This window comes from Pinus tabuliformis, chromosome 1_2 (assembly GCF_031772625.1).
Source record: "Pinus tabuliformis cultivar Carrire ecotype Pingquan chromosome 1_2, CPIR1, whole genome shotgun sequence".
Taxonomy (NCBI): Eukaryota; Viridiplantae; Streptophyta; class Pinopsida; order Pinales; family Pinaceae; genus Pinus; species Pinus tabuliformis.
In genome coordinates, this window is record NC_142298.1 from 886,873,491 (window position 1) to 886,945,579 (window position 72,089).

Genomic DNA, 72,089 nt, shown 5'->3' on the forward strand with positions numbered 1-72,089 from the left:
TACAGAGATCCATGAAATATTTTTTGCCTCCTTTCCTACTGAGCTATACAAGTGGATCATGAAGCTATCAAATAGCCAAGGAAGGTGGAAACTTGACGATCCTATTGTGTGGACCCCAGAGTTAGTGTGAAGGTTGGAAGCATCAGAGGATAAGATCGCTCGTGTTGTCGATCATTGGCTCGATCACATCATAGGAGGATTTGTCACTGAATTTGCGGTCGACACCTCAGTCAGCTATAATGAGGCAAAGCAATGCATCTTCAAAGGAGCGTGAGGTAAGTACGTAAAATTTTTGAATACTTGGATTAAAATTTTTTTGTGCAAAAAACGGGTTATGGAACTACCTTGATGTTCAGGACTATGCAAAGCGAAATATTTTACAGAAACAAAGGAAATAAGGGCCCAAAGCATAGCCCCTTGATTTCACCTCCACGAGGGGATGAGGAAGGGGTCATGAAGGTCTCCCTGAAAAGTGCTATTCAATTGATAAAACAGGATTCCCATGAATACCACCTCTGCCCACACCACCATCGGCTTCACTGCCATCACCTCCAACTTCACACGTACCACCTCCACCTCCACTCCGATTCAATATGGCAAACATAGTGAAGTTACCTTTGTTCAAAGGCTTGGGAAATGAAGACCCGGACCAATTCTAGTTCATTGTGAGAGCTGTATGGGAAGCTCAAGCTGTTATAGATGACCATATAAGGAAAGTGACATTGGTTAGCACTCTACAGGATCGCGCGCTAACCTAGTATATTAAGTACTCCAATATTAACCTGAATGCGAGAGTAGCAGACATCCAAGTAGTACTAAATAGGGAATTTAGCAGGCCTAAATCTAAAGTGCAATCGATTATGGGCTTCAAAGAGACGGCGATGTGACTAGGTGACACATTGTGCGAATTGGTTCAAATATTGAAGTGTCAAATCCGCGAAGAAAATATGAATTTGATAGATGGACAGCATTGCGAGTGGTTTATGGCTTCGCTACTACCCCACTTAAGGAGCGCGCTTTCATAGCAGGAGATAATAGCTCAGGGAGAGGCCTTGGAGATTTCCATGAGACTACATTAGACTCTGATGTAAGATCCTAATCTAGGAGTTCAACAGATCAACGCGTAGCTGCAAAATCTATGCCTTGAGATGCAGAGTCTGAAGCAAGACAGGACAGTTCAACCAAAGGTAAGTGAGGAGGTATGGTGCTTGAAGTGCAAGAGTCAGGGTAATGACAAAGACCACTGCCCAGTCTTTACAAATTACCTTGCAGGAGGAGGACCAACACCTTTAAGGCCGGAAGACCAAGCAGGATCTAGCGTGGCACCTGCCTTATGGTGCGCTATCTATTAGGTAGTCAGAAAACATGCCACAGATAACTGTCACTTGCTTCATAATTATGCACAAGAACCGCAACAGTTGTTCTGCAACTTTTGTAGGTTGGTAGGACATGACGAGCGTACTTGCAGGAGCTATGAATTGATGATGGATAGAACTCCTGCCTACAGGGTTCAGGCTGAAACACGAACCCTTGACCAAAATGCAGGGATGGCACAGATAGGATTTCAGTGGCGTGGACGAGGCCGAGGCAGAGGAGAACCTGGTAGAGGTTGAGGATAGTTGATTTTCTACAATTACGGAGGATCAGGACACTATGCCTGTGATTGCACTTATCCAACACACTCGTCGTGCAATTATTACATGACGTTTGAACATGAAACGGAAGATTGTCCGACATTGATAGCTAGGATGCATAACAAATGGGTGCTACTGCCCCCCCTGACTCAGAACCTGCAGACGATGAGGTCTAGGTTGCGTGAGGAAAGATCCGAATATAAATATAGTGCTCCGGAGTGGAATCACGATGGGAGATGACAAAGGGAAACATCCAGAAGAAAATACATGGGTCCACAAAGCCCTGATGAAAGAAACTGAGTTCGATTTGGAGCATGCTCGTGAAGTGTTCATGGAAGGTAAGAAGAGCTTCACTGACGCCTCCATTTCAAGAAGCAAAGATAAGCCTGAGTCGAAGATGGACCCCTCTATGCTCACAACCTTCCTGGAAACCTATATGAAGTTACTGGGTGACAGTAAGGCTGTGAAAGGGGTACAAGAACTTACCAATAGATTTTATGGGACTGCCCACGGGAACCACACATAGTCCGCAAGATCGCGAAGCATAAGACAAGCACGGGGCGCGAAATGAGACTCACCGCGTAGATTGGAGAATATGAAATGGATCAAGTCATTATAGATTTGGGATCAGACGGGAATGTATTATCGAAGCAGACTTGGGAGCGAATGGTGTGACCTGTGCTGTAATGGTCTCTGATTCAGCTAAGCATGCCGAATCAGTAGAGAATCATATCCATGGGGAAGCTGCAGGGAGTGACCATGGATATTGAGGGAGCGAGCATGCTAGAAGACTTTGAAGTAATAGAGATTTTTGATGATAGCATTCCCTACCCTATGCTCCTGGGAATTGACTAGGCTACTGATATGAACAGGGTAAGCAATCTAAAGAAGAAAAATATGATCTTCGAGAAGAAGTTACTACGCGTAATAATACCCCTCGATCTTGCTGATGGATCGTGCTATACGGAACCAGTCCACAACTATGAGAGTGATGATGATCTAGCCTGCATCTATAAGGTAATAGTGTGAGACCAAGATTGGGCGAATCCCATTGCGGATGGATATATTATGTGGGATCATGAGAGTTCCTGCACTTCAGATTCCGACGAAGAAATAGAACACTGGCAAAATCGGTTACACGAAGTAACTACACCAAATTGAAACATGATGACTCAGTTGCTACACTGTGTGTTGTTAGAGGTAAGAAATCTACCTACTTATGATGGTATAAATGAGGTAGATACCTTTCTGGATGCATTTGAAAGGGAGGTGTTGGAAAAGCAACACTTCTAAGCCTTGGACTGGGTATTGCACACTATGCCCGCAAAATTGGTGGGGTACAAACAAAGGAAGCTTTGATGATTGGAGCAAATGTAGGAGGATGCTCAAAGCATGATTTGGGAAACCTAAGATGTGACTAACTGACAAGTATGATAATCAGGATGACCTGCGCTCACATCTGGACAAATCGATGCAGGCCTATGGAGAAAAGACACAACTTGAGCAGGTGCACCTATACTCCACTCTAAAGTACTTGGTTAATAAGCCTGTATTGGGGTGGTGAATTTGCAGATGGCGCTTATTGTTCCAAGAATATGGTTTTGAAGTTGTTGTGAAGCCTGGACGATTGAATGCGAGGCCAGACTGTCTATCGCGCATCGAAAAACAAGAGGAACCCACTAATTTGGAGGAAGGATTACCTAACATGCAGATCTTTGCTTTGCGTGTCACGGATGGAAATTTCAAGGATATAATACACTTCCTAACAACTAGAACTGCACCGAAAGGATACTCTATCCAGCTAAATAAGGAAATAGTGGTGCGCACAACAGACTTCTCTGTCATGTCTGGGTATCCATACAAGATGGGGAATGATGAAATAATGCGAAGGTATGTGCCTTAGTTTGAATGAAGCAGCATCCTTGCAGATGCTCATGGGGGAACTGCGGGAGGACATTACGAAGGAGAGAAACCGCGTAGAAGATTCTACACGCGGGGTTGTGGTGGCCAACCCTTTATCAGGATTCAAAAGCATATTGTAAGGATGTATATCAAAGAATAGGCAGGCCATTGCGGAGGAATGAAATGTCATTGAATCCACAAATAACGTTGCAACCCTTTGAAAAGTGGGTGATATATTTTGTGGGACCTATTCAGCCCCAAGGAAAGATAGGCATGAGGTACGTTATCACTACGACGGAGGACTTGACTCGTTGCGCAGAAGCACAGCTGGTGAAGGATTGCATGGGCGCGACTACTGTGAAGTTTCTATTTGAGCATGTACTGACGCAATTTCAATGAGTGATCAAGGTACACACTTCCTGAATGAGATAATTAGTGCACTAACGAAGGAATTTTAGGTGTATCACCAGAAGAGCACACCTAATGGAGGACTCAATATAGAGAATGAGGCCGACAATCCCATGGTCAGTAGCCTGAAAGGGGTAGGAGTGAATATGGTTGAGCTCCCTCGAGAGACATTATACCTCTTGCAGGATGGAGTCACTGCGAAACTTCAAGCCTGGGAGAGTCGTGCTCTATAGGTGGTGAGCAAGAAACACATAAAAATTGAGTAATTGGGTCTACAACACAATGAAGTAGTGGAGAAAAATAAGAAAATAATGCAGGTAGTGGAAGAAGCCTGCCGGATGGTCCTAGAGTTGGACATTTACGTAGAATAATTGGTGGAGGTGTGCATCCATAAGTTGGCCATAGGGGTGCACGACACCTGAGAAAAGATGGCCAGGGTTCAGCTGGAGTTGAACTTGCAGATAATAGAATTTTAGTTGAAGGCTCAGCCTTCAACTCCGCTGGAAGTTAGGGAACAACATACCACCATTGTTACAACAACAATAGTGGTAGTCGACAGTGCAGTAGCAGACTGCATGCATGTTTTTGAATAGTCACTCGCGGTCCTATCCACCCTGTAGGAGGACCCGAATGTAGAGCGTCTAAAGACAGAGGCACACAAGTTACAGGAAAATATGACGAGGTCAAAGGGACTGCGTAGACAGTTTCCCTTACAGAGATTCTCGCACGGATGCAGGAGGCAAAGGTGCTCAAGGAACAAGTGGATCCTTCTCATTATAAAGAAGTGGTCTTAAAAGCATGCCTACCGCCATGGATAGATGAGGCTTATGCAATCACAACCTCCATTGAAGGAAATCTCACGCAACTATAGGCATCTCAGCAGAAGATTCAGGGCAGAGGTTCAACATCAGTCACCAAGCAGCGAGTGGAAGAACTGCAGCAGGCGATCGCTCAGTGCGCTGCCGAGGTTGCGGTGATCCAAATGAAGCTGGGAGGTCTTCGTGGTAAGATATCCATACCTTTAGAGTGACTCGAGGGTGAGTCACAATGTTTGTGTTGGGGTCCTATTGAGTGTGGGATCCCCGAAGGGCACATAGATGTTAAAAATTCATAGGGTTTTCCACCCTTATTTTGGAAATGTAATGTTGGTTGTAGAAGATCTACCCATGGTCCACGGACCATGGGATTGTATAAATAATGCTAAAGCTCTAAGTAGTTAGAGGCAATGAGTAAGATTGAACACGTATGAGAGATAGCTCTGAAGTGGAAGTATATGTCTTGGGTCGTAGCATAGGTAGAGGCTCTACAACTGAGTGTGCAGAGGCCTAGAAGTCTACAGCTGAGTGGACAGACCCCTGCAGCTGAGTGCACTGGGCAGGTCGAGTCTGTAATTGTTCAAAATTATCAATAAAGAGAAGTATTCTACAATTTCTACGTCTTTATTTCCTCTTTATGCATCTAGCTATGTTGGGTATGAATTTTACTTATAATGCTTATATGATGCATGGATATATATGATTGTGTGGTTAAGTAACGCAAGTAATAACATCTGGTTAAGCGAAGCTAACTAAGATCTATTAATAAGACAAGTAAAATACTTATCCTAGTTTGGGAGATATCATAGCTCGTGCCCTAGCAGCACAAAAGTATATCATTCCTTGGTTAGGGTTGCGCAGAAGCCGATTTTATCCTTTCGCAAAGTTACTGAAGGTTGGAACAGAGGGCTAAGCAACTTACGCGCAGGCAGGTATAACTAGGATAAACCGACATCACAACCATCTCAAGGGTGTAGAAACTTGGTTCCAACATCGCCCCATACTACTTGGCGTGAGACTTCAGTCTGCGTTCCACAGGCTGATGTTAAAAGGGCCAGTAGTGTAGGGATATTTTTGGCTAATTAACGTTGAACTTGGGTTAGGCCCCCCCAGGCCAACACTAGGTAACTATCTATACTGCTTCACTGCAGCATCCATAAGAGTTCGTTCGAAAAGTCAAAGATGAATGTAATCATCAATGTAGGAATTCGAGGAGCACTAGAGGTGATATGTCATCACATGGGATTGTGGATCCTCTTTTTCTTTTCCTTCAAACTTTAGGCAATCACTAAGAATCTTGGATGGAACTAGAGGCCAGTATGGCGAATGAAGAATCAGGTCATTCGTGAGCTTAGACACATCTAGAAATTATAGCGTAGCGAAGAATGGAAATTGGGTATTGAAAGGCATTTAAGGTCGATAAGGGGGCCCAACTGATGGGGCCCAGCCATGTTGGTAAGGATTTTTCCCCATAGTGGAGGATTTTGTCCATATGGCATTTGATTTTTCCCCCACTATAGGTTACCTTGCCCGTAGGGAGGATTCTAACCTTAAAACCCTTAAAACTGTCTAGCCAAAGGCTATTGATACACAACATACGGGTTAAAGGCTGTTGAGCCTCCTGGCCTTGGACATATGGATTTTGCATCTGATGTCCCTGAGCATAAGGGTTTTGGACCTGGTGCCCCTGGAAGAAAGGGTTTTGGACCTGCTGCTCTTGGACATAAGGATTCTTCACTTTCTGCCCTTGGACATAAGGATTTTGCACCTCTTACTGGAGGAATTGACCATGGCCTTTCCCTTGCAAGGGTTGATCCCGTTGATATGAGTATAAGTGTTGCTACTACTTGGGTTGACCTTGTTGCTGCAAGGGCTAACCTTGCAGATGTAAAGGTTATCCCTGCGGTTGCAAAGGTTTACCTTGTGAAGGAATAGGCTGGGATGATTGCAGCATATATTGCACTTGTGGTTGGATGGTTTGCTACAACTGTTATGAGGGTTTCCCCTGCAGTTGTTCCAATTTTCCTTGCTGCAGCATCATCTGTCCTTACCGCTGCATGGATGGCCCTTGCTCCAATGAAGGTTTCCCCTGCTACTGCAGGAGTTGTCTTTGCTGCTACAAAGGTACTTGAACAGTTCTTGGAATGACACCTTGAAAGTTCTCGAACTATATCTGGCCATACCCACCAGACAAGCTAGACGAACCACCTGGACATAAGGTCCAAGCTAAGGGATGTAGGGCGGATTAACCATTGCTTGTGAACCATATGGGATATAAGGAGGTCGATATTGAACCTGACCCATATTAGGTTGCTGGTACTAAATGTTACTTGACCTAGACAGACAAGAGGGTTCGGTTGTTGGTGTTAGACATTGTTTGATCCAGTAGGACCAATAGGGTTTAGAATGGCACCCTAAGAGGGCTGGGTCATTCCAATCATGTGAGCTTGTGAACCACTCACATTGGTTGTACCGGACATCACAGAACCATTCATACTTTACCTCCCAGGGGGTGGCGGATTCCATCCACTCACTAGAGGGTTCGAAGAAATAACAATGACATGACTCGAGATCGTTGGTTGAACCAGACGGGTCACTTGGACCAACGAAACAAGAGGATTTGGAATGGTGGTTTACACTGGGACTGAAGTAACTGTAGAAAGCACCATATGTTGGGAGGTCCGGTTTTGAATGAACAAACCCGAGGTAGGCATAGCGCAAGATTCCCAAATAATGTTGTGATATAGTGATGAGGCAGTAGGCGTGCCTAGAACCAACTGAGCTAAAATCATGTAATTACATGGTTACTCAGGATGAACACTGGTTAGAATGATTCCCGTGTAAGGGAAACCTTTGGGAGGGAAATTATACTCCTGCTCTTCGAGTGTGCGTGGAGTGGAAACCTCCCAGTGACTCGAAGAGGAGACTGAGATTTTTCCCTATGATTCCATGCATCAAAACAAGCGACGATGGAATACCAAAGATGTTTGATGGGATAATTCCAATGGAATACCTGGCTGATCATACGGAGAGTATGGATGCTAAGGTGATATCACAACAGGATCAAACAAAGGATTTAGAGGATAAACAACCAGTCAAAGCTGACCTTCAGAAGTTGGCAGACTCTCAGGAGTCTAGATAGGATTATCAGGAGATTCCAAGCCAATGTTAGAAAGTGACCCATTATTTGAAGGGGGAGGATGAGATGGCAAAGGTTGAATACTCAGAACATTTCCAAGCTCAACACCTTGGTCCTCAAGCGACTGTGGCAATTCAGGAAAAGGCTCCTCAGACAATCTCTTAGATAGAGGAGAGGAAGAATAACTAGGTGAACCAGTTCATTCAACCATGATGATTTTGTCTCAAATAATGAGAAAAGAGATTGATTCCAATGCTTTAAAATGTATTTATATGTATACTCACGATGTGGTTTAAAAAAGACAAGCATGGATGTTATATGATCGTGGGCAACAATTTTTTAAGACGCAAAAACAAACTAGTGTTCTTTCATGTTTTAAGAGTCAGAAAAGAACTAAAGGTGGCTCTATCATTTGCAGTTTGAAACGAGCTTGAAAGGACAGGCACTTGGGTGATCTTTTATATTTAGGGAGTCAAAAAGATCAAAATGACTACTCAGGATGATCTAAGCAAAAAGGATTACTAGGTAACTGTGAACTACAGAATGCCTCCTGACGAATGGAGAAGTACGGGCAAGAAATCTCCCTGAATGTTGTGTTCGGTGTATCACGTTTACAAGGTAGTAGACTCAACTTCCTATGGATAAAATATTTCAACCTAGTGGGGTCTCCCTTTATATACACGATGGTATGGGGAGCACAAGTCCGTACTATCACTATCTAGTGCCGAAGCGAATGATAGATGCTAGGTTTAAAGACGTCGGAACATGTCTCTAGCCCAGACCTTCTAAATGTGATCATTAGGTTTCAAATGCACCTTAGGTTAATTAAATACATTTTAGAGTTTATATTGAAATTATGTCTTAGTTTTCGAGCCTTATCAATGTGACTCAAAAAACACCTATATGTAGCTAAATGAGACAAGACCCTTCCAAGTTGATGAATTGTCTACAGTAATGAGAGTAGAAAACACACTCAAATGCAGCAAAACAAGAAATTGAAAGAAAAATGAACTTTTCACTATTTTTCTTTTGAAAGAAAAATAATGAAAAACTCTTTCCAATTCCTATCTTTCCTATCAAACGCACTTCAAGTAGTCCTTTCACTAGTAAAGACAATTCATTTATTTTCCAATGCAAATGACGATGCAACTCTAGTTTTCAATGATGCTAACTAATGTAAAATATTGATTCAACAAACTAGAATTATGTATTTTTGATTGAAATGACAGAATAAATCTTTCACAAGTACTTCACACTTCAATGAAACATTTCCAATACAATCAATCACACACAAATCCAAAGAACAAAAGAGAATTCCTTTCAAACTAGTGAAGCAAAGACTCAACCAAAAATAAGATGAGAAATGTGATCTATGCTCAAACAACAAACGACACTTTTCAAGCTTGTTAAATGGAAACCAAAGCAACAAGGACTAATCAAATGAAATGCAAGGAGCAACTTTGACTATTGACTTGAATTGTTGAGCATGCAAAAAGGTGAATGGGTGATGACCTATATTCCCTAGGGTTATACACCATCCAAGAACTCAAGAAACCAAGTGAAGAAAATGAAAATCAAACAAGCATACAAACCAAGCTAAAAGATATTTCCAGTCAGGGAGAACACAGTCAAAACAAGATGAGAGACAGAAATGAGAAGGGAAGGACACACTGGCTATGATCTAGGTGAAGTCTTGATCTTCACCTACAGGAATCGGCATGACTGCCTAACTAACAACAAGCACCAGAAGGAGGTCGATGCGACTGTTTTTGAGAAACTCACGCTAATCTGTGAAATGGTTAGAAAAATAAACACACTGACCAAGGATTCAAGGAAAAAAAAAAAATCAAAGGCTAAAACTAGACTTGCCACTGGAAATTTCAGGCTCAGAGTAGTAAACTAGGAAAATAAGAGAACACTAAAGGGAAATGGTGACACTAGAAAATTTCACACAGAACCATAAAATTACAATCAACCAAACAGAAGGATTGGCTCCCCAGTGGAGTTGCCAATTTTTGGTGCAGTTAAATTCTCAGTGTGGACACAAACAATTCCTCTAGCCCGAGAGAGAAGGTCTAGCCACAAACACACAATCTATGGAAAATCTACTTAATCTAGAATCAATTAAAAGGCTCTTATAATGCTATTCCACTTGGTGATGATCTTTCTTCCTCACTCCAGCTATCTTCCGTTTCCTTCCTTCAAATACCTGAAACAAGAAAACAAACAACAACAACAAACATGACAACATAAAATATTGTATTCATCTTACTTAATAGGTCAACGAACATTAAGCCATAAAGATGTAAAATAACACGTCATGTAGGAAATCAATTAATAGTTGTATTCAAATAAATCATAAAGAGATTACAACCAATACCTTGACATTGTTGGTCTCCTCCGACGTATCCAGGTTCCCACACTTCTACCAGCATCTCATGGGTAGCCCCAAAAATGGAAGTTTTAAGGCCTCTTCCCTCTATTCTCAAACCAAACCAAAACACACTATTCTCCCTCAAACATACAATAAGCTATAGATGTCTTGTTGATCATTCAAACTCACTCGAAAACTAGTTTAGCTCGGGAAAAGAGAGGTTTATATAGCTTGTATGGATGGGAGATAGTTCCTATCATCATGGGAGAAGGTCTTATCTCTTGGGTTTGTTCAATCCTAATAGGGGAAAGGAGCCCAAACTAATTTCCTCGGCTCCATCCAACCCAACCATCTACAAGACTTCTGTTACGAAGCTTCTAGAGCTGGAAGATTTGACTCCACATTTAAAAAACCTACCAAAAGAGGATTGATAGGACTGGAAAAGGGCTCAGTCACTCTGTACGGCATTAGGGTTAGTTTTAATCTCTGCAAACCGGCGCAGGAAGGAAACTGGTCAGTAGCACTGGTCTTGTAAACTAGGATAAAAGGAAGATTCTTGGGAAATGATGAAAAGGGGAATTATTTTTGTCATGAAGAGGGACATACTGGGAGTTTCTTCATGATGGGAAAGAATGTCGGGTTCACTATAGAAGTCCTCCAGGATCATGGATGGGGAGTACAAGGACAACGACGGAATGTTTTGTAACATATATACATATGATACTTCGATTATATTTTATGTTTTAATGTGATGAATGATTTATATGCCAATCCAATGCTTCATTAGAAATATAATATACTAAGGAATTTTTTGATGTGGAATGTAAACAATTGTGAAGTAAATAAATGGCCTTTGTAATAAGCGCACTCTTAGAAATTGGCGATACAAATAGGGGTCTCGTACCTGATAGATGTTATTCAGTTGAGATACTGCCAGTTGTAAGTCTAAATAAACTACTAACGAATAAATATCAAGAGATATCGCTTTAGATAGTAAATTAATAAAAATAGTATATTCAACAATATTATTCGAAACGGGATTGATACATACTCCTCTCAAAAAATTAATTGGCTAGATTGATAATAAATCACCCAAGCCATGGAAGTAAGGTTCCGGGTGTGTCTATTGGCACTATCGGCAAACCCTAGATATATCAAATATTCCATTGATACCTGCCAAAGTAGATCAAAAATATCAACATCACTAAAACCGATAGATATATATGTACAATCATACAATATATACAAACAAGTAAAAGGTCATCCGAAGCCTAAGCAAAGAAGTTCTTAAGGTAGAACCCATTTCGGGGTTCTGCCAACTTGGTTCCTTCAAAAGTCTATCAATTCATAACTTCTGTTTTTTAAAACTTTCTTGACAATAAAGGGACCATACCACATAGACTTAAAATTTCCTGCCCCCAAGCCATCTTTGTCTTAATTATAGACCAAGACAAGGTCACCTTCAGAAAAATTTCTAGGACATACAACTTTATCATATTAATTTTTTACCCTCTTTTTATGGGCTTCATTTATTGTGGCAGCATATCGATGCTGCTCGTTAAGATGCTGCAAATGAATGAGGTGTTCTTCGAGACTAGAAGTCTCAGGAAGAAGTTCAACAACCAGTTTAAGGGAAGGAATTTCACATTCTACACCAAAAATAGTTTCCAAACCGTAAACCTATTCCAAGGGATTAAAACCAGTGGTAGTCTTAACTTACATACGGTATGCCCAAAGTGCCAGATATAACATGATGTGCTAATTGGATCTAGATTTGTAAATCGTCCTTTGCAGGACGATTTTAAGGGATTTGTTCACGGCTTCGACCTGCCAATTAGACTGAGGATAATACAGATATGAATACTCCTATCGGAAACCCAAATTGAGAACTAATTCAAACATCAGTTGATTTTGGAAATGACTTCCATGGTCAGTGGTGATCCCTTTAGGAATAATTAACCAGGAAATAACTTGATCGAAGAGAAACAAGATCGTTGTTTAAGTGCCATTCTTGAAAGTAGGCATGGGCTTAGCCCACATAGCAAAGTAGTCTACGACCACTATGATATACTTCTGATTTCCTGCCGAAGGCGGATTACAAGTAGTAAAATCAATGCCCCACTTTCTCAAAGGACCGACAGTGATAACAAGGAAAAGTAGAGCTATATGTGCACACATTTTTTGAGTATAAACCTAACAAGGATGGCATCTCTTGACCACTTCAATACAATATTTGAAGATTGAAGGCCAAAAGTAGTATGCTCGCAATTTTTTTTGGCTTGTAGCAAGCCGAGATAGATGACCACCACAAGCTCCACTGTGGAAATAATTAATCATTGAATCTACCTCTTCCAAGGTAAAACAATGTCTAAGGATTGAATCAATCCTGTGATGATATAAGGTGTAACCTAAAATAACATAATTCTTAGTGAGGTGACACAATTTTCTACACTCGTCCTTGGAAAAAGCAAGCAGAAACTTAGAAGTCTAGAGATATATAATGATATCTCCATACCAAGGATCTTGAGAGGAAATAAGAAATATATGTTCATTAGGAAAAATTTCCTTGTGAATGATTTCTTCCTCACAAGATATCTCTGATATCAACTTTGTAAATACTAAATATTCCTTAGCTTTAGTCAACCTGAATTCGAGATCGATTTCTTATAGAATCACAATCCATCTATTATATTTCCCCCCAATAACTTGCGTACTGAGAACAAACTGAAATGGATTGACGACTACTAGGACAAATGTTTTTCGAAGAAAAATATAATTTCGAAGCTGCTAGATAGCATGGAAAACTACCAAAGCTAATTTTTCGATTGGAGAATAGCACAGTTCAAGACCTACCAAGCCTCAGCTCAGATAGTAGATTACCTTCTCACAAAAGGCATCATCTTCCTGAACTAGAACCATACCAATGGTTGATTTTGCTGTATTGAGATACAAGAGGAAATCTCTTCTATAATCACGTGGACTCAACAAAGGAGCAGAGGTTAATTCCTTTTTCAAATCATCAAAATATTGTTGCACAAAATCATCCCATAAAAATGGGACTCCTTTCTTAAGCAATTCCATAAATCCTTTTGTGATCTTGGCATAATTGGGTATAAATCTCCTCAAGAAATTTTCTTTTCCTTGGAGACTTTGAATTTGATGTATGGAAGATTGGAAGGAAACTGAAGTATTTCCTCAACCTTGAAGGGATATACATGAATCCCCTCTATTGATACAATGAATCCCAACAACCGACGAGATGTGACTATGAAAACACACTTATTCAGATTCAACCGGATTTTATAAATATGATGTCGCTAAAAAATAAACCGAAGATGTGTAGGATGAGCAATTCTCTTTCAAGAATGAGCAACTAAATTATCCAAACATGCTTGGATAATGTGCTTGATGTTGTGAAAAGCATAAGACATGGCCTGCTGAAAGGTAGCTCCAGCATTTTTGAGGCCAAAAGGCATCTTTTTGTATGAAAACGTACTCGAGGGATAAATAAAATATGTCTTGTGCTGATCTTCTAGACGAATAGTAATTTGATTATAACCAGAGAATCCATCCATAAACCAAATAATCTCATTACTCGCACATTCATCAATGGTTTGATCAATAAAGGGCGTGGGGTAATTTTTCTTAAGACAAGCCTTATTTATGTCCCTAAAGTCAATACATACTCGAATCATTCCTTTGTTTTTGTCTATGGGGACTGGATTAGAGACCCACTCAGTTAAAGGAACGGGGTATATGAAACCCACCTTAAGCAGCTTCTCGACTTCAACTTTGATAGTTGCTTCTTTTCTAGGATTGTCTGGTTGAAGTTTTGGATGAATAGGTTTAGCAATTTCATATGCCTTGATCTCATGCTGGACTATAGATGGATCTATTCTAGGAATTTCCTTAGAAGACCAAGCGAGCACATCACAAAAATCTTTGAAGGGATAAGTATAAGTTTGAATTTATTCAGGGGAATAGTCAGCTCCAATGAAGACATTTTTAATGACGTTGGGATTCCTAGAAATCTTCACTGGTATAGTTTGTGAGATAATAGACATGTTACCTTCAGCAAAAAACTGTGCTGGGGCCAAAGTGTTTAGAACTACATGAACATCCCTAGTAGAAGGACTGGACAAAATTGACTCAACTTCCCACAAATTATGGAGGAAATAGAATGATGATGCAAATCATCCCAATGTCTATCAACACCGATCACTGCTTCTAGAACTGCACCTTTAGATGGTAGGACAATAGCTAAGCAATCCTGAGAAGACGTTGAATCGAGGGTCGAGGCTAGAGCCACATCTCAATCTAGCTCCTTTGGTGAAAAAGGAGTAGGATCGGAGTTTGCAGAGTTAACAATTTACTAATGAGAAACTTTTCTATAGACATAGGACATGCCATTCCACCTACCAACCCTTCATATAATGTGGTGGTAGATGAGGGTAAAGGCCAAGGGTCTGAAAAATAATGAGTTCTAAAGAACTCTCTTCGAGAAGGTCCCTTGGAGGATGAAATAAAAATAATTCTAGTCATAGGAGAAGGAAGATCAAAACTACCCATTAAGGAAGAGTACATTCCAACTCCTAAATTCCCTATAGGTTGTTTGGGATTGTCCTCTAATGGAATACTAGAATTAGAAGATGCGGGGGAGTCACCCAGAGAATAATCCATCTAATCAACCTTTACAGTTCTCCCTTCATGAGGAAAGCAAATGATGCGAAATAATGATGATACAATGGAATCCATCTCGTAAATCCAATTCCTGCCTAAAAGGAGGTTGTATTCCAAATTCACATAGACTATTTCTACTTCAATATTTACCACATTTTCCCCAACACAGATGGGAAAGGATGGAATAATGCCATGTGGCCTATGAGAATGACAATCAAATGTTGTCAACAAGGTTGGTGAAGGAACAACTTGAGGCGATCCAATAGCATTCCAACATGACATGGACATTAAACATGTGGAAGCTCCCTAATCGATAACAGTTCGAAAGATATTGGTCTTTTGATATGTAGACATTATCTAGAAATCCATATGATGCAGGAATCTCTTCTAGATGTTTGACATATCAAACGTAATCACAAGAAATTTTCTTGGATCAACTGCTCTGATCACAGTGAATAATGCACTCCTTTGCATGGGACATGACTGGAGTACCTATAACCCTAACATAGCACAAGGAATCTAAGCCAGATATTCTACAATCAAGTAGTTCTGGGCTACCCTAGAATTAGGGTCAATGCTCAAGCATTTTGCAGAGCCTTTCGGTATCGGAGGTATAGAGTCAATAGAGGGCCTCTGAATATGCAGTGGCTCTGAAACATCAGAAGAAAACTTAGCCTTAGATGACTCTAATTCACCATAATCACGTGATGATGTAGCAATGCCAATATGTGAACTCATCATGTAGACATTTGATGTATTATCCTCTTCCTGGTTGCCCCCTGCAAGTGTACCAGTACTAAAGTTCATGCCAGCCAATAACTGCTCCCCTTGGGGAAAAGGGTTAGTGAGGACAACCTGGGGGCTAGAACACCCTTTGCTGAACTAATAAGCACTAAGCATCTTGGACCTTAGGGCATAGATGAGTCAAATGATCTCCATGCACAACTTTCATGGAAATTTTAATTTTTTCTTAGACTCTTTCCTATCCCCTCCAACATCACTGCTAGGTTTGTTTGTGTTACCTTTCCCATCCTAGTTCTTTTTCTTACCTCGTCCTTTCTTCTTCCCATTATATTGTTGGTTTCCTTTAGGGTTAGAAGTTTGGACGACATTTACAAATGTAGGTTGAGAAGGCATAGGCATGGATGGTGATGCCTTCATAGAAGAAGCAATTTGTAAAGACAACTATTGCAATTGATTTCACAGGTTATCTGTGTTAGCATTGATAGATATGATAGCCTATCGGCATGGGGACCTAGCTTCGACTTGGCTATATCAACCTTATATCTAGCAGCATCCACAAAATCTTTTGAAGAACCCCAGATTGAGAATATATAAGTTCTAACTGTTGGGCCTTAAAATTAGCATGTTCTTTGGTGAACACACTAGAGAGTGACACGTCCTTAAAGATATCGGGTTGTAAAGATTTAATAAATCATTCAAGAATAAATTCTTCTGGAATATCGACTTTAATGAGCCTCTTCCTTCTCCTCCATTCCTGGATGTGATCTAAAATGTGGTTTGCCTGATCCTGGTGAAAATTAGCCAAAAGATCAGTTCCAGCATCATAGCGGACATGTAATTGGAAATGGTTCAAAAATATTGTAGCCAAATCACAGAAAGAAGTGAAGGTCCTCCCTAGAAGTTCAATGTAACACTTAGCTACATTTCCAGTTAGGGTATGTTGGAACAATCTGAACCTGATTGAATCATCTATCAGGGAGTTTGATGAACATCATAAGTGCAAAGTGGTTACATGGTTACCCAGATCTTCACCATTTTTCCCTGCAAATTTAGGTCTATCTAAGTGAAGTTTAGTTTGGACCATAGGCCAAACCAAGTTATATCTAATTGGACCATTAGTCAACTTAGAAAGATATGGAAAGTTTAACGTTGCTAAGAAAGGTAGTCATGGAGGACCCTAAGGATTCAACCCAGTGTGGGCGGGATTCCCAACATTTTGAAAAGAATTCCCTCGATTTAAAGCATCAGGTTGCCTAAAGTAACTCGTAGACCCAACTGAACCATAAGGAGCTCCTTGTGGTCCAGAAAAAACTAGAGTTTTACCAACTCCTACTGAAAACATTTCCGTAGCCCATAAAATTGTCCCCTAGAGAGGTGTTAAAAGGCGCAGAGAGCCCTTGGTAAGCGTTCCATGCATTAGTATAGGAAGAAAAGTGTTGGATTGAACTAATAGAAGATTACAACATATTCCCCTATTGGCTAAAATAAGATTGATTCCCAGCTCCAATCCCATGAACGTAGGGTTATTCCAACCTTGAAAAGGATTATAACTTTGACCCGTAGAGGGAAAAGTTATTGATCCCAAATATGGGTTGGAATGTGGTATATGACCACCCCCAAATGGGAAACCCTGAAAAGAAGCTAACCTACTTGCAAGGATGTCATGGACATGGAGGCAGCTGATGGAATACTTAATGGAACTAAATGAATTTCACTGGTCAGTATTCTAAAAGGGAAAAAACCAATGTTAGAGGAAAAAGCTTGAGTACTCCGACTCGAATATGGAATGGAAGTAGATCCAAATATAATAGTGCTAGGAGTAAAGAAAGGTATGGAAATCGTTCCTCCTCCTTGTATGGATACAAGAGTCTGCATACTAGTAGCACCCATTGTGGATGTTGTGCTTCCAGCAGTGGTCATTGAAGGAAACGATCGATATAAAACTGGGCTTAAAGGCCTGTTGGTCGGAGTCCCGATGTACAATAAAATGTCTAGGTGATTAGGAGGAAGAGCAGAATTAGGAGTCAATAGATACTATTGAATCTCTTCGACCTCAATAATGTCTTCCGACTAGAAGAGGACTGTAGAAAGAATAGGAGTGTTCCTCTCCAACTCTCTACTTGTACTAGGTCTATCTTGTGAACCAATAACTCCAACTAGAGGATCAATCTCCGATGCATTTGCTTCCACTGATTGAAAATCACTGGCAAAATTGCTCCAATGGCTTCGAGGAGAAGGCTCAGGACTGGTAGGTGAAATTCCATGAAGTCTCCTAGACCGATGAATCGGTCGATCAACCACTTTGAATTATTTTTATGAAATCTAATTAAAGACTCAAAAAAGTTTTAAAACTAGGCCAGCTAGGAGCAAAGAGAACTCTCTAAAAATCCCTAAAGGTGCAGTGATCAAATTACTTCCAAGTATTTCCATTCTAGGTGATGAGGATGAGACACCAAAATACAAGAAAGAAAATAAACAAGGACCTTCTGAAAATAGTCTCGGGTAATCACGGCCCATGCCTACTAGTGAAGGTATCAGAAACAATTACGCTGACCTCCAACAAAACGATTTTCCAGTGATCCCTAGGAAAGGAATCTATGGGCACCAACTCATATCAAAAGCTGTGCAGAACAGTCGTGAGGCGGGATCCAACAAGTAGGAGAGGGGGTATCTCTCTTCCTTGTATTCACTCTCCCTCGTGATTAACTCCTAGTCATGGAGCTTTCCCGATCTTTCTAACGATATTGGGTTTTGCTCGTTATTCAACTTCTATGTTTGATAATTTGAGTGGCCTTGGAGATTTAGCTCTCCACTCACCTATTCCAAGGCCCTAATGAACTTAAAATTGTTTGTGTTTTCTAACGACAAAAATAAAAAGTTCTAGTTCATTTTATTAAATCGCTTGATTTTAGAGGGCTGTTGTTTAAGTCAACGGTATAACAAGAGTGAAACTGATGACGTTTTCGATGCAAAAGAAACCAATAGAAACTTAACTATATGTATGCAGTTATTTTCTTTAAATGAAGAGGGATTTCTACTTGGGTTCTATGAAAAACATATATAAGAAAAATATTTTTATTTTCTTTTCTAAAACACTCCACACACATTGGAAATCTAAAAAGACTAAGAATGCTTATATGACACAATGTTATAGACATTTTTGGGCACTACAACCCCAAGCATGAAATTTCCATAAACCAAGGGCTCCTAAGTCCCTAAAAGGGTTGTTCTAACCCCTAAAGGAACAAGGTCAACAGATTAGAACCTCTCTCAGAAGTTCTCCATGAAAAACTGCTCAGAATTGGTCAAAACAGGATCATTTCAGCTGCTCCACTGGCCAAGTGCGTTGCATCTCACATAAATACACTGTGTGGGTGAGTTGCATTTCAAAAAGCCCTTCTATGGGGTGAGATGGGCGAGAAATGACAAATGGCAGTGTCATTCCGCGAGGTGGAGAGGCAATGGAAGCTTCCAGAATATTCTCCTGTGACACTTGCCTCTCTAAATTCGACCAAGGATGAGTAAGAGATCATCAATCTCCAAGTGGAAGCAAGAACTATCAGAGGGAAGACACTAATCAAATCATAAGCTGACTCTTCTCCATTACAGATATCTATATATGGATCCCTCATCCCAGAGATCCGGAGGCTGGAATTTTGCATATTGTAAGGAATTGCTATTGGTTTCTTGAGACAAACATCAGATTGTTGGGTGATCTAAGCTTTGTATGAGGTGAAGAGGGGCTTCTTTGCTGAGAGGTTGATGCTGGGTCAAAACAACTGGTTGTAACTCCTCTTGGCTCTTTCTTGTTTATCAATAAAAGCTATTCAAGTTTTCCTCCATGCTCTTGTATCATTGATGTTTGCTGCATTTGTATGGTCAATTTACATCTGATCCTAGATTGTTTATGATTATAGATCCATGTCTTTGTATAGTGCTATGCTACTGTGATCTTACAGGTACTTTGTGAAGCTGGGCGTGCAAGGGAGCAGGTAGCGAAAGACTATCAAAGAAGAGAGGAATCAAATCAGGAGATTAGCGCAAGACAGAGGTTGGTCTTCTTGTTCTTCTCTATTTATAATTCATAAAGGAAAAACGAAAGTAGCTTTTCTCTGTTTGTTTCTAAGGCAGCTGTCACACCTTAGTGGGATAGAGCAGTTCTATATAGACACTTTTCCCTGTAACAAAATGGCGACTCCGCTGGGGACGAATTAGTTTGTTTGTTTATCTTTCTTGTTGTCTATTTCATAAACTTACAGGTAGCATTCGAACTGCATTTGCCATAACAAATGCAAAGTAGATAAATGCTACTTCAATGCATCTACTGGATGTGTTTATGATTTAAACAACTGATTCACAAACTATCTAATTGCCCTTGTGATAGCTCTTAGATCCTCCTTAGATCTACCCCTGATTGTTGCATTACTGATTGCTTTTTGCTCGGCCAAAACCCAAGAACTGAACTGCAAACTGTGACCCGGAACCCAAACAGAATCTCGTTTCTGGCCCAGCGCAGGTACTGTTCAGAGAATCTGAACTTCAGCGCACTTCCCGAGTGGACAAGGTGCGCTGCATTTCAAATTCTCTGTGTTACAGGTGCGCTGATCAGACTAGGCTCTGTGTAGTTTTGGTTTCTGTGATTCATTCTTTCCAGTTCTATTCCTGAATTTTGCTGCCTGTGATCAGTATATGTCTGTTTGAAACCCCTTTTCCTTGTTGTTATTCCGCCTCCTTTGTACAAAAGAACTGTAGATGTTTTTGTGTGTTTGTTGAGTCATTTTCAGTTCTCCTTTGCAAAAGTAGCATAATCGTACTATCGTCCTTTGATTTGAAACTATTGCAAGTGTCAATTTCAATCGTAGGAAAGAATTTGATTGCTGTTGATGGTCGGTTATCCTGTTACTATTGCTTTTGGTCTGAATTTGTAATTTTCTAGTGTCAAGAACAAGTATTCATTTCCAAATCGTAAGGTGTTGTGATCGTCTCCATTTTTTATTTCGAAAGGAAACTTGTTGATATTTGTCGCTTGAAAAGAAATTCAGTTTTGTGCATCAACTTTCTTTTTAGCATTCATATACTAAGAAAGTCGAAAACAAATACATGCATGTGCATTTGCATATAGACAGTCTGATTGGCTTGATTTAGGAAAGTGAATTTAGAGTGTGCTCTTTGCTCTTTGTGAAAAGATTCTGTCTTTCTTTCCTTAGTAGCTAGGATTTTCATTACACAAAGAAGATAAAAAGTTTGTTTATCATCTTAGATTGCATTTTAGGAATTACATCTACATCTTGCGGTGAACCTGAAAGGCAAACTTCATAAGTAAGATCAACTATAAACTAAATTCAATGAATCTAACAATGCTTTGGAACTTAACGCACAACATTTAGAAGTCTATGCTAGAGACGTATTTCGGTGTTGTAAAGCCTGGTAACTGTTGTTCTCACTGATGGTTGGGTGATTCCTCCACTTTGAGGCGATAAGTGCCAGTACGGACTTGTGCTCCCACGTACCGTCAAGTATATTTTTGGAGATCCCAATAGGCTTAATCCTTTATCCATAGGAAACCGTGTCTGCCACCATATCGATCGCAATGCACTGAACACAGCATTCGGGAAGATTGACTGACGTACCGTAAAAAGTATTATGCAGTTTTGCGATTGGTTTGGTAATCCCTCTACCTAGATTTCCAGAGCAGTCCCTTTCGTTCCTTTTCAGACTCCTTAACAGAAAAGGTCCATCTGAGCACTTGTCACTTCAGGCTCATTAAAAATCGAAGGAGACTAGAGTCATCTTTTGTTTTTTCACGACTCTTAAAAATTGAAAAAACAAGTTGTGTCAAAGCATCTAAAATTGATTTTAAATGGAATACTCATTACCCTTTCCTACGTTGATCTTGGGTTGAGAAAATGGAATCCACCAACCAAGGAATCCCCCTTGGAGGAAATCCTAGTCCCTTCTTCTCTTGGGGAGATGTTGGTGCACCCCATCTGGCCATGTTGTCGCTTCCAAGACTGACAATCGGCTTGCCTGTATGGCTCTTCTCAACCTCTATCGTTCAGAACACTGCAATTCCTAAACAATCGAATCAGCAACTAGACGAGTCTAGAGTTACCCACCAACCTTCTACTTCCTCTAATTCTTCCTCTCCTCCTTCCTCTTCGCTTGATGGGGTTGGTAAAGCCAAAAGTCAAGTACCTGAGAAGAAGAAGGAAAAGAAGAAGAAAGAGAAGAAGAAGAAGGAGCCAAAAGCGAATGGGGGCAAACGAGCGTCGTCTAGCGAAAATCCACACACTGCACCGACCATGCCTAAATCGCCATGTGTCATTTGCAAAGGAGACCACTATCATAGAGATTGTTCTTGCATCCCTCAGATCTTAAGGGATTGGTCTCCTCGTTTGCACAACCTGGTGTCGTCAACCTCTGATGATCATGTTGAAAACACACCGTCAACTAGTGAAAGTGAAGCCCTGGGACAAAAAGGAAAATATAGATTTCCTTGTAAATTGTGCGAAGGCGATCATGCCGTCCACCATTGTCCCTTCTTAGACGAAGCTAAAAGAGTTTTGGACGATCATCTAGTTTCACCGTTACGACTTCCTCCTGGATATAAAAAACTCTTGCCAAGTCCATCACTAGTTGAAAATCCGGCTGGCCCGCTCAAGTGGTCGGCTGAAGCATCTATCATTGAAGACAAACCATCTGAACCCATACCAGATGAAAGTCAAAAGGTCGAGGTGGTAGTTGACCCGGTCTTGCCTTCAGAGGTTCCATCTTCAGATGATACAGTCATCAAAAAGAACAAGGATGACACCGTCCAAATTCTTTTCATAAGCACAGACTCCAACAAACATGGGGGAAATTTACCCATTCCTTTACTGCAGGAAGGAAGTTCGTCAGAGTCGTACCCGGCTGTCTATTCGGTCCCACCTCCAAGCAACCTAGTTGTCTCCTTCGACTGGAATCAACTAGGCAGACCCCGTTTACCAGCTAGCATACCATTCCGAATCATTGTTCAAATATATAGAATGGTTATGGCCAGTACCATCATAGATGAAGGGGCTTCTGTGAGTATCCTTTCCTCAACTGCTTGGAAAGCTCTTGGTTCGCCATCACTTTTGCCTGAGATGAGAAATCTAACAGGCTTTGATAAAGGAACCAGTCGACCGTTAGGGATCCTTCCCAATGTTCCCATAACATTGAGAGGGAAAACTGTTCACATGAACGTAATGGTAGTTCAAGGACCCCTAGATTACAATCTACTCCTTGGACGAGACTATATTTATTGCATGGGAGCAATTGTCTCCTCACTCTCTAGAGTAATGTGTTTTCCGCATGAAGGAAGAGTAGTCAAGCTCGTAGACCAGCTTTCATTCCCCGGTTCACGCATAGAAAATAGTCATATACCATCCCTAAATGGTCTTTTCACGCAAGAAATGTCTCAATCCCCAGTCCACCCACCTGATGAGCGCGAGTGATTCGGGGGACATGACTGAAACCCAGGGGGTATGCACCCTGGTCTGCTTCGGCAGGAAAACTTCGGGTATAGGGTAGGTTTCCGCGAGAGAATATGACTAGTCTGTACTCCCGTCCGTGATTGGAAGAGGGGGTTATTCTAGCACAAGATTCTCTTGTCAAAGTTATGTGAGTGGAGTAGCCTCCTTCACTCACCTTTGTCTATTTCGGTAAACATCGCCGAAGAAGTTTTTTGTTTGCACTGTGAATAAAACAATCTTTAGGTAACCTGTAAGAGGTAGGCCTCTCCCAGTAAAACAAATGTTTTAACGGAAGAAAGAAGGGGTAACCTTGAAACTCTGTTTTATACCTGGAGACATGAAAACCTTTTGGAGTGCAAGCAAAGAGTGATCATTTATCTATTTTTTGGATTGGTCATTTCCTAACTTGCATAAAGAAAGGATGTGGGGCAAAAATCTAAAAGTTGTCATTTTTATATGAGACATTCTTATCACACGACTAGATTAATCGAGCAGTTTTAGCACATAGTTCAAGCTCGTTAAAAAATAAACATAAGACATGAGCAAATGTTTCCCCCCGCGTTTAAGCTCATTAAAAAATGAACTTTTCACTGGTAAATAACCATCGTGAATGTAGTACTTCAGCCATTAAAGCCTTGGTCGCGTTTGCACCATCACCTCCACTTTTGCATTGGCTGATCATTCACCTCCATTTGATTGTTTAGCCATTTTGAGGAACAGCTGCGAAGAGTGATTTCACTAGCCACCCTTGTAACACTGCCATGATTGGAAAATTCCAGACCTTACCTGGAATCAGTTGCCATCCATTTTATCACTCATTCCTCAAAAGACGAGTCTCCTTTAAGCTCTTTTCAACTGACTCGTAAAATATGAAAAGATTACAGAGCCATTAGCCTCTCCAGCTCGTTAAAGGGACCAGAAGTGCTATCTCTCCTCTAAATTTTAACCTTTTGGACCTGATAGATTATTACACAAAAAGATCGAGCGCTTGTTTTGTTTGGATCGTTAAAAGTATCAAAAATTCATCCCTTCTGTATTGTTTTATACTTTTTCGGACTTAAGGGATTAGATGACGAAAAAGGAATTTTGGAGTTACCTTTACGTTCCTTTTTAGACTCTATAAAATTGAAAAGGACCGAGTTATCTTTATCATTAAACTCGTTAAAAGTTTAATAGCGACAAACTTGTCTATAGACGAGAATGAGTTTCACTATCACTAGGCTCGTTAAAACATAGCGATGGGTTTGCCCGAAGGGCAAATTATAGAACAAGCATATGTTATCCTCCTCAAGCTTGACAAAAATAAAGAGGTACTGGTCAGCAATGACTGGGGAAAATTGGGAAGAAAACTTGAAGAAACTTTGTTGGTAGCAAGTCGCTCTTGAACATGACACTTCCACTCTGCGTCCGAGTCGGGTTGGGTTGTTTCATTCACCGGTCACATCACCATGGTCCCACGATACCATCCACATTTGGGGTTAATGCTACCAATCCATCACATCAGTGTCGCTGATATGTTCAAGAGAAGTCATTCAGAGAATTCACCTGTCTCACCCACTACCATACATTTATACTCCATTCTTTCATGACCGCCACCCTGAACCTTATATCACCAGATTGTTTTCACCTCCATTAAAATCATTTTCTCTGTTCCGTGTCATTGATGTGGGATTCATTAAGGCCCTCCTGTGATGGATCACTTCTTGTCGACATCAGCTCATTATCCAAGAAGATTATCTAGGAACACCCCATTCAGTACTTTGAAGCTTGCATGCCCCAATGGCAAGTTTCTCACTTCCGGTGACAGGTTCACATCAATGACCTTCGACCGAAAGATTTTGCGTGGTGTTCGACGCGAAGTCATTTATTCACACCATGTGAATTGTACTGCAATACCTTGAGGGTCATTATCATTATCGGTGATTCCTCTCGCGCCTGTTAACAGCTTACAACATTGGCTGGTAATCAGGCGATGTCTTTCCATGTTCGACCCCAGAACAACTTTCACATGGATCGACTTGTACTTCGAGTGAAGATCGAACGAGATTGAAGACCCCAGATCTAGTTTCATCCATCTGGGCTGCGATATATATTCAGGGAAATAAAGACATCAAATGTGCATCATTGTTGCATAGATAATCATCCAATCAAAAGGATGATGGCTCTATCAGAATCATCAGTCTACACTCAGACGATTGTCTATCCTGTGTACATGAAAATGAATTTATAAAGCTGAGCATGGGAATGCCCGCCTCAGATAGATCATGAAAATATTATGAATATAATGTATTGTATTGTATCTTATTACAGGTCTCCTCCCAGCATTGAAAGAACTTCGGATCCTCATAATAAAGCATTTCACCCGACATCAAAAGATTAACGACCTCATGCTTTAGGGGGCAACTGTTATAGACATTTTTGGGCACTACAACCCCAAGCATGAAATTTCCATAAACCAAGGGCTCCTAAGTCCCTAAAAGGGTTGTTCTAACCCCTAAAGGAACAAGGTCAACAGATTACAGCCTCTCCCAGAAGTTCTCCATGAAAAACTGCTCAGAATTGGTCAAAACAGGATCATTTCAGCTGCTCCACTGGCCAAGTGCATTGCATCTCACCTAAATACACTGTGTGGGTGCGTTGCATTTCAAAAAGCCCTTCTGTGGGGTGCGATGGGCGAGAAATGACAAATGGCAGTGTCATTCTGCGAGGTGGAGAGGCAATGGAAGCTTCCAGAATCTTCTCTTGTGACACTTGCCTCTCTGAATTCGACCAAGGATGAGTAAGAGATCATCAATCTCCATGTGGAAGCAAGAACTATCAGAGGGAAGACACTAATCAAATCATAAGCTGACTCATCTCCATTACAGATATCTATATATGGATCGCTCATCCCAGAGATCCTGAGGCTGGAATTTTGCATATTGTAAGGAATTGTTGTTGGTTTCTTGAGACAAACATCAGATTGTTGGGTGATCTAAGCTTTGTATGAGGTGAAGAGGGGCTTCTTTGCTGAGAGGTTGATGCTGGGTCAGAACAACTAGTTGTAACTCCTCTTGGCTCTTTCTTGTTTATCAATAAAAGCTATTCAAGTTTTCCTCCATGCTATTGTATCATTGATGTTTGTTGCATTTGTATGGTCAATTTACATCTGATCCTAGATTCTTTATGATTATAGATCCATGTCTTTGTATATTTCTATGCTACTATGATCTTACAGGTGCTTTGTGAAGCTGGGCATGCAAGGGAGCAGGTAGCGAAAGACTATCAAAGAAGAGAGGAATCAAATCAGGAGATTAGCGCAAGACAGAGGTTGGTCTTCTTGTTCTTCTCTATTTATAATTCATAAAGGAAAAACAAAAGTAGCTTTTCTCTGTTTGTTTCTAAGCCAGCTGTCACACCTTAGTGGGATAGAGCAGTTCTATATAGACACTTTTCCCTGTAACACACAAACTAACCTAACGCAAATTTAAATGACGATGGAAGATCCTAAAAGCACTCATACTATAAGGAAATGTGCTTCTTTGTAGAGTCAATAAGGCAACTTGATAATGAAGAGGGCAAAAATTTAAAAAACAAATTTCCCTAAAAAGAAAGCAAAACAAATTGAAAAAGATCACAATTTCTCAACAAACAAAACAAAAGAAACCAAAAGCCAAAAGGTTAGAAAAAAGAAAATCAAAAGCAATGCTTTAGTGTTTTTATTTTAAGGAAACTAAAGAAACTTTTGAGATCACAAAAAGAAGTACTAAATTCCAAATTTCAAGAAACAAGCACAAGGAGTCCCTATACCTTGCAAGCTATAAATCTCATTATAAATGAAACTTTAAGCAAGGACTACAATCTCACAAAAACTAAGCCGAACAATAGTAAAGTACTTCAGCAAACCAACAAAATGTCAAGAAATAAAAACATTCAAAATTATCAAAGAAACACTCAAAAATCAAGAAAAGAAACAATGCCAAATCAAAGGGAAAGCAACACAACACAATTTGAAATCCAGGTTATAAACGAAATCAAAACAAATTTCTTATTCTGAAAAACTAGAACATCCAAGAACTTCAGACTGAAGCCTTGAACCCTAGAAACAAACCAAAAATTTGCTCAACAAGCAATCCTAGGCCAACTAGGCTTTTCAATGAGAAGGAGATTTTAAAAATAAAGCTTGCAAGAGAACAGAGTTCTTCAGGTAGTGGATGACTAGGAAACAGTAGAATTCACTAGGCAAGAGACCCAACTGGGCAGAAGGATTTGAAAAAACAATTCAAAAATTTGTATACGCAACTATGTAGAGACATAGAGGCATGCACATGTGTTTCTAACACAAGAAACTCATGTATACACGAGTCTATTTGAGGAAACTAGCGTGTATACATGATTGTACTCCAAGAAAAATGTGTATAAAAGACTGAATCAAGAAAACCAAAAATCAAGGTCTGATACAGAAGACCAGACTTGATGCCTCGGAAGCTTATAAGTAAAATAACACTATAAAATCAATCAATCAAGAAAACAAACCTTGATCGAAAACAAAAAATCCAAACTAGGAATAACAAGAATGTTATCCCCAGCAGAGTTGCCAATTCTATTGCAGGTGGGAACACCCTAGGTTCTTGGGTTGAAAACCCCAATAGAGTAGAAGGCAAACAACATCAAGATATGCTCAGACAAACAATCTAAATGCTTATACTACTGAAATTGGAAGAAGTGACCTTACCCGAAGATCCTACATTTGGGTAGATCTCGCAGGGTTCAAACCCTTTTCTTCCTCCAATGCCTTTAAAGCTTATAAATTATCCAAGAAAAGCATATAGAATAGCAGTAACATAAAGCATATTCATGATATATACATTAGATCATATATAAAAATGAACAGTTAAGCATTAATATAATATTTATGAACAAATCACAACATGTATGAATGCATAAACACGATAAATATCAAGAACAGAACATCATTTCTTTATTGGTGTAAGCTACAAGAAAGATGGAAAACTACAACCTGAGTCTTCCTCCAGCTCCAAGCAGAACCATACTTCAGATCCATCCTGTCCTGGACTCAAGAATCTTCCTCCATCAACATACACAAGCATATCACAAGAGGGATCAAGGATATCTCAAAAAAGGAAACAAGAGTTTCCTAAAGCTTGGGGAGTGTAGGAGGCATAAGGATTTCATCAGACTCAACCAAGGATCAATCAACTATAATATCAATATCTCCTCTCTTCTCCTCCTTAGACCTTCCCATGGAGGTTTATTTATACTTCTCCAAATTAGTTTTTTATGTTTCGAAACAGTTGGGACACAGGCTATAGTAGATGTGTAACGGGTAAAACCCGTAAAATCCGCCCGAAATTAAGGAGATTTATTATTTTTAAGTGTTTTAACACATGTACACGGGTTGGGTATATGCTGACCCATGTGTACACGGTTTTAACACGGGGAAAAGTAGTTTATAGGAAATAAAACACTATTTTTAGATGTTGGACCAAGTCTGGAAAGGAAGGGTTGCCCTAGGCCATAATAAGAGCATCAAATCTACCAAGAGTGGTAAATGGTGCTATAACAATAATTTTCTTAGATTCCATGTCACCTTTCTTGTACTCTACTTTTTCAGTAGCGGGTGCATTTGAAGTAGGCTCCACCACTCTTACCTTTACACAGTTCATAACATCATTCTCTTCCAAACTAAAATCTAGAGACATCTTCCATGGATGATAATTGGAATTTTTCCTTAAGCTTTTCTTCGAATTTGAGGTATGATGTAGCCATCACTGAAGCTAGCTCAAAAGTCTTGTTCAATACATTTCATTAGTGATTTATTTTCTCACTCTTACTTGGGCTTTAACTTCATTTGGGATCTGATTCAATGTTAATTTTAAATAACAATGGTATGTTCTATGCTTAGCACAATTTACTTCAATGTTCCTTTATTATCCCAAGAAAAATCTCAAATTTCCAAAAGAATTCACAATAATCACATTGACAATAAATTCAGATAGAACATAAAACAAAATGCAAAAGACAAACCAAGACAATAGAGCACAAGATTTGGTGGGTGCTAGGGAAAAACCCTAATGTGGGGAAAACCCTTTGATCGATTATTCTTATTATTATTTAATAGTTCAGTAAAGAGAGATAGTACAAAAGTAAAATACACTAGCCCAATACAAAGTCAAATCGGCCCCGTGAAATTTTGCATTCAACTGCGTTGAAACTGAAGCTCTAACTAGAAATTTAACGATGGTCAACACAACAACAAATATTCATCAAAGTAGTTCGGTCCTCCTTACTCAAACAATAATCAAACTTGACGTCAGCACAGGTCAACCAACCCAGAATTCCTCAAATTTTCTACCTAGCAATGCACCCTGAGAAAATTGAACCTTTGACCCTAAAATTGAAGTTAAACTCAATAAAATGCACCTAGATCAATGCTAGAAAAACCTGTTCCTGAAATCTAAAATTTTGCAATTTCAGTTCTGTGATTTATCCTAGAAATTTTGTCCTCCTAGTGGCATGTGTGTGTGAGAGAGAGAAGTTGCCCAATTTGTATGAAAAAATCTAATGAATAAAGATAGAGGAATGTGTGAGTGATGGATTTCTAAATGAGGTGTGAGGTCTCTTCTATTTATACACTTCGTTGTGGGTTAAGAGACACAGCCATTGGGCTTCTTGAGCCTACAAAATGATGAACCCGGCCTGAAAAATTTGCACATGTGAGGGAATAAATTCAAAGTCACACCTCTACTTGTCTGAATGAGATTATCTTATATCAATATTGGACCTGTAAAAAGGAGGAACCCAATGCATTCATCATCTCCAACAAATTAGTTTTCCCAAGGTGGAATTTGGGCCTAGTTTCCAGTTTTAACAACTAAGATTGCAAAAGTATTGGGTGCCAACAAATTGGAGGATAAAACATGATCAAAGAAACATCCGCATCACCATCATTGATGGCAAATGTATAGAATTTATATACAATTCTTGTTGATGAGACAAGATGAGAATATATTTCATGGAAGGCCTATAGAAAATAGCTTCTTTAGCCACCTTAAGCCTAGAAGGAGTTGAAAAATTGTTTGTCTCTCCACAATTTTGAACCATGGCTAAATCCTAAATTATATGTCCTTAGAAAAGTGAAAAAAATCACATGGATTCTACACCAACCTACAACAACAAACCCCTACCTAAAGTAACATTTCTAGGGACATCATAGTTGTCAACTCAACTAAAATTGCAAATACAACAAGAGGAATAATATGCTCCCCATAATGCTAAAATTGTATAACTTGCTGGGATGGGAAGAATGTATTGGTAAAAGAAAAGCAAGGAAACATAGCTCATTGAAGGAGATGCAATGACCAAAAAACTTCATGCATATGTGAAGTAGTGAAATGTATGGAAATACACAAGGAAGATGGAAGCCAAATGAGGATATTCAAGGACTAACATATATGAGGGTTGTCCATTTCAAAAACCTTTACAAGAGCCCCCAACACCTCACATGACCAAGATAACTCGAATGAAATCGTTCTTTACGATGTTCATAAATGATGAAGCAAATGAATATCTAATGGTAGAGGTGTTAAAAAAGGAGCTAAAATCGCATTGTATTCATACCAAATGAGAAAAGAAAACCAAGTACTGATGTCTGGAGTATAGAATTTTTTATAAGATTAATCTTAGTGGTATAAGAGTTAGGAGTTTCAGGGAAGATGTTGGGGGAATTCAACTCTATTTCATAGCACTAATTATCAATGTCTGACCTAAGGGGGTAGGTTGACTCGGATGAAATAAGTATTAATGACTATCCCTGCTTGTTGGAACACTTTGGCACACATCCCTATAGGAATTATTGAAAGGATTATGAAAAAGTAACTTAAATTTCTATTCTCCAACAAAGAAAAAGTAGGGTTCCCTCTCATAAAGTGGAAGGGATTTGGCAAGCCATTTGAACATGTAGGTTGAGGGTTAATTACATTCCTTTGGGAAAGCCATAGCTACCCTGAGTTTATAGAGTAATAAAAGCTGATGGTCCACATAGATCCTCTATCATTTGAGGAATGAATTAGTCTCCCATCTAACGCTATTTAAATTTCCGTATAAAATTATCTTGCTCAATCTCTCTCTTTTCAATATTAGAAAATTGTGAGAAACATAGAATAGGTTAGGACTCCCAAATAAGGCATGAAGGAACCCATATGATACCTAATCAAACTATTGAACTTCTTCACAATAATTGTATTTTACCCTCCGTTGATGCTGCAAATCCTGACAATCACCATTTGAACACAGTGTTGGAAAAAACATAAAGGTCATTCTTAGCCTTGGAAGTTGATTAAAAATATTTCTAGAATGGCCATGCCAAAAGAGTACAATTTAAGTTCAACAAAATTAGAGATGAGGAAACATAATATTATCCAAAATCTAAGTAGAAAATAAGATATGAGAAATGTTTGCACTAAGAGGTGCTCTCCAACCTAGTATGGTCAAGATAATTAAATCAGCCTAGATCCATCTTAACTCTAGATTTACCAAGCGCTGAGAGGGATCAAATCCCTTGAGATGAAAAACACTTTTAGAGTGAAAATACATTTGATACATCTCAAAATTTGGTAGATCTATTGTTAAGATGCATCTAGGCTAGTTACTAAAGAAGTGCAAGGAGAATGAGCTAGTGGTAGAGAAGCATATGGAAAATTGAAGCACAACTCAAAACAAAATTGTTCCACTCGTTAAACCTAAGGAAAAAAGTTATTAACTAGGAACTCATTGCTTCAATGAACTTGGCATGGCCTAGGGAATTTTACTAAACTATGATTCTCACATTCTCATTATATCTTGAGAGGTATGTACTGGCCATTAAGGGTATAGCAGAAACGTTTATAGTAATTTTCATTCTTCAATTGATTCCTAAGAACATTTATGTTTTACAGAGAAAATGAAACATGAAAATTTTATTAACTCAATTGATTTCTTTCTTAAACCATATTTTATCGACTAAATATGTTTGCAGTAATTTATGTGCTCCTCTTATGTTCAAGTATGAAAGTGTCCACAGATAATGGAAGCATAGTGAAGTCAAGGTCAAAGACTCACAAATTTTACTCTTCGGAGAAAAAGCAGTCGCTATATTTGGTTTTAGGTAATACATTTTTGTATGGCAATCAATGAGAATGTTTCATAGGTCAATTATTTCTTGAGATTAGGCATGAATAAAGTGTGTGTGCTGACATTGTATATTTGTTCCCATTTGTAGAACCATTTGCATTTTGGTTTGAAAACTGTAGAAATCCCGAGGAAATACCATAGCGTCAGGTCGACGCATAGTATGTGGTTGAATCCACATGTGTCTTTACTAATAAAGAGAAAGAAACTTCCCACTTGAAGGTTTGAATATTGGTAGATTTTAGGTTTCTGTGGTGTTCTCTTGTAGATGAAGAACTCAAATTATTCAGAGTGATGTTCTCTTTTGCAGAAAAAGGATACAACAATTATTTGAAAACTATCGATGTTTCAAATCTAAAAGAGGATCCTTTTCTACATTCAAAGCGTAGAAAAGTTTGAGGATTCCCATTCCATAGTTCAATTATCGTTGGTTTTCCTTCCTTCAAAGTTTATCTTACACGCTACTATTAAAAAATACAATGTACGCAAAAGTTTATTAATGGTATTTGATGGAACGAAAGGTTTGTGACATGGTATTTTGGCATGTGACCACTTAGTCAATCAGCCTAAGTGAGCAACCATGATGGCTCAATTTCTTATCAATTGCTCCCTTGTGGAAGTGTGTCAACCAATTTTTTTAGGAATCAAACATTTGTGGGGGAATATAACATTACACCGCTTTCACTGACCCAGTTGTCTTCTCATGTCCTCCTTGAGATAGATCTAAAAAATAACATTCTTTAAAAATTTGTACACACAAGTGCTACACAAACACACACAGAAATACAATTGTTTACGGACCTTCCCTTCCCATACCTATGATGTTCGTGTGTCCCTCGGTACCAAAGTGTTCCACAAACACACACACAAATACAAGTGTTGATGTAACTTCCCTTCCCCTACCTATGATTTCGAATGTGTCCCTCAGTACACAAGTGTTACAGAAAAACACACACAAATACAATATTTGATTGACCTTCCCCTACCCGTGATGTTAAATGTGTCTCTTAGTACAAAAATGTTTAACAATTAGTAGTTGACACTTATCAACAAGTTGTTATGAGGTCAAGCCCTGTATATTGTTTGTATTGTGAATAAAATAAAGTATTAAATGCTATTTCCAAATTATTTCTACAAATGGAATTTTGGAGACATTTTTTCCTTAGGAGTTGTCATGATGGTTCCTTCCATTTTCTTTCTTTTAAATATTTTTTTTGCAATGTTATAAGCATCGATTTTTCTTATGGGATAGCAGGGTTTCAATACAATGGATTTCTTTTCTCATCAATTGTATTCATTGTTGGTGTTCTGGCAACTTTAAGGTCATTGGAAACTAGATCTGTTACTAGATTAGTGATCACACCCTAAAATAATCCAACATCTGATAATGGTGCGAAGGTGATAGACCCAGGAGGTGGCATGTTGACCCAAGAATGGAAGCCCTTTGCAGATGCCATCACAAATGTTGTCAATGCAAGGAATTTTGTACATGTGAGCTTTGGATCCTAACAATAACACCATATTTATTTGTACCTATGTGTATCCAATTGAGGTTGGAGGTAAGATATTTCTAGTTTAGTAACCTGGCATCCTTATTTGTGTTCTAGTAGTAGATGGTTACAAAATCATTCCTTCAATTTCTCTAGCTTAGTGATTTCATTGGTTTTTTTCATTTGATTGTTTATTTCATCAAAATTTAAGGAATGTTATGTGGGGAGACATATTCCAAGGTGTTACTTGTGGAAAGAGACATAAGGCCTAGTGGAAAATATCTACTTAGTGATAAATATATGACTGGCTTGGAAATACACAAGGAATATGGAAGCCAAATGATGATATTCAAGGACTAGCATATCGAAGTATTAATGATTATCCTTATCTGTTGGCACACTCTAGCACACATTCTTATAAGAATTCTTGAAAGGATTATGAAAAAGTGACTTAAATTTTGTTTCTCCTTCACCAAACAAAAATTAGGGTTCCCTCTCATAAAGTGGAAAGAAATTTCAAACCAATTGAAGATGTAGGATGGGGGTTAATATACATTCCTTCGGGAAGGCCCTAGCTACCAAGAGTTTGTAGAGACTAATAAAAGGTGATGGTCTGGATGGATCCTCTATCATTTGAGGAATTAATTAGTCTCCCATATAACCCTACTTCAATTATCATGTGAAATTATCTTCTTCAATATCTCTCTTCTGGGTATTAGAAAATTATGAGAAACTTAGGATAAGTGAGGTCTCCGAAGTAAGGTGTGAAGGAACCTATAAGATGCCTAATCCAACTATTTAATTTCTTCACAATAATAGTACATTCCCCCTTTTTGATGTTGCAAATTCTTACAACCACCATTTGAAAATGGTGCTGGAAAAAACATAAAGGTCATTCTTAGCCTTGGAAGGTGATTCAAAGGATAGATGGAATGGCTATGGCATAAGAGTACAATTTAAGTTCAATAAAATCAGAGATGAGGAAACATAATCCTGTCAAAATTCTAGGTACAAAATCAGAGATGAGAAATGTTTGCATGAAGAGGTGCTCTGCAACCTAGTATGGTGGATATAATTAAATCAGCATAGATCCATCTTAACTCTGAATTTACCAAGCACTAAGAGGGATAAAATATCATGAGATGAAAACCTCTTTTAGAATGAAAATAAATTTGATCCATCTTGGCACTTAGTAGATTCACCTTTAAGATGCATCTAGGCTGGTTACTGAAGAAGTGCAAGTAGAACTGGCTAGTGGTGGAAAAGAATATGGAAAGTCAAAGAACAAGTCAAATAAAAATTGTTCCACTAGTTAAAACTAAGGAAAACATTATTATCTAGGGATACAGTTCAATAAAGAACGCAATGGGGCCTAGACAATTCTACTAAACAAGGATGCTCCCATTATCATTATATCTTAATAGGTTTATATTGGCCATTAAGGGTATAGTAGAAGAATATTTAGTCTTTTTCATTTATCGATTTATTCCCAAGAACATTTTTCGATTTACAAATAAATTGAAGCATGAAAATTTTATTAACTTGTTTTATTTCCTTCTTCTACCATATTTTTACAATTCAAGATGTTTGTAGTAATTTATGTGTCATTGTTATTTTTTAGACTTATATGTTTAAGTATGAAAGTGTCCATGGATAATGGAAGCATCATGAATTCAAGGTCAAAGACTAAAAAATCTTACAATATGGAGAAAAATCAATCACTACATTTTCTTTTAGGTAATACACTTTTTTACAACAATCAATGAAAGTGTTTCGTAGGTCAATTATTACTTGAACTTATTCATGAACAAAGTGTGTGTGCTGAGATTGTCTATTTTTTCCAATTTGTATAACTATTTACATTTTGGTTTGAAAACTTTATAAATCCTGAGGAAATACCATGGGGTGAGGTTGGCGCAAAGTATGTGGTTGAATCAACAAGTGTCTTTACTGACAAAGAGAAAGAAACTTCTCACTCGAAGGTTTGAATATTGGTAGATTTTAGGATTTTGTGGTGTGCTTTCGTAGATGAACTCAGATTATGCATAGTGATGTTGTGTTTTGAAGATAAAGAGGATCCTTTTTTGGATTCAAAACATGGATAGGTTTGATTATTGCCATTCCGAAATTCAATTATCGCTGGTTTTCCTTCCTTCAAATTTCATCCCACATGCTACTATTTAAAAATACAATGTACCTAAAATTTTATTGATGGTATTTGATGTAACCAAAGGTTTTCCACATGGTATTTTTGGCATGTGACCACCTAGTCAACCAACTTAATTGAGCAATCATGATAGCTCCATGTCTTATCAATGGCTCCCTTATGGAAGTGTGTGAGCCAATTTTTTGTGTAATCCAACTGTTGTGGGATATATAACATTACCCCACTCTCATTGACCCAGTTGTCTTCGCGACCTCCTTGAGATAGATCTAAAAAGTTAAAATTCTTTAAAAGTTTTTCTATGCAAGTGTTACAAAAACACACACACAAATACAATTGTTGATGGACATTCCCTTCCCCTACCTGTGATGTTGAATATGTCCCTTAGTATCAAAGTGTTACACAAACACACACGCAAATAAAATTGTTGATGGACCTTCCCTTCCCCTACATATGATGTTAAATGTGTCCCTCAATACCCAAGTGTCACACAAACACACAAACAAAAACAACTGTTGATGGAATTTCCCCTACCTATGATGTTGAATGGGTCCCTCGATACAAAACTGTTTAATAATTAGTGGTTGAAATTTGTCTAGAAGTTGTTATGAGGTAAAGACGTTTATATTGTTCATATTGTGCAAAAGATAAAGTATTAAATGTCAGTTTTGAATTGTTTCTACAAATGGGATTTCAGGGCCATTTTTTCCTTAGGATATTTGTCACGATGTTTCCTTCCATTTTTTTCTTTTAAATCATTTTGTCGGGTTTTCTTATGGGACAACATGGTTTCAATACAATGGATTTATTTTGTCATTAAGTGTATTCATTTATGGTTTTTTGGATGCTCTAAGGTCACTGAAAATTGGATCTATTACAGGATTAATGATCACAACCTCACATAATCTAGCCCCTAACAATTGTGTGAAGATGGCTGATCTGGGAAGTGGCATGTTGACCCAAGAATGGAATCCCTTTACAGATGCCATCGTAAATGTTTTTAATGTAGGGAATTTTGTACAGGTGATCTTTGGAGCCTAAGAATAACACCATATTTATTTGTACCTATGTGTATCTAATTGAGGTAATATATTTTTACTATGGTATACTGACATCCTTATTTTTGTTCTAGTAGTACTTGGTTACAAAATCATTCCTTGAATTTATATACCTCATTGATTTCATTGGTTTTTTTAGTTGATTGATGAGTTCATCAAAAAGAAATGCATGTTATGTGGGGAGGAATATTCTTGGGCAGTACTTGTGGAAAGCGACATAAGGCCAAGTGGATGAGAGCTACTCAGTGCTAAATATATGACTAGCATACTCTTAGAGGCATAGTAGAATATCTGCCAAATATATGACTGAAAAAAGAAAATCTTTACTGATACTTCTAAAGGGCATTGGGGTTGTAAAAGGAGTGATGGCAGTTGACATCGATATCTTGAATACTCCATAAGTTCATTGGATGGTCTAGAGTAAAAGAAAAGGCATGCCAACAACAAAATATGATTATTATATGCATATTTCAAGTTCACATAAGTGTGTTTAATGTCTCATTATGGAAATCAATGAATTTTGTGTAATGTTTGATAGATTTCTCTAATCTGTACTTGTTCTCTGAATTCACTAGATTGGGAATGTTTCTGAAGTTGATTGAGCCACCTTACTAATGAGTCTTGAGTCTTGACTATTGTTTTATATTCATATACCGAATCATTGACATTTATCTTTCAGTACAATCATTTGCATGTAGAATTCTTATGGGAACAAGGCCTAGAGTGTAGAAGTTGGAACCTCCTATTGAAGGAGTGGTGGTAGATGGAGTAAATGGAGTAGGTGCAAAAAAGTTGTATACATTACAACAATTTTTGGAGGGTATTGAAGTGAATATCAGGAACTCTAGCAGGGAAGGTGAGGGAGGTCTCAATGGTATTGGTGGGGTCGTATTTGCGCAGAAGGAGAAGGTCACTGCCAATGGATTTGGAGGGGATGATGTTGGAAAAAGGTGGTTTTCTTTTCCTCTGTGTTTATTGTAATGGAAGATAGTACCTATTTTTCTTTGTCTTATGTTTTTCTATTACATAGTAACTAATTTTGAAAAGGTGTGCAAGCTTGGATGGTGATGTAGACAGACTAGTTTATTTCTATATCTCATCCCCAGAGAAAAAGGTGTTGAGCTAATTGATGGTGATAAAATCTTGATTCTTTTTTCTATTTTCATTAAGAATAAATTAGATTCCATAATCCTTTGAGGTAAAAAGTTCACTAATATTAAGATAGCTCATAATCCTTTCATTGAAGAGTGCCATTCCATTACACTAGGAATTGTACAGAGTTCTTATGCTAATGGAGCTTCAACAAGGTACTTGAGAGAAATTGGTTTGGAAGTTGTGTTCACTTCCATTGGAGTGAAGTACTTTACATGAGAAGGCTACTGAATATGATATTGGTATCTACTTTGAAGCAAATGGACATGGCACTATTTTATTTTCTGAGGAATTCTTACTATGGTTAAAAGCATTCGATGAAGAACTTTCTTCTGCATCAACAAGTTTGTTTGACTATAAATGGGCTCTAGTAACTGAAATATTGCTGGTATTTAGTATAGTAAATAGATAATGTGATCATATGAGTATTTGTAACTCATCACTGTTATTTAAATTTAATTTCTACTCTCATAACAGAGGAGGATTTTTCAAATATTGTTGGCCATTAGTGGTTTGATCAATCAAGCAGTTGGGGATGCATTGAGTGGCTTGTTGTTGGTAGAGGTAATTCTTCACTATATGGGATGGTCCATTCAAACATGGAATACACTATTATGGACCTTCCTCATTGATAATTGAAGGTTTTTTCATCTATTTTTTATGACTTGGACTCATTGTGGTCTTTCACGTAAGGAACTACCTTTAGTATTCTGAAAAAGTTCTCCATACAACTGATTATAGTTAGCATTGCTTGAGAAGTAGGATGTGGTGAATACATTTAAGTGATTGTGTTAATTTATATTAGTTTAGATATTTTGTATTATTATGTTTTTTCTTTGTGATAACATATGGTTACCCAATGACTTAATTTGTTTGGAACATCAAAATTTTGTGTTGTGTTCCGATTAAGTGCATTGTTTCCATTCACTAGAAAAGAAATTGATAAATTGTCATTTACATAGACATGAGTCTACACAGTATGTGTATTTGGTTGTGTTATATTCTTTCCACGACTAGAGCATGTAGTTAACTGGAGGTTAGAGGGGGGCTAGATCCCTCCCTTCATTGTGCCGATTGCATAGCGGGGGTGGTCACAGGGGGTTTGAGGTTTGCAGGTAACCCAATCTATGGGGTCTGGAAAATATTGGTTTTGGAACCTATGTTAGGTTGGGTGGACCCACCTATGGTTTTGCGCATGATTTTTGCACATGTTTTTGGACGTGATGGTTTTCGGTCCATGGTTGTGGATGCGATGGTTTTCGGTCCATGGTATTGGATGCTTTCGCATGTATAAATATGTATTATAACATTGAAAGGAACAAAATGAAAAATCAAGATGGTAGTCCCTATTTTGGGATCGAGGGGAAAATCTTTTTGTATATGTGTTTTATGTGTTATGCTCTTGCATTGTTTATTTTCTATGTTTTAGAATTCATATGCAGGTAATTTATGTACGGGGTTAAAACCTACATTTGGTATCAGAGTTGTTTTGGCTTCAAGGGGATGCCTTTGTTGTTGAGGGGTTTCGCTCTGGCCTGTGGTAGACCCTATTCAGTGTGAGATCTGCAAGATCGATTCTGGTGGTGAAAGAAGATGGGGAGCAGTGGAAAGATAGAGATCGAGAAATTTAATGGTCAGAGTTTTGAGTTGTGGAAACTTAAGATGGAGGATCTGTTGTTGCATAAAGATCAGTGGCTCGTGGTAGATCCGAGTAATAAACCAATAGGAGTGTCCTATGAAGAATGGAAGAAGTTGGATCGGAAGGCAAAGAGAACAATATGATTGTGTGTCTCATATTCAGTATTGTTGAATGTATCAGGGGAAGCTACGATGAAGGCTTTGTGGGACAAGTTAGGGACTTTGTACCAATCTAAGTCTCTGGTTGATAAATTGTTCCTATGGAAAAGGCTATATAACCTGAGGATGAAAGATGGAGACTCAGTGACAGAGCATTTGAAAGCATTTAATACTGTGGTAATTCAGTTAGCATCTGTCGATATTAAAATTTTAGATGAAGATAAGTGCATTAGTTTTTTGTGTTCTCTATAAGATTCGTGGGATAGTCTAGTTATTGCAATAGGTAGCAACGCAACTGCCTTGCAGTTTGATGAAATAGTCTTATCCTTACTGATGGAGGAGATGAGACAGAAAAATTTGGAGAGACAGAAAAATTTGGAGAGACAGAATGGTGATGCCTTGTCTGTATGAAAACGGTCCCAGAACAGAAACAAAAATAAGTCATCGAGTGGGAGATCTAAATCTAGAGGGAGATCTAAATCTCCAAAAAAACCTGTAAAGGTGGTGTGCTGGAAATGCGGGAAGGAAGGGCACTACAAAAGGGAATGTAAATCTAAAGCTCCTGATAAAGGAAAGGGATCTAATGATGCTCCTTCTGCAGAGGCGAAAACCACATCAGATGAAGGTGGGGATGTGTACTTGGCTTCTTCAAGTAAACATGTAGTTCATGAGGCATGGTTGATTGACTCATATGCATCCTTTCACTTCACTCCCCATAGAGAGTGGTTATGCGGGTATGAGAAATACGATGGTGTTGATATTTTCTTAGGGGATGATAGGAAGGCTACAATCGTTGGCCGCAGAAAAGTAAAGTTGATGTTGCAAGGTGGAAGCATTATAACACTTCCAGTTTTTTTTCATATTCCTGCATTGGCCATAAATCTAATTTCTATAAGCAAGTTAGATGATGCAGGTGTAAAAATAGTGTTCGAGAAGGATACCTGCAATATGGTTTGGGGAGCACTGCTATTGATTGGGGGAGTTCGGATTGGAACTCTGTACAAGCTACAAGGTAGCATGGTTGTTGATGGGTGCAACAATTCTATGATTCCTGAAAGTGGAGTAGAAAACCTAGTGGTCTCTGGAGAGAAGACCATACTGTGGCATCAAAGGCTTGGACATATTAGACAGAAGGGCCTTTGAATACTTCATGGTAAAGGTATGGTAGAAGGTATGAGTAATAGCTCTCTGGATTTGGATTTATGTGAAAATTGTGTATATGGGAAGCAGAATAGGGTGAGTTTCCCCTTTGGTGGTAAGAGGGTGAAACATATATTAGAGCTTGTGCATAGTGATGTGTTTGGACCTATGAAGGTTCCGGCACTAGGCAAGTCTGCATACTATGTGTCATTTATAGATGACTTCTCAAGGAATACATGGATATATTTCCTTAAGAGTAAGTCTAAAGTCTTTGACAGGTTTAAAGAATTCAAGGCTTTGGTGGAAAACCAAATAGAGAAGAAGATAAAGGTGTTGAGGACAGATAACGGTGGAGAGTTTTGGAGTAAGGAATTTGAAAATTTTTGTAAGTGTGGTATAGCACGACAGAAGACTACTCCATATACACCTCAGCAAAATGGAGTTGCAAAAGAATGAATAAGATGCTGATGGAAAGGGCAAGAATCATGCTTAGTGGTGCCGGGTTAGGATAGGAATTTTGGGCAGAGGCGGTGGAGACAACAAGTTACCTGGTCAACAGATCACCTTCATTAGCGTTGGAGGATAAAACTCCACAAAAGGTATGGACTGGTAAGAAACCCTCTCTTTCACATCTAAGGGTATTTGGATGTGATGCATATGTACATATTCCAAAGGAGAAACGAACCAAGTTGGATAGTAAATTTGAAAAGTGCATCTTTTTTGGGTATAAGGATGGTTTAAAGGGTTATAAACTTTGGAACCCATTAATAAGGAAGGTTGTGTACAACTGAGATGTGGTGTTTAGAGAGGTGAAAGATGTTATTAAACATGAATTCCAACCAAAGGAACCTGAGAAGATATAGTTTGAGCTAAAGGAGGAAGAATTAGATTCTACAGCAAAGGAGGAATCAGAAGATGAAGAGCCACAAACTCCGGGTGTTAGAAGATCAGTTCGAGAAAGAAGGCAGCCAAAAAGGTATAGTCCATCTGCTTCCTATTCAAATTTTTCTTTATCTATTACTGATGATGATCACATAACTGTGAAGGAAGTAGTAGATTCAGAGGATGGGAAACTCTGGAAAGATGCCATGGTTGATGAAATGGCATCTTTGCACAAAAATGAGGCTTGGGATCTGGTGGAGGTGTTGGCTGGAAGGAAACCCATTGGTAGCAAATGGGTGTTCAAGAAGAAGACAAATGCAAAAGGAAAGGTGAATAAATACAAATCTCGGTTGGTAGAAAAAGGTTATTCCGAGGTGCCAGGAATTGATTTTGGTGATATTTTTTCTCCTGTTGCCAAGGTAACTTCTATTAGATTACTTTTATCTATTGCTACTACTTTTCATTTTGAGGTAGAACAGATGGATGTGAAAACATCATTTCTTCATGGGGATCTAGAAGAGGAAATATACATGAAGAAACGTGAAGGCTTTGTGGTGAAGAGTAAGAAAGATCTGGTATGCAAGGTAAAGAAGTCCCTCTATGGGTTAAAACAGTCACCAAGGATGTGGTATCAGAAATTTGATACATTTATACGGGAACTTGGCTTCACCAGAAGCAAAGTAGATCATTGTGTGTATTTTAAATTAATTGGTGACCATGTTAGTTATTTGGTCCTGTATGTGGATGATATGTTGCTGGTTGGAAATGACAAATAAATTATGCAAGCTTTGAATACCCAATTTGTTGGAAACAATACTAAGAGGGGGGTTGAATCAATATTATCAGATCAATAATTTAATTTTCAAAACTGATTTGTATACGCTACTACAGCTTATTGAATTAGCGTGTATACAAAACTGTACTTAATGCAACCAACGTATATGCAGAGATATTTTGATTTAGCCAAATTATCGTGCATTGAACTTTAACCAGTATATCAGGAATTCATTAGACAATGTAGTAAAAACAGAATAAAGCATCACACATAAGTAACGCACATGAACGCCAAGATATAAGGTGGAAACCCAATGTGTGTGAAAACCACCTGCTGTAATCATCTCTGTCTTCTTTTAATAATAAGAGAATTATGTTTACAATTTGTGTACTGGTGCAGTCTTATACTAGTACACAGGCTTCTACCTGCAGAAGGCTACAACCTTCTCTCATTCTCCATCTTCTACTGGAAGGGAGCTATGACCCTATAGCTCTTGTACTAGCTGATATGTTTACTAGTACATAGGTGCTGGCCTACAGAAGGCTACAATATTCTCTTTTCTTCTAGGGACCATGTTTCACAAATTTTCAAACTGGATTGATCAATTACATCAATCAATCATAAAATATATCTGCATTAACCAATCTCCATTTGAATCAACCACAACCGAATCTACCAATCACTCCATCAAGATGATCATTTAGAATGTTGTTACCAGAATATAGTAACCAGAACCGAAGCCAGAACCCAGAACACTGCAATAGCAAACAGAAGCAACTAAAACATATTCTATAAGGCATATGCTACTTGCATGTGTCGAACCTACGTGCATACGCACTTTCCTCAAGGCGAACTAGCGTACAGATCTACAAATCAAATTTATGATGTATACGCTGCTTTGATATGCAGAACCAACATGTCTATGCTCTTTTCCTAAAGTGAACCTGCATACAGATCTATAAATGATGATTTAAAAGTTACATCTATTTAGACTTTAGTCATACCCAAATCATCATATTTATAGACTACAACATGCGCCAACTATTCAGATAAATGATCAAACCACATAAAGATAATTCACTTCAAGCCTTGAGATCCTAATACATCATTAGATCTTATCCTTCATCAAACGCTAAGGTTCATCCTTGGTTCAGATCAAGCACAACAAGATAAGCTAATAACCTGCATATTAGATCTCACACTTCATCAGATATTTGATACTTGCACATCTTGGCCTAATGATCTTCTCCTCCTTTCATAATCTTAGGCCTTTCTTAATACCATGGACCAAAACCACTTAGGACCAATACCTTGGACCAAATACCTTGGGTCAATACCTCAGACTCGATACCATGGACCAATACCATGGATCAAAATACCATGGACCAAAAATTTAGCTTTCCAAGGTATATGCACTTTTCTTTCTGTTAAAGTGCATGTGTATGTATACATAGCTTGTATACAGTGAACCTACATGTATACGCAGGTTGGTCAATGGTGAACCTCTGTATACTTCTTTTTCTTCATTCTGTGAAGATTGATATGTAATTCTTTGTTGTTAACCTGCTATACTTTCATCTGAGTGAGTTGCCTTCTGAACTGATTCCTTGAAGCCACCCTGCATTTCATCACATCTATAAACACTACTGTCATGCATTCTATCACATCTGATATCTCTTCTGTAGATTCATCTAGTTACCGTATACAGGTGAGTTGTTCTGCTAGAAGTGGGTTACCATAAAGTACAGCACATACATCATAATTCCAGCAATCTCCCCCTTTGGACTTGATGGCAAAAAACACACCAATTCACTCTCCCCATTTGACATCAATGACAAAGGGTCTTGCTCCCCCTGAGTGCATGCTGAATTCTCTGATATGCTGAAGTGTGCTGATTGAGCTCCCATGATTGAGTCCATGCTCCCCCTGAGCATAAGCAAAGTCTGCAAAAAGATGTTCGAAAAGAACATGACTACATAAATCACAAATTACCTTCTTATCACCAATAACTCATACATGCATCCATCTCCCAACCAAGTGGGGATGCACCAAATTTGACTCATCCACCCAACCAAGTGGGGATATACCAAAAATTTATTCATGACTGAAATAGAAATTATTACATCATCCTTCCCATGCTTAGTGGGGGTACAAATTACATCATGTGACTCACGGGTCTTTAAAAGATATACATGACATTTAGACCAAAGACTTAAACAAGACCATGATAGTCATCAACTATCATACACCATACATTATTTGCACCATAAGCACCTATTAGCAACATCAACAACTTGTATATTTCCATCATCAAAAGAGTCACCTGAATCAAGACAATTATGCGGATCTGTACCTTCTAAGATAATGCCAGTAAATGCATTATTAGAACCATATGCTCCCCTTGAACCTGTGCCATACCATCATCAAACAAAGTAGATAAGCAACTGAACCATAGTAGACCCCTTTTTCCTGAGTCTGGCCTATTGCTTTTCTTTAAACCAACATATACATGATTGTTCCCACAAAAACTCGCGTATGTATGTGACTATGCTTCATGAAACCCGCGTATAATCACATTTCTCTCAAAAATAGGATTTAACAGCACGATGATGCAGAAACTACTCCTAGATTTTGACTAAGATATTCAAATGTCTCTCTGGGCAGTGGTTTAGTGAATATATCAACAACCTATTCTTTGGAGGGAACATACTCCAATTTGACATTTTGTTCAAGCACTTGTTCACGTAGAAAATGATATTTGATGGGTATGTGCTTGGTCTTGGAGTGCATGATTGGATTCTTTGAAATACTGATGGAACTTGTATTATCACATAGAATGGAGATGGGTGGAATACATGTGATCTAAATGTCTTGCAAGGTTTTCATCATCCAAAATAGTTGTGTGCACCAAGATGCAGCGGCCAAATTTTTTGCTTTAGCTGTAGATAATGCAATTAAGATTTGTTTCTTGCTAAACCAAGACACTAACCTGGAACCCATATAGAATGCACCACCACTAGTGCTTTTTCTGTCATCAACACTTCCTGCCCAATCTGCATCTGTATATGCATGAAGTGTAAGATCTGTATTTCTAGGATACCATAAGCCAAAGTTCTGTGTTCGTTGAGGATATTTGAAAATTCTTTTGTCTGCCTGAAGGTGTGATTCCTTTGGATTGGCTTGGAATCTTCCAACTAATCCAACTGCATGCACGATGTCTGGTCAGGTACCTGTCAGATAAAGCAGACTGTTAATCATGGATCTGTAAGTTGGTTGATGTACTTATGCTGATTCATCATTTGAACTAAGACTGCATCCTGTTACCATTGGAGTATATACTGTTTTAGAATCCTCCATGCCATACTTTTTCAGGATATGTTTGAGATATTTGGTTTGTGAGAGAAAATACCATCTTTATTTTGTTAAACTTGTAGACCAAGCAAATAGGTAGGCTCACCAAGCAGGAAATTTCAAATTCTTAGTAATTTACACAACAGCATACACAACATATATCATATCAAAAATGATATCATCAACATAAACAACAATTATTAGTAATTTACCACTATCCATCTTTGTATATAGATTGCTATCTACTAACCCCTTTGAAAAACCTTGTTGGTGAAGATATTTGTCAAGACGGTAATGCCATGCCCTTGGAGCCTATTTTAGACCATAGAGAGCTTTTCTAAGTTTGCATAAAAGTTTTGCATCATTTCCAAGAATGAATCCTTCTGGTTGTTCAATATAGACTTCTTCTTCTAAGTCTCCATTAAGAAAGACAGATTTTACATCCATTTGGTATACTTTGAATTTCTGAAAACTAGAAAGAGCAAGAAACATTCTTATAGTTTCAAGTCTAGCAACAGGTGCAAATGTTTCTTCAAAATCTATACCTTCTTCTTGAACATATCCTTTACAAACAAGTCTAGCCTTGATTCTAATAACTTCTCCATTTTCATTCAACTTGTTTTTGAATATCCATTTAGTTCCTATGATATTCTTGTCATGAGGTCTAGGAACTAATTCCCAAGTATTATTCTTTTCAATTTGCTCAAGTTATTCATTCATAGCCTTGATCCAACATTCATCTCTGCATGCTTTATTTACATTTTGTGGTTTAGTGGAAGATAGTAATGCTAAATGGCTTGAGGCTTCGGTAATGGTTATTCTTGTCTACACACCTGCTCCTTTTCCCCCCAAAATATGAGTTTTTGGATGATTTTTTTGAACATACCTAGATGGAGTCTTCTCTTCTATCGTTATCTCTTCTTCTGGTGCTTCATTAGTTTCTTCTTCAGAATCAGTGTGATTTGATGTGGGAAAATAATCCTCATATTCTTCATTGTCATAATCTTCAGTTTTTATCTGTTTTGGATTTTTGCATGCTTCATCAACCATAACATCAATACTTTCAATAATTTTCCCAAGTCTTTTATTATAACATTTTTATCCTTTACTTCAGGAAGAGTAGCCAAGAAGAATACCTTCATCTTCTCTAGGTTCAAACTTACCAAGTTTTTCATCAGTCCTTTTGATGTAATATTTTCTTCCAAAAACTTTGAAGTGTTTTACAGTAGGAGTCTTACCATACCAAAGTTCATGTGGAGTTTGAGTGTTGTTTACTCTAACATTTTCTTGGTTGAGAATAGCGACGACGGCAATTGCAACTTCACCCTAGAAGGTTGCAGGAGTTCCAGATTCATCTAGCATAGCATGAGCCATTTGTTGAACAGTTCTATTCATCCTTTCTACTACTCCATTTTGCTAAGGAGTCCTTGCGATGGAGAATTGGCTTTTTATTCCATGTTGTTCACAAAAGTCAAAGAATTCATCCGAGGTAAATTCCCCTCCTTGATCAGATCTAAGGCATTTGATTTTGTGATTTGATTCATTTCCAACCAAAGCTTTAAAGGCTTTGAACTTTTCAAATGCTTCATCTTTATGCTTTAGAAGACCTATCCAACACACTCTAGAAAAATCATCAATAAAAATATAAAGTATTCTTCTCCACGAGGCGACTTTTTCCTTGATGGTCCACATAGATTAGTATGAACAAGCTCAAGGGGCTTACTAGCTGATCTTTCTTTCTCCATGAAGTGAGATCTAGTTTTCTTACCAAATTGACATGATTTTCATATAGTATTTTCAGGAATGTTGATATCTGGAAGATCACGAACAACCTAGAATCTGCATGCTTTTCTTATTTGAGAAAAGCTTAGATGTCCTAATCTTCTATACCATAGCTAGTTTTCATCATTTTTGCTTACATAGCATTGTTGTTGTCCTACCTTGAGTATGTATAGGTTGTTTGGAGTTCTTGTACCTTTGATCATGGTTTCACCTGTATCAAGCTCACGAAAAACACATCCATTTGATCGAAACACTACCTCATTTCCTTGATCACACATTTGACTAACACTCAACAGGTTATGCTTTAAGCCATCAACATACATAACATTCCGAGCTTTAACTTTTTCTTTCAAGAAAACAAAGCCTTTACCTTTTATGACAGTAGGAGTGTCATTTCCAAATGAGACACTCTTTTCCTTTTCTAAGGCATTATATGAGTGTAGTTTTTCTTTGTCACCTGTCATGTGTTTTGAACATCCACTGTCAATGTACTACTAGTTTTCTTGTCCTTCTACATACAAGGCTATACCACATCTTTCTATTTGCGGTTCTTTCTTTCTCCATATTTTGGGATTTAATGGATTTTGCTCCTTTTGAGATATTTTCCGAAATTTACTCATGCATTTATATTCTTTATGGCCAAAGTTGTTATAGATTGAACATTCTATTTCATTTTCAAGAAGAGAAAAGTTATTATAGGAGCTTTTCTTGATCCCTATCACATTCCTTTGATTTCGTCCTTCTCTAGTCATGAGGGTTTTGTAAGCAGCACATTGAGTAGCTTTGTGTCCAAAATTATGACATGAGGAACATTGACCATTAAAGAAATTCCTACGATTATCGAATCTACTAACCTTGTGATTGTAGTTTCTATTAATATTCATCTTTGAATCCAATTCAGTACGATTTACCTAAGGTTGGTTGTGGCTTCCGTTCATCCTTGAAGTAAATTGAGCCTGATTTACCTAGTGATCTGCTTTATGCCTTTGCTGACGATTATCAAACTGTCCACTGCTCTTTGCTGCATCAAGATAGCTTTTAGTGGAGGTTGATTACTTCTGTGATTGAGATGCTTCTTCAGTATATCCAAGTCCTCTCTTTATCAGAGGAGAGTGCTGCGCTTTGATAATTTCATTTAAGGTTTTTGATCCTTTAGAAAATCTAAGGTTGAGATATTTTGTTCTCTCAAGGTCCTTTATTAGATGCACAATTTCACATTCAAGCTTTTCATTGTTTTTTTCTATTTCAGCAATTTGGTATGTCATGGTATATATAAACATATTCTTTTCTTCTAAACAGATTTTGTGTTTAGATATTACTTCATAAATATCATCTTCATCTAAAGCATCCAAAAAATCATCATCTTCATAAGCCATCAGAAGTCTATAGTCATTATTATTTTCATCTTCATCACTATTTGATAAACCATCGCTATCTTCATGAGTATAGTGCTCTTTTTACTTACACTTCATTTTCTATTCCATTTTGCAGATTCCTTCCCTTTATCATATTTATCTTTATGAGGACATTTGGCAGCATAATGATTGACTCTACCACAGGAAAAACATTTGAAAGGTAGTTTACCTCTGAATCTTCTGGAACCCTGTTGAATTTTCTTGACAAAGTTTGGTTCCTCTTCATCTTCTGAAATATGTCCTTATTCATTGAGTTCTTCTTTTCCATTTGCTGAAGCTTTAAATGCGGCTTCTCTTATATATGATGGACCTCCTTTTCTCATCTCAAAGGTAGTTAAGATTCTATGAAGCTGTGTCACAGTAATAGTGTGTAGATCTTGCTTTTCTTCTTTGGTAGATACTTTTGATTCAAATTTAGCAGATAAGGATCTTAAAACTTTTTCAACTAAGGTAACTTCTTTGATCTCTTCACCTAGATTCTTCATGAAATTAACAATCTCATCTATACGTAAGTGTTGGAAATAATACTAAGAGGGGGGGTGAATCAATATTATCAAGCCAAATATTCCCTTTTAAAAATCAGAGGATATAAGCTACTTCAGTTAGTAAAACCCGTGTATATACGCAACTATGTAGAAGGAAACTTGCGTATACAATGCAAACTTATGATTTACTTTATCTTTCAGATGTTGATTATTAATCTATGAATCTAAGTAAAATAAATAGTAATCAGACCAGTAAAACAGAACAGAAGACAGTCACACACAAGAACGCAAGATATAAGCTGGAAACCCAATGTGGGTGAAAACCACCTGCTGCAATTCGTCTCTATCTTTCTTTTAATTAGAAACTTCTTTTTACAATGTACTGGTGTAGTCCTTTACCAGTACGCAGGCTACAACATGTAGAGAGCTACAACCCTCTCTCGTTCTCCAACTTCTCCTGGAAGGGAGTTTCAACCCCATTAGCTCTTGCACTACCCAAGATACTAGTACGTAGGTGCTGGCCTACAGAAGGCTACAACCTTCTCTTTCTTCCAGGGACCACATTTCATAAATTTTCAGACTGGATCCATGAACATCAATAAATCATAAACAATTTCTGCATCAAACAACCTCCTTTTCACCAATTAGACCTGAATCAAGTAGATATTTTTCTGACAGTTGTACCCAAAACTCAGTAACAGTAACCACACACCAAATTCTGAACCAAGAACATTGCAGCAATAAACAGAAGCAGCAATATCACAACTCAAAATAGATACGCTACTTTAATAGCTTGAAACCTGTGTGCATACGCTTTTGCGTATGGAACAACCTACGTATACGTTGTTTTTATTCACTTAACCAGCGTGTATACGCGCCTTCGCTTCACTGAACCTGCATACAGATCTACAAAAGATAATTCACTCTTTCAAATATTCAGACACTGATTAACCCAGATTATCAGATTTATAGATCAAGCATGCGCCATATATAACAGATCAAAATCATGCAAAGATATTATCATTCAAGCCAAAAGATTATGACCCATCAATAGAACTTATCCTTCTTTGCACTAAGGTTCCTCCTTCATTCAGATCCAGATCTGCACCATAACCCTAATCACCAATATTTCAGATCTCGCACTTTATCAGATATTCAATAATAATTCAGATGATCCTTTTCCACATGATCTCCTTCCTCTTTTATAGTCTTAGGCCTTCCACAATACCACGGTCCAAAACCATAATAAACAATACCAAGGACCCAATACCTGGGGTCAACACTTCTGACGAGATACCACAGTCCAAAACCATAGGTTCAAATACCAAGGACTAACTACCACTGACCAAAAGTAAGTTCTCTAATATATACGTGCTTTTCCTTCCATGAAATTGTGTGTATACGCTTACACGCCTTTGTAACGTCTAACCCGCGTGTATATGCACCTCTGTCTAGGTGAAACTGCATATATATCTTTTTCTTCATTCTGAAAGCCTGAACTAAGATCTGGACATGAGATCTGTCACCAAGGAGAGTTGTCGTCAAGGACAACACCTGTGCCATAGCTCCAAACTTGTGCCATAATGCCAACAATCTCCCCCTTTGGACTTTATGGCAACCCCACAGTCCTCAAAGTCATTCTCCCCCTTTGTCATCAAGGGCGAAGGGTTGTGATCCCCCTGAGTACATGCTGAAATTTCTGCCCTGCTGTGCTGACCATGCTCCCCCTGACTATAGGTAAGATCTGCAAAAATATGTTCTTCAAGAAGAACCATGACTTATACATCATAAAATACCTCCCTATCATGAAAAGACTCAATACATACATCCATCACCCAACCAAGTGGGGATACATAAGAAAATTACATATGTCAACCAAGTACATTACATATTCATCCCAAGCATAGTGGGGAAACCAAAATAGGTTTTTACATGACCTTTGACACTATAAAAGAGATACATGACATAGAGACGAAATATCAAGATCAAGGCTTATGAAAGTCACCAATAAGTGATAGCAGCAGCATCTGTCAATCACCATTCAGATCACCAACCAAGATTTCCTTCTGTTCTCCTTCTGCATTTGTTCCACCTGAAACCAACAACAGTTGTGAACTAGAACCAAAGGCTTCTAAGATAATTCCAACAATGCATCATTAGAAGTTTATCTGCTCCCCTGAACCTGTGCCAGATGGTCTCTGTCAGTCCCATATCTGAATATCTTCAACTAGAGCCTGTTCCTACTGATATCCATCAAACCTCCATATACGCTACTGTCTCTGCACAAACCGGCGTATATACATGGATCCACCTTAGGAAACTCGCGTACACCCATTTTTCTCTGAAACAGACAAGATCTAACAGAAAAATGATGCATCAACTACTCCCAGCTTCTGTCTGAAGTATTCAAAATTTTCCCTGGGCAGTGGTTTAGTGAGAATATTAACAACTTGTTCCTTAGAAGGAACATACTCCAGTTTGACCTTTTGTTCCAACACTTGTTCCCGGAGAAAGTGATACTTGATCGGTATGTTCTTGGTCTTTGAATGCATGACTGGGTTCTTTGAAATGCTGATTGCACTTGTATTATCACATAAGATGGGGACAGGTGGTGTACAAGTGATTTGAAAATCCTACAAGGTCTGCATCATCCAAAGGAGTTGAGTGCAGCAAGATGCAGCAGCCACATATTCTGCTTCAGCTATAGATAACGCTATCGAACTTTGTTTCTTGCTGAACCAAGATACTAATCTGGAACCCATAAAGAATGCACCACCACTTGTGCTCTTCCTGTCATCCACGCTTCCGGCCCAATCTGCATATGTATAAGCATGAAGTGTGAAATCTGTATCTCTAGGATACCATAAGCCATAGTTTTGAGTCCCTTTAAGGTACTTGAAGATTCTCTTGACTGCCTGAAGATGAGTTTCCTTAGGATTTTCTTGAAATCTTCCAACTATTCCTACTGCATGCATGATGACTGGTCGGGTACCTGTCAAATAAAGTAGACTTCCAATCATAGATCTATAGGTTGGTTGATGCACTGCTGCTGATTCATCATTTGCACTGAGGCTGCATCCTATAACCATGGGGGTACATACTGGTTTTTCATCTTCCATGCCATACTTCTTCAGAATATGCTTGAGGTACTTGGTTTGAGACAAGAAAATACCGCCTTCATTTTGTTGGATTTGCAACCCAAGAATGTATGTCAGTTCTCCAAGTAAAGACATTTTGAATTCTTTCTGCATCACCAAGGCAAAGCTTTGAATCATAGCTTCTTCATTGCTGCCAAAGATGATATCATCTACATACACAACAAGTATTAGAAATTTGTCATTTTCAATTTTTATATAAATATTGCTATCTGCTGATCCTTTTGAAAAACCTTGTTGATGAAGATATTTGTCCAAACGGTAGTACCAAGCCCTTGGAGCTTGTTTAAGACCATAGAGAGCCTTTTTTAGTCTGCATACAAGATTTCGATCATTCCCAAGAATGAAACCATCTGGTTGCTCAATGTACACTTCTTTTTCTAAGTCTCCATTCAGAAAGGCTGATTTCACGTCCATTTGAAATACTTTGAACTTCTGAAAGCTTGAGAGAGCAAGGAACATTCGGATGGCCTCAAGTCTAGAAATGGGAGCAAAAGTTTCTTCAAATTCTATTCCTTCTTGTTGAGCATACCCTTTACACACAAGTCTGGCCTTGTTTCTGATTACTTCTCCATTTTCATTCAACTTATTTTTAAAGATCCATTTTGTCCCTATGACAATCTTATCTTTTGGTCTAGGAACCAACTCCCAAGTGTTGTTCTTTTTTATCTGCTCAAGTTCTTCATCCATTGCCTTGACCCATCATTCATCTTTGCATGCCTCTTTTACATTTTGTGGCTCAGTGGAGGAGAGCAAAGCCAAATAGCTTGAGGCTTCTACAATTGTTCTTCTTGTTTGTATACCTGCCTCTTTCTGCCCCAAAATTTGAGATTCTGGATGATTCTTCTGAACATACCTAGATGGAGTCTTCTCTTCTATCCTTATCTGTTCCTATGGTGCCTCCTAAGGTTCTTTTTCATCATCAGTCTGATTTGGAGAGTAGTCTTCATCCTCTTCGATATTTCATAATTTACTTGCCTAGGAATGTATCCTTTTTCATCAACCACTACATCAATGTTGTCAATAATTCTTCCAAGTCTTTTATTGTAACACTTATATGCCTTGCTATGGGGAGAATAACCAAGGAGAATGCCTTCATCTTCTCTAGGTTCAAGTTTGCCAAGCTGTTCATCATTATTTTTAATATAGCATTTGCTTCCAAAAATTTCGAGATGTTTTACCGAAGGAGTTTCACCATACCAGAGCTTATGAGGAGTTTGAGTGTTGTTCACTCGGACATTTGTTTTGTTGAGAATAACAACTTCAGAAAATGCAGCTTCACCCCAGAAGGTTGCGGGAGTTCCAGACTCATCAAGCATAGCACGAGCCATTTGTTGGACCGTTCTGTTCATCCTTTCCACCACTCCATTTTGCTGAGGAGTCCTAGTTGTAGAGAATTCCCTTCTTATCCCATGTTCTTCACAGAAATCGAAAAATTCGTTTGAGGTAAACTCCCCACCTCTGTCGGACCTGAGGCACTTAATTTTATGATCTGATTCGTTTTCAGCCAAGGCTTTGAAGGATTTGAATTTTTCGAATGCTTCGTCTTTGTGCTTCATAAGTCATAACCAAACCATCCTGGAGAAGTCGTCAATGAATAATATAAAGTATTCTTCTCCTCGAGGTGACCTTATCCTAAATGGACCACATACATCTGTATGGACTAGCTCAAGAGGCCTGCTAGCTGATCCTTCCTTCTCAAGGAAGTTAGATCTAGTTTGCTCACCAAACTGACATGATTTGCATATTGTGTTGTCTGGAATTTTGATATCTGGAAGACCACGAACTACCTGGTATTTGCATGCTTTCCTTATTTGTGAAAAGCTTAGATGCCCCAACCTCCGGTGCCATAACCAGTGTTCATCATCCTTGCTCAAATAGCATTGTTGTTGTCCTTCTTCAAATATGTATAAATTATTTGGAGTTCTTCTACCTTTGATCACTGTTTTTCCTGTATCAATATCACGAACACTACATCCATTTGATCAAAATATTACCTCAGTTCCTTGATCGCACATCTAACTGACACTCAGTAGATTATGCTTCAAGCCATGAACATGCAAAACATTTCCAGCTTTGACCTTTTCTTTCAACTGAGCAGTGCCTCTTCCTTTTATGACTACAGGGGTATCATTTCCAAAAGAAACTTTCTTTCCCTTTTCTAAAACACTATATGATTCAAGTTTTTCTTTATTACCTATCATATGCTTCGAACATCCACTTTCGATGTACCATAGATTTTCCTGTCCTTCTGCATAAAAATCTATCCCACATCTTTCTGGTTGTGGTTCCTTTATTCTCCATGTTCTGGTGCTTGAGGCTTGTTCCCTTGTCTACCGAAATCTGCTCCTGCATTCAGAATCTTCATGACCGAAGTTATTACAAATAGAACATTCAATTTCATTTTCAAGGGCCGAAAAGTTGTTATAGGTCCTTTTCGTAATCCTAGTCATACCTCTTTGTTTTTGAGCTTCTCTAGTCATGATTGTCTTATAGGCAACACATTGAGCTGATTTGTGACCAAAGTTATGGTAAGAGAAACATTGGCCATTGAAGAAACTTCTGCGATTATCGAATCTACTAGCCAAATGATTGTAGTTTCTATTGTCATCCATTCTTGAAGTAAATTGAGAAGTTTTTACCTGTGGCTGGTTGTATTAAGATGGATTGCCCCTGATTTACCTAGTAGTCTTTGTTTATTCTTGATGTAATTCGCCCCTGTTTTACTTGGTGATCTCCATTGGGCTTTTGCTCATTCCTCCTTGTTGCATCAAGATAACTCTTTGAGGTGGATGCTTGAGATGCTTCTCCATTATACCCCAGACTTGCCTTGATTAGTGGAGAACGTTGTACATTGATAATCTCATCCAGAGTTTCAGATCCTTTAACAAATTTAAGATTAAGAGCCTTTGTTTTCTCAATTTCTTTTCTAAGGCCAACAATTTCACATTCTAGCTTCTCAAGAAATTTTTCTTTTTCATCAAGTTGGAATTGCAGAGTATCAATGATCATATTCTTTTCTTCTAAACATGTTTTGAGTCTACAAATCTCTTCATAAAAACCGTCTACATCTATAGCATCCATGTAATCATCATCTTCAAGAGCCATCAAAAGTTTATAATCATTACCTCATTCATCTTCGTCACTATTTAATATGCCATCACTGTCTTCATGAGTGTAGTAATTTTTCTTAGTTGCATTATGTTTCTTGTTCCATCTAACATGTTCCTTCCCCTTGTCAATCTTATCCTTATGAGGACACTTGGCAGCATAATGACCAACTCTTCCACAAGCAAAGCATTTGAAAGGTAACTTACCTTGGAATCTTCCAGCACCCCGTTGAAGATTCTTGACAAAATTTGATTCTTCTTCTTCTTCTGACACGTGTCCTGACTCATAGTAGTCTTCCTTGCCCGAAGCCTTGAAAGTAGCTTCTCTCCTGTCTGATGGTCCTCCTTTCCTCATTTCATAAGCAGTTAGAATCCCGTGTAGCTATGACATGGTAAGCTTTCGTAGATTCTCTTTTTCTTCTATTGCATAAACTTTAGATTCAAACCTAGGGGACAAAGATCTTAGAACTTTTTCAACCACAACAACCTTTTCTATTTCTTCACCCAAGTTTTTCTTACAATTAACAATCTCATCTACACGAAGGAAATAGTGAGCCACACTTTCATCATTGTGCATTCTGAGATTTTCATACTGAATTCTGAGGGTTTTAAGTTTTGCTCGTTTTACCTGTTCATCTCCTTCATAGCTCAGAACAATCTTGTCCCATATTTCCTTTGCGAATTTATACTGCATAACCTTGCGGAATTCTAATTGAGATAGACAGGGTATTGACTGCCTTTGCAATTGTTTCATATTTCTTCTTCTCAGCCGGATCTGTAGGAGTTGCCGAAGGAAAAGTGTACCCTGTATTGATGATATCCCAGAATTCTGTACCAAGAGATTGAAGATAGGCAGTAACTCTTACCTTCCAATATACGAAGTTTGTCCCATCAAAAATCGGTGGCCTGATAGATGCTTCCCTCTCGTAGTTGCTCATGATGATGGATCTTCCTCCAGGCGATCAAGCTTCTTCAGAAGGACCTGCTCTGATACCAATTGTTGGAAATAATACTGAGAGGGGGGGTGAATCAGTATTATCAAGCTAAATGTTCCCTTTTAAAAATCAGAGGATATACGCTACTTCAGTTAGTAAAACCCAAGTATATACGCAACTATGTAGAATGAAACTCGCGTATGCAATGCATATTTATGATTTACTTTATCTTTCAGATTTTGATTATTAATCTGTGAATATGAGTAAAATAAACAGTAACCAGACCAGTAAAACAGAAAAGAAGACAGTCACACACAAGAACACAAGATATAAGGTGGAAACCCAATGTGGGTGAAAACCACCTACTGCAATTCGTCTCTATCTTTCTTTTAATTAGAAACTTCTTTTTACAATGTACTGGTATAGTCCTTTACCAGTACACAGGCTGCAACGTGCAGAGAGCTACAACCCTCTCTCGTTCTCCAGCTTCTCCTGGAAGGGAGCTACAACCCCCTTAACTCTTGCACTAGCCAAGATACTAGTACGTAGGTGCTGGCCTACAGAAGGCTAAACCTTCTCTTTCTTCCAGGGACCACGTTTCATAAATTTTCAGACTGGATCCATGAACATCAATAAATCATAAGCAATTTCTGCATCAAACAACCTCCTTTTCACCAATTAGACCTGAATCAAGTAGATATTTTTCTGACAGCTATACCCAAAACTCAGTAACAGTAACCACACACCAAATTCTGAACCCAGAACACTGCAACAATAAACAGAAGCAACAAGATCACAACTCAAAATATGTACGCTACTTTAATAACCCGAAACCTGCGTGCATACGCTTCTGCGTGTGGAACAACCTTCGTATACGTTGTTTTTATTCACTTAACCAGTGTGTATACGCGCCTTCGCTTCACTGAACCTGCGTATAGATCTACAAAAGATAATTCACTCTTTCAAATATTCAGACATTGATTAACCCAGATTATTAGATTTATATATCAAGCATGCACCATATATAACAGATCAAAATCATGCAAAGATATTATCATTCAAGCCAAAAGATTATGACCCATCAATAGAACTTATCCTTCTTTGCGCTAAGGTTCCTCCTTCATTCAGATCCAAATCTGCACCATAACCCTAATCACCAATATTTCAGTTCTCGCACTTTATCAGATATTCCATAATAATTCAGATGATCCTTTGTCACATGATCTCCTTCCTCTTTTATAGTCTTAGGCCTTCCACAATACGACAATCCAAAACCATAATAAACAATACCAAGGACCCAATACCTGGGGTCAACACTTCTGACGAGATACCATGGTCCAAAACCGTAGGTTCAAATACCAAGGACTAACTACCACGGACCAAAAGTAAGTTCTCCAATATATACGTGTTTTTCCTTGCATGAAATTGCGTGTATATGCATACGTGCCTTTGTAACCTCTAACCCGCGTGTATACGCACCTTTGTCTAGTTGAAACTGCATGTATATCTTTTTCTTCATTCTAAAAGCTTGAACTAAGATCTGGACCTGAGATCTGTCACCAAGGAGAGTTGCCATCAAGGACAACACCTGTGCCATAGCTCCAAACTTGTGCCATAATGCCAACAGTAAGGAGTAACTAGCTATACTTTCATCATTGTGCATCTTGAGAGTTTCATATTGAATTCTAAGAGTTTGCAGTTTAGCACATTTTACCTGAGAGTCTCCTTTGTAGCTTAGAACGATTTTGTCCCATATTTCTTTGGTTGATTTGAGCTGCATAACTTTGACAAACTCTGATTATGACAGACTTCCCAATAATGTATTGATAGCCTTGGCATTGGTTTCATATTGATTTTTATCTGTTGTATCTATAGGAATTGTTGATGAAAATGTACATCCTCCTTCCATGATTCCTAGACATCTGTTCCAAGAGGTTGAAGATAGGCTGTGCTTCTTACCTTCCAATAAACAAATTTGCTTCCATCAAAGATTGGCGGTCTGATGGATCCCCTGCTTTCTTGGTTACTCATGATGATGGATCTACTTTCAAGCGATCAAGCTTCTTCTAAAGGACCTGCTCTGCTACCAATTGTTGGAAATAATACAGAGAAGGGGGGTGAATCAATATTATCAGATCAATAATTTAGTTTTTAAAACTGATTTGTATACACTACTTCAACTTATTGAATTAGCGTGTATACACAACTGTACTTAATGCAACCAGCATATATGGACAAATATTTTGATTTACCCAAATTATCATGCATTAAACTTTAACCAGTATATCAGGAATTCATTAGACAATGTAGTAAAAATACAATAAAGAATCACACATATGTAACACACATGAACACCAAGATATAAGGTGGAAACCCATTGTGGGTGAAAGCCAACTGCTGCAATTGTCTTTGTCTTCTTTTAATAATAAGAGAATTCTATTTACAATTTTTGTACTGGTGTAGTCTTATACCAGTACGCAGGCTTCTACCTACAGAAGCTACAACCTTCTCTCATTCTCCAGCTTCTACTGGAAGGGAGCTATGTCCCCCTAGATCTTGTACTAGCTGATATGTTTACTAGTATGTAGGTGTTGACCTATAGAAGGCTACAACCTTCTCTTTTCTTCCAGGGACCATGTTTCATAAATTTTCAGACTGGATCCATCAATTACATCAATCAATCATAAAATATATCTGCATCAACCAATCTCCTTTCGAATCAACCACAACTGAATCTTTCAATCACTCCAACAATCTGATCATTCAGAATTTTGTTATCAGAATACAGTAACCAAAACCCAAGCCAGATCCTAGAACACAACAATAGCAAGCAGAAGCAACTAAAACATATTTTATAAGGTATATGCTACTTGCATGTGTCGAACCTGCGTGCATACTCACTTTCCTCAAGGCGAACCAGCGTACAGATATGCAAATCAAATTTATGATGTATAAGATGCTTTGATATGCAGAACCAGTGTGTATACACTCTCTTCCTAAAGTGAACCTGCGTACAGATCTGTAAATGATGATTTAAACATTACATCTATTCAGACTTTAGTCATACCTACATCATTATATTTACAGACTACAACATGCTCCAGTTATTCAGATAAATGATCAAACCACATAAAGATAATTCACTTCAAGCCTTGAGATCCTGATACATCATTAGATCTTATCCTTCATCAAATGCTAAGGTTCATCCTTGGTTCAGATCAATCATAGTAGCATAAGCTAATAACCTTCATATTAGATCTCACACTTCATGAGATATTCGATACTTGCACATCTTTGCCTAATGATCTCCTCCTCCTTTTATAATCTTAGGCCTTTCTCAATACCATGGACCAAAACCACATAGGACCAATAGCTTGGACCAAATACCTAGGGTCAATACCTCGGACCTGATACCTTGGAAAAATCCTATGGACCAAATACTTTCGACCAAAAATTTAGTTTTCCAAGGTATACATGCTTTTCCTTCTGTTAAAGTGTGTGTGTGTGTATATGCGGCTTGTATACAGTGAACCTGCACGTATACATAGCTTGGTCAATGGTTAACCTATGTATACCTCTTTTTATTCATCTTGTGAAGACTGATCTATAATTCTTTGTTGTTTACCTGCTATACTTTCATCTGAGTGAGTTTCCTTCTCAACTGATTCCTTGAAGCTGCCCTGCATTTCATCACATTTGTAAACACTACAGTCATGCATTCTGTCACATCTGATATCTCTTTTATAGATTCATCTAGTTACCATATACAGGTGAGTTGTTCTGCTACAAGTGGGTTTCCATCAAGTAAAACACATACATCATAATGCCAACACAATTGTCATCAAAATTCAACATGAAAGATCTTGGTGCTGCAAACTATATTTTAGGCATGGAAATTAAAAGAGATCGTCTAAGAGGAAGCTCTGGTTAAACCAGAGGAAGTAAGTCGAGACAATATTGCAGAGATTTAATATGCATGATAGTAAACTGGTGAAGGTTCCTATTCATGTAGGTGTAAAGGTATCTACTGAACAGTGTCCCAAGAAGAGGAAGAGGACATGTCCCATGTTCCATATGCAGGTGTAGTCGGTAGCCTGATGTATGCAATGGTCTGTACTAGACCAGACATTGCACATGCAGTGGGAGTATTGAGCAGGTTTATGTCAAAACCAGGAAAGAAGCATTGGACAACAGTTAAGCGGGTTTTCAGGTATTTGCGTGGCATTAGTGATTATGATTTGTGCTACCAAGGAAGACTAGGATTGGACAGAGTGTTGGATATTTGTGGCTTTGTTGATGCAGACTGGGCTGGAGATCTGGATCAGAGAAGATCTACAAGTGGGTATGTGTTTAAACTATTTGGAGGTGCAGTCAGTTGGATGAGTAAGAAACAATCTATAATGGCACTATAAACTACAGAGGTAGAATACATATCAGCCACTTATTCAAGCAAGGAAGCAGTTTGGTTGTAGAGATTGTGTTCAAGTATGGGGTTAGTACAGGGAGCTATAAGGATAGATTGTGACAACCAAAGTGTAATTTTCTTGGGAAAGAACCCTGCATATAATTCAAAGACAAAGAACATTGATGTTCAGTATCACTTTGTGAGGGATATGATAGAAGACAAAAGGGTGTTGCTAGTAAAGGTGAACACTTTGAAGAATATTGCAGATGCATTGACAAAATCTGTGAGCTCTGAGAAGTTCTCTTTGTCTAGAGAAAGAATTGGTGTTGCAGGGCTGGATAAATGACTAAGTTCTCTTGTAGCCCCGTGTGGAAAGAAAAAAAAAAGTGGGAAAATGTTGGGTTGTGTTATATTCTTTCCATGACTAGCCCACATAGTTAACTGGGGGTTAGAGGGGGGGAAGAGCGCCCCCTTTGTTGCGCCAATTGCATAGCGGGGGCGTCACAGGGGGTTTGAGGGTTGCAAGTAACCCCACTCTATGGGGTCTGGAAAGTTTTGGTTTTGGAACCTATGTTAGGTTGGGCGGACCCACCTATGGTTTTGTGCATGATTTTCGTACATGTTTTTGGATGCGATGGTTTTCGGTCCATGGTTTTGGATGCGATGGTTTTCAGTCCATGGTATTAGATGCTTCAACATGTATAAATATGTATTATAACATTGAAAGGAACAAAATGAAAAATCAAGCTGGTAGTCCCGGTTTTGGGATCCAGTGGAAAATCTCTATGTATATGTGTTTTATGTGTTATGCTCTCGCATTGTTTACTTTCTATGTTTTATAATTCGTATGCAGGTAATTTCTGTACAGGGTTTAAACCTACGAAGTGAAGGATATTAAAACCTCAACTTCATTTTGTACTCATTATCCCTTGAAATATCAATGGAATCTTATAAAGCCTACATTATATAACCGTGTCTAATGTAAACAAGGGGGTTGCAAATAGCTAGTCCCTGCCCTAAGCAGGATGAACAACCTCGATATTTATGTAGAGCTTGTTAGAGTCGGTCTGGTCAGTCCTCCATCAGAGATCAAAAATCTTTATGCATTTCATTTTTAGGAGTCCCGCTCCATTTACCCAGCTGCATTCTGCTAGGAGCACGGCATAATCTGACGGAAAAGGTCATGTTAGTCATTTCCCCTCATGTCTGGCTCCTATTGGCTTAGGTCTTTTGTCAATGATCACTAAAGTCCATGACAGTCAAGGTCTGGCCCTTTAATGGACAAAAGTCATTTTCGATAATTAGGTCTAGGGATTAATGAATTTGGTCTTCAACCATGTCCAATAGAGCCATGCAGGCTAGAGTGAGGCACTTACAAAGTTATGATTCAGAGAGTTTCATCGTCATGTGGACAAATTTCGACTGTTCTTCAAAACGCTGTTTTGAAGAAAAGTCAAATAGTGTCATTTGTGATAAAATTTTCAAAAAAGTCGTCAGTTGATTTCTTCAGGTGTAGTCATGGTTTCCGTGGCCAAATGCCTTGTCATGCAAACCCTGCAAAAAGTGCAGAAAATTTCATCACTCTAGCTAAAAATTCAAAGGGAATAAAGAAATTAAGCGTTGCTTTAAGTCAGTGAAAAGTGTCAAAAGGAAACATTAGCAAAGTGGGTTTTTGAAGAAGCAAAAATTTAACCCATGACTTCAAAGTCTTTATATAAGAATTTCCACAAGGAAACAAGGTCATTGTGCAAATCAATGTTATTGAGAAACATAGCAAAGTGTTTGAGAGTGAAAAGCATGCATTTGGAGGGAGTTGGAGTCGTTTTCAGGAGCGCGGCGCACACACAAAGGGGCGCAGCGCACATACAGAGCGAGGCGCACAAAGAGCCACCCCATAGTGCAAAGTTTACAAGGGCATGGCACATATAAAGAGCGTGGCGCACTGGGTTTGTCACGCGGCATGTTATCACTCAGGTTGTTCCCTTTGACTCCCAAGGGAATACGGCCGAGGTAACCACTAACCAATCTTTTAGCCACAGGTCCTAGCCTACCTGCAACCAGAGAGGGATCTCTCTTTCTAATCTAACTTTGTTTTGGTGTAATTTTAGGCTAGTTATGATGCACAGGATTTTGTTTTGAACTTGGTTGGATGATGATTTCAGTCAGAACTGGTATGTAGTTTCAGAAATGTCTAGACCATTGGGCATGGAGTCTATGATGGTGTACTGCTGGAAGTATTTCTTGGGAAGAAGGCAATGCTACAGAGCCAGACAGGCATCCATGGAACAATTCTTCAAATCTGGAATATGATGGCATGAAATCAGGGAATGAAAGGCAGCTAAGGATCCTTCACTATGCTGATAGAGGAAAAACGTGGGAATATTATCTAGGAGCACTTAAGAATTCTGAAACAGCATTCATAATGAAAGAATCAATACAAACATGAGCAGTTAAGAATTCATATTCATGATTAATTCTGAAGAAAACACAGTTAGCAATAAAGATTGAGCAGAGGGTGCATTCAAGCAAGTCCCAAGCTATTCTTCTCCTCTATAGCTAAGATAATGAAACATATATGTGAATTAAGCAAACATAGAAAGACAAAACGTGGTTTAGAATAACTTCTTGTTCCACTAAACAACATAGGAATTCTGTAGTAGAACGCAAATCATCACTTTGACATCAAACAGTGCAGAGATCATGAACTTTCCCAGCCATTTGTATTAGATAGTCTGAAAATTTACAACGCAGTGTCTTAGAGAGAAAATCACCAACCCCAAATACGTTCTATGGGGAGGTATATATACAAAAAATAAGCTACAAAATATCTAGCTGATGAGTTAATAGCTCATAACTTCTTTGCCAATTCTTGAGGAATTGTAGCTGAAAGAGTAAATGCTACAGTAAATATTTAATGTATTAGCTGTCCATTCTGTCAGAGAATTTTGACTTTTGTGACCAACTGAGTCGGCTGGGGCTGCGCTTTTAAAATCTATGTTTTCTCCTTTTTGGGCTTGCTGTCCCAGCATTTCGCTGAGTCACCGTTCTCACCTGCTCGGCTTGTTGTCTTCATGCTGTGCCTGGTGCCTGCGTATTCAATTCTGTTGACCTGTAGCTGACCTGAGGTTGACCAAAAGAGAAAGGACCGACATCACTTTGGCAAAATTTCCAACATTTCCTGCCACCAATCTTCTTTAGGCAGTTGATGTCCTCGTATCTTTATTAACGTCTCATCTGCCTCTGTGTACCTGTAAAAATTGGGTGGGACATCAAACAAGTGATTGATTTCATGTTCAATGTAAAATAAATTTTCTAGCTTATCATAAAGGCTCTGTCCTGATGGAGGTCATCTTTCTTCTGAGGTACATGTGGATGCTGTGATCTGATTTGAAATAAAGTTACTCATCCTGGTGGCATACTGCTCACGGGTCAACAGTCTTCCAGCGCTGGTCAATAGGCTGGGCAATCCTTTGCCTTGCAATGCTCCCATCCTCAGCTTGTAATCATCTACCTCTGCCTGCATTTCCTGACACTTTTTCTCGAGACTTTGCACAAAATTTCTAAGGGTTAACACCTTTTTTGCTGTTAAAACAGTTTCTGTCTTGTTACTGATGTCTAAGGCTGCCAACTCCTCTTTAGTGTGAGTGTTCAGGATGTGAATCATTTTGCTAGCCTACTCAGGCATATTTCCTAATGCTGCTCTAGCCTTTTGACTCTCAATTTGGGCTTGGCCTATTAATTCAATCTATTCATATACAGTTCGGATTGATTTCCACTGTCTAGTGATAGAGTGGTCAATGCTGGTCCACATAATCTTTTTTATTTCAGCCAGAGTGTTTTCTAAATTCAGCTCCTTCTCCAAGGCCTTTATTTTGTCCTTCAGGGCCTTAATTTCCCTTGTCTGTTCAGCCACTGTCACCTTGGATTTATTATATTTTCCTTCTAGATCAGCCAACTTTTCTTTGGCCTGTTTTATCTCTGTTGCTTGAAGCTCGAGCTCCTTGACAGCTTTTGTCAATTCATCCATGCTTATGCTAGCCTTAGTAGCTGTTGTTGTTACCGCTGCAGCATCTGTAGCTGTTGTAGTTGTTGTAGTAATAGGGGGGGTCACTGATGCTTGTGTAGCTGTAGCAGTGGTTGGAGCAGTTTGAGGAGGCTAGGAGGTCGACTCTCCCTGCTTACCTTGCAGTGCTCTCTCCAACTCTCCCTCCATTTGAATTATTCTCTGGTTCATTTGCATTAGCAGGTCCATTGTATCCTCAACTTCTTTCTCTTTCACCAGTTCTCCTGTTTGTGGGTGCATAGTCGAGGAGAGCCCCATTTGCTTTTTCAGAGCAGTAATATCATCCTCCTTTTTCTTCATTAGGGCCTTGATAGCTTTGGGATTCTTAGGATCATGCCCCAGGTCCACAATAATTTCCTCCAATGTTTTAATTCTATTGTCTTTAGCTATGGAGGACACTCTTTCTAAATCAAGCTGAGTATTGGTGTTCTTTAGAGATTCCTTCAATTCATGGGCCAGTGTGGCCTTGTCTGCAAGTGTGGCATAGACCATTTCCCTTGCTTGCTTATGTAACTCTATTTGATCCATGGGGTGAATGTCCTTGGCCAAGACCTCTAACCTTGTTTTGACATAGTCTGTAGCTGTCTGAGGCTGTTGAACGTTGGGCTTAAAGTGGCTGAGAATCATCTTTTCTTCTTTGATGTCATATACTGCCATCAACCTTTCCTGCTTGGCAGGTGTTGCCTTAAGAAATTGGTCATACAATTGTACTCTTAATATTTCATTTTGAGCCTTAATTTCTTTAAAGGTGGCCTTGATGCTGGCTGGCCTCTTACTTTGCTGTGTGGAGGAAGACACCTCCATGCCATGTTGTCTCTCTTGCTCTTGTTGGAAATAGCTTGTAGCTGTTTGTTGACTCCCTTCTCCATCTCTCCTTGGACTTCCAAGGATTTCCTCACTGACTTCCTCCTCAATTGGAGAATCAACCTTTTGCCTCTTGGCTTCAGGCTGTTGTGTAGACCCACTAGCAGGTGTGCAGTCTTCTCGATCTCGTTTTCTGCCTCTTTCCTCATGGGCAGGAGTCTGTAAAGCAGGCACATGTGGTGCCTCTATTTCCTGTGGAGGAGCATGTCCTTGAGGTTGCTCCATTGAAGTGGCAGGCTGCTCTGTGATCACTTCTTTCTCTGCATCCATTACTTCCTTCCCTTTTGTTGTACCTGTTGCTGATGTAGACGGTCCCTGGGCGGCTTGTGTGGCTGCAGCAGCAGATGTGCCTTCTCCAATTTGATGTGGCAACTTGAATGTTACCTACTGCAAAGAATCCAAGTCAAGAGTTTTTTCTAAATCCTTGACATTTTTCTCCATTATTTCCTCTTGAGTCAATTCCTCAACTAATGTGCCTTGCAGCCACTCATCTTGGTTGGCATATTGTTCAATTTGTGGAAATTTACAATGGTCATAGGCCAGTAGCCTGTATTTAACTCTTCTAGCACTGATAAAACCCTTCGGGTCATAAGGGACCCACCAGAAGCTCCTCTTTAACTTATATTTGTCCCTCAAAATTTGATCAGCATCTTGCCAACCTTCTTTCTTGTTCATAATGAAGGGGCCTAGATGGTCTTTGAATTTCAGGTGAGCTTTCTTTTTGGCACTATGAAAATGAGTAATATTAGAATTAATGAGTTGCCTATAGTATTCCAAGGCAAGCAGTCTCATTGGTACATACCTTGGGAGCCTATAAGGACAGAGCTCATAGCCATAGATTCTAATGACAGTGTGATTTTGATATAGGTACCAATCACCTATTTTATAACTCTTGGACATCTATAAGGTCTTTTGTATGTCATATGACAATCTAGCAGGAGGGGATCTCATTAGGAGACAAGAGACTGGGTATACAAATTGGTCAATGAACTCACAGTAGGAAAATGGAGAGTTTTGAACCTCATGGAAAACTGATGACCAAAAGATGACAGACCTCCTTTCACCCTTAGAATCCAACTTCTTGATGGGGCATTGGAAGCATTCAAACTAGTAATACATGAACAAATGGTAGATATATGATGAATATTTGAATACTCCCTCCCTATCTAGTTTCACTAGCTGATCATTTATTTTATTGGCTATGAACTTGGCATAGTTATACTTGTAAGCATGGGGCTGTCCTGGACTATATGCAGATAATAACACCAACACTGTTTCATCAATGTGCTCACTTGTTTTAAAACCTAGCACATAAGAGATCATCTCAACTAGCAGTTTGCCCACCTCATTGAAATGGACATATAGGAAAGGAGGTGGCCCTGTAGCCTGGCAGTCTGCCCTCATGAATGTCTTGGTAATTTTTTCAATTTCAGAGCTGGAGAGCTTGGAGCCTGCATCCAGCAAATAGTTCATGGAGAAGGGAAACAATAGCTGAGTCTGTTTGAAGTTAAGCATTTGGTTGATGGAGTCAGGAGTAATATGAAAAAGAATGCTCCCGGATGGAGACTTAACATCCCTTTGAGTTGGCTCATAGTTCTCAGCACATAAGCGGATAATTTCAGGAAAAATATTGACAGAGGGAACGAAGTAATAAGGCAAATTGGACTCCCATATACCATACATGTCACAGTTGTTTAGAAAGCTGTTTCTCAACTGGCAGAAGATGTGCAAGTGATTTCTGCCACCAACTAGATCTTGAATAAGGTAATCTCTATCAACAAGAGGCATAACTTCAAGCTCTTTGTTTGGTGGATTCATAGGAGTTACACTAAGAGCTGTTGGAGTGGCCATTATAAAACTTTTCTGATGTTATCTTTGGGGTGAAGTTTTAGAGCAGCAACAGACTGAGGATGACTGCTTATTAGGATTTGTAGAGGGGTTGGAGAATGAGTTCAGCTGAACCAAAAATTTTCAATATTGTAACTGTGGTGAAAAGGAAAACTTTGCAGAGTTTGGTTTATGCTTTGTTTTCTCTTTTAACGGATTCTGCGAATTAAGAGATTGTGAGGGCCAAATGCAGAGGGGAAAGGGATTATTACATCTCAATGCACTGAGGTTTTTGTAGTGGAATGCGGCAAAAGGGAACAATGTCGAGCTGGTATGAAATTTTATCAGGAACCCGAGCTCAAAAATGAGTTTTGGCACGGTGAAATTGCGAATGGACCAGGGTTTGCTCGGCTCCTCTTAAACAGGGGGTGTATCAGTGAACTTAGGTAGGAGTTAGGAGGGACAGAATCATTAACTTAGGAAATTGCAGGTAATTGAGTGAATGAAATTGAGAAAATGGGAAGAACATGGGTGAACAGATGGAATTCGGCAAATACCTGGTTTAACTAGCGCCGAGGGTGGTTGAGCTGGTTGAATGGAAAGTACTGACGTCGAATCTGCAGGTGGCGGCATCTCAATTGTTTAAATTCAAATTCTGGAGGTAAAATAGCATGAACATCGAACACGGAGCTTCCCAAACTAACCAATGAAAATGACCCAAAATGGTCACTTTGCGCGTTTTTATAAAAAATTTGACATATTTGCGCTTTTGGCGCTTTTCTGTGATGACGTCAGCATGATGTCATCGATGGGTCCCAGGTACAGCAGGGTGATGTGGACGCTGACTTGGATGAAGACGTGGCGGTGACATGGTGGCAAAGTGTGGACGTGGGCGGACGAAGTGGCAAGTGACGTGGGGCAGTGGCGGGGACGCGATGGTGACGTCACAGTTGACGTGATTGCTGACGTCAGGGGACAGAGGGTGGTATCCGGTTTTCCCCGCACCACCTTTGAGCACAGGCGGTATTGGGGGAGGGGCCTCCAAACACGTCGGGTGGTCGACACGTGGCGGGGGTACAGCAGGGAAACCGCCCATCCCCCGGATGTTAACCTCCGGCAGATCGGGGGCTCAAAACGACCGCCCACCATTGATCTAGGGCGCGAGAAATCGGACGGTCGGCGGCACAGGTAAGGTGACAGGGGTTAGGGACAGGACCGGCCCGTATTATTTAAACAAAAATGCACCGAGGGGGGTTGAAAACCTTAGGTTAATGCGGGTTTGCGGGTCATGTATGCGGGGGATAAAGTTCTAATGTTTAGTTTAAACATTTTAAACAAAAACCCCAAACATGTGTGTGATAGGTAGGATAGTAAGGTTTTAAGGGTAAAGGGGTGGTCAATGGTTATTAACTTAACCAAATGTTAAGTTAACTCTGGAGTTAGGACACGGAAGGGTTGATAATAGTCCCAGATGGATGATTATTTCCCAAAACCATATTTACAAAGCTATAATGCTTTAAGGTAGGATATGTAATACTTTTTGGAGTTTTATATAGTTTTTTGTAGAAAATAGGGGTGGGGAAGTAGCTAGGGAGCTATACAATAGAGTTAGGAGTTAATATGGGTTTATGAGGTGAAGTATAGGGGAGAGGCTAAGTTTGTGAACTAAAACTTAGACATAGGAATGAATGGAATGTGGAGAAATGACTTTTACACAAGAAATGTGGCTTCTTTTCATTGAGGAAAGCCAAAACTTGACTTAGTATTTTTACAAAAATGAAGTGATAACAGGACTGGTTGGGCAGATTCCAAGGTCCTTCAGGGGTGTTAGTAAGAAACTTTGAAGGGGGGGGTGAAAGGGAGTTAGACATGCTTCCATAATTCTACCATCAAACAACTGCTTTGGCATTTCTTTCATTGATGAGACAAGTTGTAATTGTCAATACATCAGGTGATCAGACCTTGCTTCTGCAACCTCAAACTACCTACCCAGCCTAATACACCTAACATTTTTTCTTCCTTTTGCGTGGGTGCACTTAGACTTGCAGACCCTGATTATCCTCCTTTTTCTTTTGTCTTCCCTCCTATCTAAATGTACCCTTATGTCTTCCAAGGGCCTTGATTAAGCAGTTGGGCTCCTTCATTTCTCTACCTAGCTACTCATCTGCCAAGCTTGAACTGTTTGGATAGATATTCATTCTCTAGTCTAGAACAAGCAATTTAAAACATGGCATGGTCCAGATTGAATTGTTGGGCCATCCAGCAAGCTAGCAATGGCATTTTGGCTAGCCACTTTCCTGGTCTTTCTTTGGGGTTCATTTCTATTATTTTTTCTGACCAGTTTACTCTTTTTTCCCTTTGATAATTCTTTTAGGGCATACCCTCTTTACATTTTTTAACTCTCTTTTCTTTTCACAAAATATGGAACCTTTGTAGCATCAAAGATGAACATATTTGGCACTTCCACTGTTAATCATGAAAAATGAAACCTATTGGTATAGGAACCTAACAGTGGCTCCACTTGGGGATGGCTTTTCCAGATGAAAAGCCAAGAACAACAGGTCAGATTGCCTTATCTTTCCATTCTTGCTGCAGTCTGAACTTTCCTTCTATTAGAGACCATTGATCTAAATCCTTGTAACTTGTATGAAGTACCCTTTGAGTTGATCTGTTGTGAAATTATAGCTCTGTATTTACTGGTTTCTCTTAGTATTCATCATCATCTTCATAGTTCCCAAGTGCTTTCTCTTGATTTCCAATGATAGACTCAAAACATATATCAAAAATGGTGCAGTACCCTAATTTTCCTCAAAATTTGCTTCACTTGGTCCCTTATCTAACCGTTGTAAATGAAAATGCTGGAAATACAAATATTTATGTACAATATATAGCTGTGTTGTGTTTCATCAAAGGGGGTCAAAATAATGTTTGAGCATCCTCCCATTGACTGGGCCTTCCTCAGTATTTGAGCCATCCAAACTCTTCAGAAAATAGGTGTTATTACCTTGTACAACATAAATGACATAAGGTCCCCTCCACAAGAAATCGAACTTGCCATGTTTCCCTTTGTCCTCTCTCCTAGAATCCCATCTCAGCACTTTGTTTCCTATGAAGAAGTCTTCAACTTTGGTTCTTTTGTCAAACATCTTTTTCAGCTTCTCTTGCAGTACTTGGGTTCTGTGATAAACTTCTTCTCTTGTCTGCTACAAGTGAATTGTCTGATTGATCCTTCTTTGAATATCATTAGGCTCAGCTTGTATTTCTTGCAGCAACTTGATTATAGGGATTCGTAAATATGAAGGGAATCTTGTCTCCATTCCATAAACTAATTCATATGGACTTGTGCCAATGGATCTTTTGGTGGTCAATCTGTCTGCCCATAGTGCATTCACCAACTTCTCATGCCAATTCTTTTTGTTCTCCTCTAAGACCTTTTCGATGATGTTGATAAGGCTTTTGTTGGAAGACTCAGCTAGGCCATTGCCTTAAGGGTAATAGGCTGTGGAATGGCCCAAGGTCATATGGTATTTATGGCAAAAGTTGATGATTTTTTTGGATTTGAAAGCAGCAGCATTGTTTGTAATAATTTTATCTGGACAACCAAACCTGGACAAGATGTTGGTTTCTAAAAATTGCATAATAATGGAGTCATTGGCTTGCCTACAAGGGATGGCTTCTATCCATTTGGTAAAGTAGTATGTAGTAGTCAATATCCACCTATGTTAGCCAGAGGATGAAGGGTGGATTTCACCAATGAAGTCTAAACCCCATTGTTGGAATGGTCTCTCGGTTGAAATAGGCTTGAGTGGTAAAGGTAACAACTTTCTCTTGCCTTCAAAAATTTGGCATTTGTGACAAGACATTACAAATTTTTTTACATCA

The 72,089-nt window shown here is 38.7% G+C and overlaps 1 pseudogene; it reads left to right on the plus strand.

Moving 5' to 3' along the window:
• The first annotated feature begins 6,700 nt into the window (after nt 1-6,700).
• LOC149208792 (phosphoacetylglucosamine mutase-like) lies at nt 6,701-38,860 on the plus strand (annotated as a pseudogene).
• The last annotated feature ends 33,229 nt before the right edge of the window (nt 38,861-72,089 follow it).